This window comes from Benincasa hispida, chromosome 12 (assembly GCF_009727055.1).
Source record: "Benincasa hispida cultivar B227 chromosome 12, ASM972705v1, whole genome shotgun sequence".
In the NCBI taxonomy this organism is placed as follows: Eukaryota; Viridiplantae; Streptophyta; class Magnoliopsida; order Cucurbitales; family Cucurbitaceae; genus Benincasa; species Benincasa hispida.
In genome coordinates, this window is record NC_052360.1 from 51,421,592 (window position 1) to 51,493,680 (window position 72,089).

Here is a 72,089-nt window from a genome sequence, read left to right on the forward strand (position 1 = left end):
TAAGACCTTACCCTTAGAAACTCTGCAACTTTTGCCAGCTAACTGTTGCTACTCGAATGTACTTTGGTTTCCATGCCAAGAGAAAACAGAAGAGCCGGATTGCAGGACAAAACACTTAGTAGAGTTCAGTGAGGTTGCAACCTAGATAATCATAAGTTGAGACGTTACCATAAGACTTGCAATGGCTGAAATTAGTACAGGCTTTCAGATGGGAACCAAAGAATTTTTTTAAAAAAGAAAAAATAAAATAAAGCAAGTAGGTCATGAATGATGAAACCACTTATACTAAAATTCCAATGTTGAGAACCAAAATCAGTTCCAGGAATTGCAGTTAAATATTGCACATACTGATTAGTTCAAATCAAACAAAATAATATGCACTCGTGTCCATGCTCGATAAATTCAAACTTCATGCTTATTATTTCTGTTGGTGTGATGTGATAAGACATTTTTTTTTAGGAAATAGTAACCATTCATTAATATGATAAAATGGGATACAAAAGGTCCTATAAATGGAATAACTACAAAAAAGCACCTTCAAAGTTTGTATCCTATAAATGGGATACAAATTTAAATAGTACAAAAACATGTCATCAGATGCATTAGCTTAAATCTGTCTCTTATACACATCTAGATGTGTATAAGAGACAGGATTTATACCATCTCCTTCTAATCATATAGTTCAAACATAATGTAAAAATAGGACAGAAAAAAAAAAAAACAATATTGCAAGCAACCAAATGTATGAGCATACTGAGAAAACTGGAACTCAAAGGAAGACCACCTCCGACTTATTATGAGAGAGGTTTCCTAAAAAGTAAAATCTTTCATCAAAACTCCTATAAAGAAACATTACAACGAACTTCAACCAATCATCAACAATTACGGTATTTGTATGTTAGTACCTGTAATCCTATATAAATATACCTTCAAACGAAAAACCAAAACAGGATTCCAATAATCCATAAAGTACATTCATTGCTTTAAAAAGCGGTATATATTAGAAGAGTAGCCTGTTCAAGAATAATAAATTTAATTTAAGAACAAGTAAAATTCATTTGCAACTTCTAAATAAGATCATAAAGAAGAGTTGAATAGCCCAAACAATTATCCACATACTCATCATTATCAAGAATGTCAGGTGTCTAAAGAAATTGTTTTGCATCGAAGAATAAAATAAAATAAATGATATACGAAACCAAAGAAGGCATTACACTCCTACTATAGCCAAAATCCAAACATATACATTTCAAATATCATTTGGAAGGGGATATTTCCATTAATAGTCCATATTGAAGAGAATCAAAAGCATTTGTATAATAGAGTACCTTTTCCCCACCATCCTCAAACCGTTTATCCTTCTGTTCATTGCTGGGTTTACTTCCTGAAGTCCAAATGGAAAAATCTCTGAATAAAGCAAAATAAATAAGAGAAGTGAGAACAACAGGGGAAAAATAAGACACAAACACACACACACACACACACACACACAAACATACCAAATTCAAGGGAGTTAATTCCTTCTCTAGATTGAAAATTTTTATCTTAAAAAATAATAGGTTTGGGTTCTTTCAAGCTCTCGCCCGCTTCCTTTATGACAATGCCAGTAAAGATCAAATTCACTAACCATAAAGTCAAGAACATACAAGAGATACCAAGGGAGTGGATGATTTAACTGATATATAAAAGTACCTGTTCAATTGAGTTAAGTGCTTCGACATCTCTCCGCTTCTGCAAAGAACAACATTACAAGAGGGAAAACAAAAAGAACTGCCTTGAATCTTCTTAAAACATTCATATTAATCAAATTCCCTTTCGTCACTAATAAACATCACATACGATTGAGAACATCTCACAATAACAACTAAGCCTACGCCAAAGCAAAAAATCACTAAACATTTTCAACAATCGAATTCTCTCATTTCAGCAAATCACTCACCTCACAAACTAAAAAAAAAAAAAACAATCTAAATAAACAGCCATACCCTGCTGGATAAATCATCTATGAACTCTTTCTGCCCTGAATCAAAAGAACGAATCAAATCAATCAAACACAAGAAAAGAATACATTAACTCCAAAATAAAAAGAAACCCTCGTCCTCTTACATTTAGTAGTAAACAAAAGAAAAAAGAAAAAACAAACAACACAAAACGAACCAATAGAAGTGATGGTCTTGAGACGGTGAAAAACTAGAACCAAAGGAGCAAGAACAGAGAGAGAAAGCAGAGAAAGGATGAGAATCCTCTGGCATCAACGAAGAAGCTTCATCAACGCCACCTTACAACAGTGGATCCCGTGGCAAAATCCCTCAGAAAAACTATAAAAACAAAATTCAAACTGACCAAATTCAAAGGCAACCGACCAAATTCGCAAGAGAAAAACAACAGCAATCCAATGACTAGCAAATAGATGAACATAAACAATAGCTTCTACTTCTTATGATTACTCATACCATACAACTAAGCAGAAAAGTCAATTCAATTCGATTCAACCATATTCTCCCGAGATATTATATTGCAATGATGATGTCCGTAATCGTGAAAGAAAACAAGATTAAACAACGATCTCATACATCATTAATTAACCCTCAAGCCCCAATAAACACAAATATTGAAAAATAAATGACAACAAAACTAAACCAGATGAACATAAACAATAGTTTTTTTTTTATAGAGGATTAGTTTGAATGTGAATTAGTTCTCTAAAAATGCCTACAGGGGATAATCCCTGACAAACAAAATAGCTATAAAAAAAATCACTTGCAAGTGAAATCACAAAGCAAAAAAGATAGTACATTTATACCTTCCCCGTCAAAGTGATATCCCTAATCAACACATATGCATTTCTATCCAGAACAAGACTAAGTAAGAATAATTTGGTTTCTATCCAGATGTATTAGAGATCTTAGGTGCAACAAAAAGTCGATTCCTTAATTGGTTTCTATCCAGAACAAGAACAAGTAAGAATAATTTGGAGGGAAAAAAGGCAACAATTTATCATATAAAAAATGAGACTCTTTCGAATTTGATTAGCCGAAAGTGAAAAAAAAAATTAATCAAGTATATCTACCTAAAAAAAATGGGAGGGGTTTGGAAGTTCATGTATTGTTGGAAAGCACAATCACTAATCACTATATACCTAGGTGGCTAAAACTCTGGCATTTCCATGTATGGGTGTAGAAATCTCATCATCTTTTCCATCATAAACTAAAGGTCCATTCAAGGTCTTTTTCTACAAACATCTGCATACGTTTATGCAGACTTGAGAAGTCACAGGAAAACCAAATAGATTATAGGAGCTTAGAGATAATTTGAAGAAAGAAGTTGGCTATCGTGTTCATTACCTTCTTTAAAAAAGTTGAATATGTATTGTCCCAAATCAACTTGTAGTCCCCAGCAATGCAAGTGCATAATCTCTAACGATACTCCCATCAATTTATGTTTGTAATTTCAACACTAAATAAAAGCAAGATGTTACCATTAACTCACTTGGTTAGACTCGTAACGTTTATGAGGTAATCAACTGTAAAAAAACAGTTCAAATCCATCATATAATTTGAAGTAAAAGAGTATGAATGGAAAAGACTCCAACAGAAATTTGATGACCAAATTAAATGATCAAAAACAATTAAACACAGGGAAATTACTAGTATGCTTGGAACTTACAGGGTCACTAATCAATTTACCGTCTTTACCCCTCTAGGACTTTCACACTCCACACAGAATCCAATAACCTGAGCAAGCATAAAATGCAACTCCATTTTAATAAGAACATATGAACATTCAACCAAAATGACTATGATGGAAACAAACGACCATAAAAAAGAACACGAATTTGGTGGATCTGAACAATGACAAAGAAAAGGGCATCTTTTAGATTTGGTCGACGAGCGACGACACAGAGGTCGGATCGACAACCAACGAAGATCAGATCAAAGAACGGAGGCCAGATCTGCACACGAAGGCCATATCTTAGAAAAAATAAGCAAGCATTTAGTAGGAATTCTCATTGTGAATTAGAATTTTCTTTAGTCCTAATTTCTAAGCTTTTCTACATTGACTTCAATCATTATTCATGAATATTTTGGTATAAATAAGCAGAATAGTTTTTAAGAGTACCTTTGTATCTCATTTGGAAAAATTTCTCATTAGTATATATTGAGAACAAAGCACCTGCAATGTAACTTTAAAACATCAATTGATCACTATAAAATGTGTACAATATTATCATGTAATTAATAGTAACCTAAGAGTTCATAAAATACATGTATCTCAAATAGTACTGTTAGAATTGGTCTTAAAGAGTTCATTAGAGATAATATAATAAAATGGATAGGAAGCATACACTTATAGCTAAAGGTAGTTACTTGGTTAAACACATGACTCGTGCATAAAAATCAATGTTGTTTTGTGGTGTGAACAAACCTAGTTGAAAGAATCCACCAAAATTGAGTTGATTACTTCAAGTATTGTGAAGAAAACCAAATGCTGAATGCAGAAGATCTAAGCACTCAAGTTTGTAGCCATAATGAATTTACATAATACAACGACTGTTTGGAGAAAATTCATGGCAGAAGAAGGGGCTTAGAAGGCTGTGAGAGAAGCTCTATGGGTATGGGTAATATAACATAATTTAAGTGTGTATCACATTCATGGAGATTGAAGAGGAGAGGGCAAATGGGAGAAGCTTTGTGGAGGTTGCAGAGACCTCAGAAGGAAGAAAAAGTAAGTATGGGGAGGTTGACATTGCTGGTTCTATGCATTTAGTTTGGGAAAATCTGAGTGTTCTGGTTCCAAACCTTTGGAATGGACAAAGTAGAAGGCTCTTGCTTGATGGTCTCAGTCTCTATGCTGAGCCTGGTAGAATCATGGCCATTATGGGTCCTTCTAGTTCTGGAAAATCCATTCTTCTCGACTTATTAGCAAGTTCTCTTTCATCCTCATTCTCTGTCTATCCTTTTTTCTTTTCTTTTTTTTTTCCCTCTATGTTCTCTATTTTTTTCATGTTCTTCCCCTTATGCATAAGCTATTTATATGGGCTACCAAGCTTCAAAATCAATATCAAGCTTAGCTGTTTTTCTCACTAATCAATCTATGTTCTATCTTTGAAATTTATATCGTGATTTAGAAACAAAAACAACCCATTTATAAAGTTTTGATTAAAGTGACATTTTCAATCACTATGGAATCTAGAAAATATAAACACCATCTAAAAACTATTTCATAATACAACATACCTCAACTCACTACACATCTTCTCAATATTGAGTTTTTCAGACCTCAACTCACTGCATATCTTCTCAAATGTAACTAAATATAACAAAAAAATAACATTTTAGAGTCAATCTTGCATTCAATGAATCAAAATTATAAATGCACTTTACCAATAAAATCTATGGAATATGATCAAGATTTTTACTCAAATTGATTTTGAGTATATAGTTCAATAAAAACGAATTTTAATATTAAGATGAGTACCTGCACTTATTGAGGAATCATATTCCAGTGCAAAGATTTTTTTGCTTCTTTATTTTAATCTAAAGCCAAACATCTCAGTTTTTATGGAATAACCCACCTACAAAGATCTATAGAGTAAAAACACATTCATAGGATTAAAAATACCAAAGTTGAAGCTAAAGAAGAAGAGGAAAACCCAAACTCATGGAAGAAGCTGAAGTGAAGATAAGAGAAAAGAAAAGAAAAGAAAAGAGAGATCTTGAAACTAATCTGATGGAAAGAAAAGAGAGACATAAATCACCCTTTATGTAAAAAAATCATGCTTTTATCACTAGTACAAAACTGAAACAAATTGGACCTTGAAGATCTTGAACAAATCGGGGCTTGAACAGATCTGAATGGAGCTCGAACATTGGAACATATCTGAGCTGAGATTGGGTTGAAGAACAACAGGTTGGCGAATCTGACGAATGAATTGAAAATTTGACGAAGAAATCAACGACCTGACACACGACTCACGGCGGTGGACGAATCGGCGCAGACCTAAGGGACGAATAAATGGTAGACCTGGTGAAGCTAACGATCAGACGGACGAAGTTGGAACGCACAGAAAGATGGTGGAGTTAGATCTGATGAATGATGTCGACGAACTAATGGAGATGGTGGTGAGAGGGTTCTAAGGGAGAGGAAATTTGTGAGAAAAAGAGAGAAAAGAGAGTTTGATAAATGAAAAAATTGGAACGCACACAGATCTGATGAAGGAACGGAAGATGGTGGCAAGAATGGAAGATCTAATGAATGATGGTGATGGACTGATGGAGATGATGGTGAGAGGGTTCTGAAGGAGAGAAAATTGGTGAGAAAAAGAAAGAGAAGAAAATTTGATAAATGAAAAAATAAGGTTTTTAATAAAAGGAAAGAGTCGATAGGGTTTAGCTACAATGTCGGTTTTAAACTGACATTGTAGCCTGATTAAATATATCTTTAATGTCGGTTTAAAACCGACATTAAAGATCCGCTTTTTTTTTTCTTTTTACAACTGACATTATACATCCGTGTTTATTTTTTCCAACCGATATAAAAGGCCAAATTTCTTGTAATGGATGAAGATGAGTTTCTCGCTTCGATCATCGAGTTTGGTCCTTTTTTCTTCCGACACATGAGCATATGCAATACTCCCAAACACCTTGAAGTGACCAATCTTGGGCTTTGTTCCATTCCATGCTTCTTGAGGCATCTTGTCAAGCACACTTTTGGTTGGTGCTCGATTGTCAAATAAACCGCACAAGCTACGGCCTCTGCCCAAAATTCCCTCAGCATCTTCTTTGTCTTTAGCATGCTTCTTGCCATGTTCAAGATTGTCTGATTCTTCCTCTCTACCACGCCATTTTGTTGCAATGTCCTTGGGACTGTTAATGGACGTCGAATGCCTTTTTCATCACAAAATTGTTTGAACTCATTTGATGTGAATTCACCACCTTGATCGGTTCTCATGGCCTTGATTGTAAGGTTGCTTTCATTCTCCACACGTGCCTTAAATCTCTTGAAGATTTCAAATACTTCTGATTTTTCCTTCAAAAAGTACACCCATGTTTTTCTAGAAAAATCATCAATAAAGAGAAGGAAGTATTTACTTTTACCATGGGACTCTGGTTTGATCATTCCACACACATCGGCATGGATGAGTTCTAAAGGCTTATTTGCTCTTGTCATAGACTCCTTCGGAAAAATACTTCAATGATGTTTGCCAAGCAAACACCCTTCACACTTGGTTTGGCTTGTGAATGTGTGGTAAATCTTGCACCATCTTCTTCTTCGACAAATCTTCTAGACTTTCAAAATTGAGGTGCCTGAACCGTAGATGCCATAGCCAAGAGAGATCTTCATAATACGTCTTCAAGCATTTTAGAACAGCATTACATATATTCAAAGGGAACATTGGTTTTTGGTCATGGAGACTTTAGCAATAAGTCTCTCATGGTTATCCCTCAAATACAAACAATTGTTTTTCATTTGAACTTCAAAACCTTTCTCTAACAATTGTCCTACACTCAATATATTATTTTTTACATTGGAAATGTAATAAACATTTGTGATATATTGATTTTCTCCATTTTTTAACCGAATGAGAATTTTACCTATTCCTTTGATGGCGGCCAAAGAATTTTCTCCAAAGGCAATATTACCTTTCTCCATCTCGTTCAACTCCACAAACATCTCGCGTTTTCCACACATGTGATTCGAGACTCCTGTGTCAAGATACCACATACTATCTTGACTCTCTTCTTCTCCCTTTGAAACCATAAATAAGGTTCCATTCTCCTCTGCATAATTGGATTGCCCTTGATGGGCTTTTGATGTGCTAGCGATTGATTGGTCCTGATGCTTTTGATCAATCGACTCTGTTTGAGATGAGTAATACTCATTCGCATAATGTCCATATTTGTTATAATTATAACATTTTACCTGAGATTTATATCTCCCAGACTTCCACCACGTCTTCCATGACCTCGACCTCCTATTCCTCTTGAGGATTCGGATGAGTTTTGAGAAACATCGGTGTTGGCTTCACCTCTTCCACCATGGCCTCAACCACCACGATCTCTTCCATGTCCACGACTATTCTCTTCCTTGATTTTGAGTTGGAGAAGTTGTTCAACGGTCTCTGTTTGCTCCATCCCCCTTTTCTTTTTCTTCTCATAGGCTTGTAACGAGCCAATAAATTGTTCAATTGTCATGTTCTCGAGATCCCATGTCTCCTCGATCGTCGTGGCGATAATCTCGAACTTTGTATTTAGGCTTCATAGAACCTTCTCTATGACACAAACATCAGTGATTTCTTCACCATTTCGTCTCAATTGGTTGACGATAGCTATTACTTTTGTGTGATATTCCGCTATCACCTCCATCTCCTTCATTTGTAAAGATTCAAACTCACCACGAAAGGTTTGCAACCATACATTTTTCATACGATCAGCTCCTTTATGAGTCAATTGGAGCTTGTCCCAGCCGTCTTTGACGTCTTCGCATTGGTGATGGTCTCAAATGTATCTTCGTCCACCGATTGATACAAGATATAAAGGGCCTTCTTGTCTCCTTTAATGCATCTCTTTGTGCTTGATCGACTCTAGCTTCTGCCTCTTGGAAACCGTTCTCCACGATCTCCCACACGTCTTGTGCTCCTAGTAACGCTTTTATCTTGATGCTCCAATTTTCATAGTTGAGCTTGGTAAGTATTAGTAGTTGAAGTGAACCTATCCCACCGTTGGCCATTTTTCTCTCAATATTTTCTACTAGCTCTGATACCACTATGTTAGAAAGAAACGTGGAGGACAAATACGAAAAATGAGAGATATATATTTTCCATTCAACTAAGCATGACTTTATATAGGCTTACAAACATAACCATAAGAATGCCAATGGTTTAAAGCTATAAATGTCATCAAATGCTCATCATTCACATAACTCCTATAACTCAAAAATCACTATTGCTTACAAAAAACTAAAAGTCACAAAACCCAAAAGTCACACTAAATGTCACAAATAAAGTTTAATAATGACAAACTTTTACAAATTTTCAACAATAAGTGAATTTAGACAATTAAGGTAGCAAATAATGGTATATGTGATAGATATATGTTTGATTTATATGTACTAAAATGAAGAAAGATTATAAAAAAACTAGAGGAGATTATTGATAAAAACAAATTCTAACATTTTCTCTCCCTAGTGTGTATAAATTTTGTGAAGTTTAGAGGAAAATGATCTTTGGTGTAGTATAGAATCACCAATAGAATTAAATGTGACACAGAAGTCTTAGAAATTAAGTTTGTTTATATATATAGTTTTTAGTAATATGTTTTTGTAGTGGATGAAATGAGGGACTTTGCAATGGATAGAGATTACAACTCCTTTGGTCCTTGAAGTTTGTAATTATGTCATTTTAATTTTGAGAACTTGGTAAATTTTGTATTTTGTGTGCTCATTTTTTTTTCAGTTATTTTGCCTTTTTAATTCAAGTAACATTCTTCACCTTCAAAATGAAACAAGTAATTTTTATTATTTCTCTTCTTATCTCATCTGCAAAATTGAGATTCTTGGCTCTCTTCTTTGCTGCTTGTACACATTATTGGATCATTAGTTGTGTTCCTTTGTTTTTGTCATATCCACGACAACAATCTCTATAATTGTAGCAATATTAATATCCACTATTATAAAGCAAATAAAAAGTTTATTTTTGTTATTTTTTTTTTCCTTCAATAACTTTATTATGAACTTTATTTTCTTTTTATAACATTAATATGAACTTTTAGGGTTATATTGTGTCTATAGTGATATGACTATCTTGAAATTATGATAATTGTAGTTTTGATTATGTGTAATTGTTTGCATTAATCTTTGATGAGTTATAACTAATAAGAGTGGAATGTTGGGGACATTTTGCTTAGAAGATTATATTGGGTTGCTCAATGTATATGAGAGTTTTTTTTGGTTGGATTGTAATTTACTGAGTTTTATTTTTGTTGCAACTCACAGGTTTTTCATATCTGTATTTGTTGAATTTCTATTTGCCAATAAGCGTCCTTTAGTTACAAGTTGTACTTAAGAAAGTGCACAATTGATTTTTGAAAGTTCAACTAAGAAACAAGTGAAATATAAAATACGCTTGAAATTAATTTTTGTTTCAAGTTCAGCTCAAGAATTCCTTTGTTTTTTGATGGCTTGTGACGAAGGAGTGAAATGTGGGGGTGTTTGTTTTATGTTGAAGTGTTATATTCGGTTCACATAAGGAAAATTGTGATGGATAGCAAAAGAATATGAGGATATTTGCAAATCGAGTTAGTTCTTCATATTATAACTCTATTCTAACCCTTGTTTTGTTTTGTTTTTTTTTTTTCCTTTTTCCCTTTAGGTGGTATTTCTTATATTCAAACCCCTACCTAATAAAATTTTCTTGTATAAGGTATCCTTTTCTACCATGTTCTTAATGGAATTTCTTGACTTTTTGTTTCCTCTACTTATGTAAACCTTTGGTTGGAGCTCTTATTCTTTGTGGGACTTGCTTAGCATTGTTCTGATTATCTTGAATTCCAATATGAGGAGCATATTTGGTTCAAGCAAAATGATTACGTCATGTTAACCTTTTGCCCTCCTAATTATAAATTGAAGTTCATGTTGATTTGTCTTTGATTTCTTTTCCAATGCAATAAAACTTAGAAAACATAAAAGATGTGTTCAGGTTGATGGCTAATATTATTTCTCCTGGAGGCCACTATAGACATGCTAAAAACAATTAGTAGAGCAACAACCATTAAATGAGTCTTCCAACCTGGCTAAATCAAGAGCCTAGCAACCTTCAGTGATACTTTTGGTTCATCTGTTGCTGATGACATTTCAATTCATTAGTGTTGACGAAATCATTTTGAAGAATTCAAGTTCAACTCATTTTATTTGATGTTTGTTTCCATTTTTGTGCATTAATGGAAGTTGACGTTCTACATGGAACATTGAGTTCAAAAGTGATTTTCAAGCCCTTGAAACAAGAGGGAAAATGCAAGTACTTTCTCTTGCTTAATCCAAGTTCACAATAGATCTATGCCTCTCTCTTGATCTCTCTCATTTCTTGAATTTGAACTTTATTTATTTTAGTGTATTACCAAAACCTCTAACCATCCATATTTTGGGCTCTTTTCTCTCTCCTCTCTTCAGGTGTGTACTCATTTATTTAAGGAGGGAAATGTTCAACTAGATGCAAAACATTAATGCAATGATTCAACTATCCTACAGGTCATTACCAATTTGAAATTTTTTTTTTTAATTATTATTTCCAGTTATCGTTACCTTAAATGAAATCAAATACGTGGATACTCTTATGATTTGTAAAGTGAAGGTTAAATGTTTTGTTTTATTGCATTTGATTCTGAAATAGATCATAAAGTGTTTCTTTACTTCAATAACAATCCATCCATACCTATCTATTAGAATTTCTCTTCCTCATTTTTTAGTACTTGAGTTATAATTCTCCCTTTATTAGTTGTTTTTTTTTTTTTTTTCATATAGTTATTAAGTTACCCCTCCCCACCTTCAATAATGCTTGATTTTTGTATTGTGTTTGAGTTATAAGCATCTGTTGTTGGTTTTTTGGCATTTAAGGTTCTTGTTTTTGTCTTCGATTTGTTCGGTTTAATTATGGTGATTTTGGCATAAGATTGTTTGATTGGGCATTGTGCATTTTTATGGGTATTTGGATATAGGTCAATTGATAATTTCATTTAGGACTTTGAAGAATGGCTGCCATAGACTACAATGTTGCCATGATGATGCATTTTGATTTTTTTGCTTGACCAACTAAGTTGTAGAATGAAAAATAACTAATTTAGGCATGAATTACAAATGCTTTGGATTATAAGAGATTTTTGTATGTCTTTATTTCACTTCTCGCTCAAACTTTATAGGACTGTTGCATGGATGTTTTGAGATGAAAAAATATGAAGTTTGTGGGCGTATGTGAGATTTATATGTTAGGATTGTTGTTTGATATGTTAACTTAGAACTCATTGGTTAGAATTTATATCTCCCATGTTTTGTTGTGTAAAAATTAAAATTATTTATGCATAGAGATCTTCTACACAGGGTCTTGATATCCTATCTTATAATTTTTAAGTTTCATGGTTTCTATGATGCTGATAAAGGCGCTATCATTCTTTTTATGTTTTGTATTAACTGAGAAGTCTTTAAATTTTCTATGAATGAGTTTAAAGTGAATTTTATGGTATATATATGTTCCTTTTGCAGCATTCAGGATAAGAGATTTAGTAAATCGTTGGGATTGTGGAGATTAAATGTTGCATTACATTAAGAAAATGAAGATTGAAGTATATACTTATGTATCCTAGAAACTGGAAGGATAGTTACTTTTTGTTTTGTTTTGTTTTGTTTGTTTGTTTTTTTTTTTTTTTTTGGGAAAAAACAATTATTCGCTTTAATGTAATCTAAAGAACATAGTGAACCTTCCCAAAAAAATATGATTATTTATGTACATGGAGTGTTATAGTGATTGATACATCATATTACGAGAAAATATATAAGTATAGACTCTTGAAAATTCATTTTAATGTAAATGTATACAATTGACTATATTAAATGTATATATAATTGAAGTTGATTTTACAACTACATTTGTAATCATTTGTTACTTAAATAGACTGTAATATAAACGATATATGACTTTATTAAATCATCACTACGAGGTAAAAAATATTATATGTTTTTATAGCATATAAAAAATGTTATGAAAAAGGCTATTAAAAGTAAATCATAGCACTTTTATAATGCTATGAAATCTTTTCATAACACAAAAATTATGCAATTGAAAATGAAATTTTTATTTCTTTTTTTATAACATTGAAAAAAAGCTATGAAAAGTTAGAGACTTTCAAGAACATCGGCTATGACAGCATGCCTAAAAATACTATAGAAAGATTTTTATAGCGTTTTTTATGCTATTAGAAATGCTATTAAAGAGAAAACATAGCATGTTTTGTGAATGCTATGAAATGTGTCCATAGCATGGTAATTTTACAATAAAAAATGCACTTTTCATGGCACTTTTTATAGCACTCAAAAAGTGCTATGAAAAGTCTCAGACTTTCAATAACATCGTCTATGATAACGTCTCACAAAATATTATCAAAAGTCTACGATAATGCTTTTTTAATATTATTGCATGTGATATTTGTTGTAGTGTGTAAACTTGTAAAAGTTATATGAAAATTTGAAAGACCATAAAATTTCAAAAAACTACCAAAAGTGTCATTATAAAAAAAGATATAAACTAAATAATGTGACTGATACATCGATGCATTTTCACATATTACTTTCATGAACCTCTTCCCTTTAGATGTTTGGCTTCATTTTCGTCTAATTGTTTGTAACTTAAGAATTATAACACATGTGCTTTATTACGGAGTATTAGAGTTTTGTATGGGGTTTTTATATAATGATCCATTATTGTTATATTGTTTCAAATGGTTTCAGGTTCGCTTGAAGTTTGTTGGATTAAAAAAATTTAAAAGGTTCTTCATAAGTACGTTTTTTTTAACTTCCCTCCCAAATTCCATGTTTCTCACCAATTTCTTTAACTTAATATGGTTATATAGCTCGCGACAGAAATTTATTTACCATGTATTGTCCCTATTTATTAAATCTCATCTTGATTTTCTTAAGTATATTTTGAGGCTAATATTGGATTGAAAAAGTTGTTAAGCTAAAGTAAATCAGTCATGATTTTAATGATATCTTAGAAAGAAAAAAAAAAGTTAATAAATGACAACAAAAACAAAGTTTTATATTGACAAATATTTTTAAAGGAGAAACTCTTTAGAGAGAAAGGGAAAATGTTAGGAGAGTAACATAAAGAATTTGAAATAATAAGAAAATTATGAGTAAATTTATAGAGAAAAGTTAGAGACAAGAGACACAAAGTTTTATGATAGACGAAAAACAAATATAAACATATAGTATCAATTTTTATTTTAAAGTTATTTCTTATAACAAAATACATTGGTGTCTACCAGGGAAAAATAAATTTTTGGTCCCTAAGTTTTGGATCTAGTTTTTATTTAGTCTCTAGGTTTCAAATTGTTATACATTTAATCTTTAAGTTTTGAGTTTGATTTTAATTTATTCCTTGGATTTCAAAATGTTACAATTTTACTTTTGACATTTGAATTTTGCTTTAATTTGGTCTCTACGTCTCGAGGTTTACACTTTTTATCTCAATTTTTCACTAAATACTCACTTTCCATCTTTTGACGTTAATGGATGTTAATAAAATAAAAACCGTTAAAAGAATTATAATTAATTAAGTTTCACTATTTATATCACTTTTAAAATTAAATTTAAAATTTTACTTCTAATTATTTTTTATTAATTAATAGAAATTGACATCAATGATTGAAAGTAAGTATTTAATGAAAAATTAAAGTTAAAAATATAAAATCTAGAAATCCATGGACCAAATTGAAACGAAACTCAAATTTCAAAGATAAAATTGTAACATTTTGAAACTTAGGGACTAAACTGAAACAAACTCAAAACTTAAAGTCTAAATGTGTAACATTTAAAAATCCAGGGACCAAATAGAAACTAAAATCAAAACCTAATAACCAAAAAGGTATTATTTCCCCTTTTTTTTTTTTACTACCATTAGAAGTTTATGATCATAAAAATGAAGTTTAGATATTATTTTTTATTATATATAAAGACTTTTATATAAAATTAAAATTTATTTTTGAACTTTAAATTAAAACTTCTTTACACACCTATTCCTTACTAGTATTTCTATATGTAAACTTATTTGAGACCTGTTTTTCTTTTCTTTCTTTACTTAAATTTTTTTGGTTAAAATTTATTTATTATTTTTCTATTCCGGATATAAACTTGTTGAGACTTAATTTTTATTATTTTTTTTTAATAAAGCCATACACAACCTTTGTAAAAAGCATCCATTATACTATTGTATCAATCTTCAAAATATGGTGAAGGAATAACTATCACGTGGCTTTTTAACACTTTTATTCATGAAGCTTGAGTTTCAAGAGGAAAAGAAGGAAATTATTCATATGGAACAAATCATTTAAAGATCAAATTAATAGTTTTTAATCTATTAAATTAGGCTTAAAGATGATGGAGTTAATTCTAGCCTTTTCGCTTAACATTATTTACTATTTATTTAAAAGATTTAATTCACATTAATTGTTTTAATTTTAAAAATAATATATTTAAAATTATTGTTTTAAATGTCAAAATGCTGAAAATATTTTTCAATATAGCAAAATGTCAGTATAATAGACACTAATAGACATCTAATCAATATTAGTGATGGACACTGATAGATGTCTATTAATATTTATCACTAATAGATAATGATATTTTGTTATATTTGTAAATAAGTTAGTTCATTTTTCTATACTTGAAAACAATATTATATTTAAACATTTTATTTTATTTATTTGATTTTTCATGATAAATAGAATTTTTAATATTTAATTTTTATAATATTCTCGTAAATATATTTCAAATGTATAAGCTAAATGAAAGAAATTAAACCATAGTCATTTTATTTTAAAAATATTTGAATAACTTGATTTATTTCTTTTTTTTTTTTTCATTTGAGGTGATTCATGAAACCTTTTATCTTTTGTTGAAAAATACGACAGATGCTTTAAGTTAACCCACTTGAATTATGTTCGGGTTGATTATAATAAAATAATTAATTAAAGTTTTATATATGAAATAATTTTTTTATTTATATAAGGGATTTGGTTCGTAGCAATTTCTTTTTTCTTTTATATCCCGATATCTTATTTTCCAGTATCAATTATTAGTAAAATATATAGGAGAGTTTCAACCAAAGGAGCCTAAAAGAAGATCAAAATTTTGGCGTTCAATTTATTTATGAGTTTCAATAATTTTCTGACAGGGAGATGACTCATTGAAAAATATTGACAGAATATTTATGGCCATTTGCTACCATTAACTCTAAAAAAAAAAAAAAAAAAAAAAAAAAAAAAAAAAAAAAAAAAAAAAAAAAAAAAAAAAGTAGACATGCTTCTTTTTAAAAGAATTATTACTTATCTTTTAAATTTGTGACTTTTTAGTAAATTTTCAAAATTATAATTTTAATCTCTAAATTTTGATTTTTTTAAAACCATTCATAGATCAATTAAACACAAAATTAAAATTTAATATTCCGATCACATAAAGTTCAAATGTATATCAAAACATATTCAATTAAATTTTAAAAAATTAAATAATAAAAGGAATTTATTAGACACAGATTTAAAATATCAGAAAAATTGGTTACAAAACTTTGAAAATTAAAAACCAAATAGACAAAGAAAAAAACTATCTTCAAAATTGACCATTATATTTTGTTTTTTGAATGATAAAAGTTTAGGCACCATAAATATATAGCTTAAGAACAAAGCTTTCATTTTGTTATTATTATTTGAATGGTCGATCTCTCTCCTTGTGCTTCTTCATCTGTACTGAATTGAATTGAACTTCTTGGAAAGTTCAGAGAGGAAGATGAAGGTGGCAGTGGTCGGGGCTGGGATCGGGTCTAGTTTCGGCTTATGTTCTAGCTAAAGCTGGAGTTGAGGTTGTATTGTTTGAGAAAGAAGATTATTTAGGTGGCCATTCCAAAACTGTTAACTTTGATGGCTTTGATTTGGATCTTGGCTTCATGGTCTTTAATCGAGTATTTTCTTCTCTCCCTTTCTATTTTTAAACAACAAACAAGTTATTTGCTATGAATTGGAATAATCTCAATATCATTTCATACTTGAACGAAATTTAAAGATTGTTTTTCAAATCTATGTCTAATACGATTTATTAATTAACAACGATTATATATTAACATAAGCATAATTCAACTATTATAATATTTGTACTATTGACTTCGAGATTAGAGGTTCAATTCATTCACTCAACACATCGTTAAAAAAAAAATAGAAAAATAAAAAAAGGAGTGAATACTTCTTTCTTTCTTTCTTTCTTTCTTTCTTTCTTTCTTTTTTTTTTTTTTTGCTAAAGGAAGAAAAAAGAATAAGTTTTCTTTGGAAAAACGAGTTTTTTTATTTGTAAACCATTTAATTCCAATGTAGCATTGTTAATCATATATAGGCTATCAAGTATTGATATTCAAATTGTAAAAAACAAAATAAAAACAAAAACACTATGAATTAAAACATAAAATTCCACAAGATCTCATAAAATTCCAAAATCAAAATCTCCTTTTAAAACATACTAGAACGGTAAATAAACAAATAAAAAAATGTATTTGATTATTAACCCATACCCAATGTATAACTTCGTTAAGATATTTGCCTTAAAATCTCTGGATGTTTTCATTATTCTTTTTCTTATTGTTTAGTTCACATACCTCTTAACTGAAATGGACAATTTTGTTTGTTTATTTATTTATTTATTATTATTATTAGAGATAAACAAATGTCAAATAGTAAAAATAAAAAAAAAGTAAGACGCCGTTGAAGAAGAGAAGGGAGAAAAAAAAGAGGGGGAATAAAGAAGTATGATGATATTAATAGTTTTAGTTCATATACTAATATTGAGAGTGTTTTTTTATTTTTTTTAATTTAAAGATATTTTTTAAACTTTTGAAAGTTCAGGCATATATTTGACACTAAACACTACAGTTTCCATCCAAAAGTAATAACAGTGGTCTGAACTATTTTGAAAGTTTGAGTATTCTTAAAACTTTTGAAAGTTCAAAAATGTTTTTGACACAAAGTATAAAGTTGGTATTTTCTATAATTTAACATTTCTTTTAATTGAGTGAATATACAAAAATAATTATTTAATGGGTTAATTGGAAAGGTAAGGAAGTTTTTAAAAGAAATTAGAAGAAATGGGTAGTTTAGAAAAAATTAGGAAAATGGGGTTGATTTTTTGTCTTCTGTGGAGTGCGTCTCTTACTCGTTTTTTTTTACATAATATTATTTTTTTAAAAAATACAATTTTATTCATAAATTTTTTAAAAAAATATTTATATTTTTAGTCATTTAATTTTGATCTCTAAGTTTTATAATGTACAATTTTACCTTAAGATTTCAATTTTGTTTCAATTTAGTATTTACGTTTCAATATTTACACTTTTAATCTCGTCACTAATATTCATTTTCAGTTTTTAACATAAATGTCAATAAATTAATTTAAAATAATTTTATATGAAGTTAAATTTTAAAATTAATTTCAATAGTGATGAAAAATATAACTTCAAAATAATTATATTATATTTATTTCAAATGAAAAATTGAAGTTAAAAGTGTGAATCTTGAAACCTAGTGATCATAATTTCTATAAAGTAAAACAACATTGTAAATATTTGTGTAAATGTCGATGTGAGAGCAGAAATTTATAAAAAAAATGGAAAATAATTACAAAATAATATCAATTATTGGTGATTAATTACAAAATTAAACGACATGAAATATTTGCATACAAAAAAAAATTATAAATTGTTAACTATAAAAAGTACATGTTTATACCAATAAGATGACCTTGGACTTGGAGTATCTAATCTAAAATCTTGATAATTCTTATGGAAATTATAGTTCAGAATCTTAACTTCAATTTTCACTCATTTTCCATTTTTAGTACTAATGCCTATCAATTCATTTAGAATAATTAATTTCAAGTTATATTTTCCATCACCATTGAAATTAGTTATTTTAAAATTAATTTATTGACATTTATGTTAGATTGAAAATGAATATTTAGTTAAAAAAATCAAAATTAAAAGGGTAAATATTGAAACTTAAAGACTAAATTGAAGTAAAATTGAAATCTTAAGAGTAAAACCATCACATTATAAAACTTAGAGATCAAAATTGAACGACTAAAAATATAAAAATTTTGAAAAAATTTATGGATAAAAATGTATTTTTTTAAAAAAATAATATTACGTCATTTCAATACTAAATTTTTTTTTTCAAACTACCCCTTTCTTCTAATTTCTTTTAAAAACCTCCTTACCTTTCCAATTAACCTCTATTTATTAGACATAACATTAAAAGCTTAAATGACTTAATTAGTAATACAAAATCAAAAGTCTAAGAATCTATTAGACACTTTTTAAAGTTCAACGATAACCAATTTATACACAAGTTCACTTTTAAAATTTAGAGATCACCTACTTCACACAAACTAGAAAGTTGAGGACTAAACTTCTAATTATTTATCCTATATCTAATCTCTCATGACAACTATAATTATATTGTATGATTCTAATGAGTTTATACTTTATACTTCAACATTTTGTTGTAGTGGAGTAAATTGTATTGCATTGTTTATTATATAGTTTCCTTGTATGATCATGCAGGTAACGTATCCAAATTTGATGGAGTTTTTTGATGAGTTGGGTGTTGAAATGGAAACATCAAGCATGTCCTTCTCAGTTAGTTTAGACAAAGGACAAGGTTGTGAATGGGGTAGTCGAAATGGCCTTTCAAGTGTTTTCGCTCAAAAGAAGAATATTCTAAATCCATATTTCTGGCTAATGATTAGGGAGATAATAAAATTTAAAGATGATGTTATCAAGTTAAGTATTATTAACTATTATTATAGCCCTCCACACACAAATTATATTTTAAACTAACGAATCATATACTATAATGGCAATATGTATAAGCAGTTATCTTGAAGTTATGAAAAATAATCCAGATATTGATCGGGATGAAACATTGGGAACATTTATCAAGTCAAGGGGCTATTCCCAATTATTTCAAAAGGCTTATCTCGTAAGAATTTCTTTTAACTCTTTTTCACACCTAAAAAATTATTTGATTAAAAAATATCTCTAACTGTAATTAATATTACACATCACTAACCTTTCATAAAAGTCTATTAGAATGTTAAACAAAAAATAGGATTGAAGATATTGTGAAGATCATAATTTTCATTTAGTTTTCTTCTAACAAATTTTTACATCAAGAATAGTTTTGAAAAGTTTAAGTGAAGAGTAATATTACAACTTTCAAAAGAATAGAACTTTTTTTTATATAAAAATCGCAACATCTAGGATTTCTCTTTTATAAGGTTAAATATTAAAAAATAGCTCTTAACTATTTATGAAGTTGGTTTCAATTATACATCCGAACTTTGAAAAGTTTCATTTTAACATTTAAGTTTGATTTTTTTTTTTTCTTTTCAAAACAACTCTCGAAGTCTTTTGGCATTATATATACATTTACGGAAATGCTTGTGTATGCTTATGTGTTGTGTTTAAGAAAACAAATCTAAAAATACACCAAAAATAAAGTTTGGATTTAGGATTAGTGGAAAAAGAACCATCAAGAAAAGAACAAAAAGTTAAAAATTTAGAGTTGAAAGGAAGAAGACGACAACATGTATGCATCTTTATTTTTTTCTATGTATATGTTTAGAATTTTTTTTAGGTAAATATATATGTCTAGACTTGTTTATATAAACAATAGACACAAATTTTTTCGTCTATGAATTTTTTAACAGTAAAAATCTTCTAAGATTGTTTTGAAAAGAAAAAACATCAAACTTCTAAAGTCAAAATGAAATATATAAGTTTGTAATATAATTGAAACAAACTATTTTTGCTATAATTTAGCTTTTTTTTAAAAAAAAAAATAATTTAGCCAAACATATGAAAGATAAAATATGTCTTTTACTCTTTTCTAGTGTATATTTTAACAATAATATTTCTTTGTGTAGGTTCCAATGTGTTGTTCAATTTGGTCCTGTCCTTCAGAACAAGTTCTCAACTTTTCAGCTTTCTTGGTTTTCTCCCTTTGTCGAAATCATTACGCACTTCAGGTTTTTTAATCATTTAATTTATTGAAAAAAAAAAACTTAAATTTCAAAATTTTATAATTATAATTTCCAATTTTGAATTAATTTGAATTTAGTTCTTAAATTTCAAAAGTTACACTTTTAGCTTTTAAATTTTGAATTTCATTTCAATTTTGGTTTCTATATTTCAAGATTTATCATTTTAATCTTGATTTTTTTACTAAATATTTACCTTTAAAATAATTGTTAAGTGAAATTTAAAATTTATTTTAATTGTGTTGAATAAAATAATGAAACTAAATTAATTTTAATGAATTTAATTCTTTAATTTAGTTAATAGATATTGATAAAAAAAAAAAAAGAGAATGTATTTAGTAAAAATATAAATTTTGAAACCTAGAATAAATTGAAACAAAATCTAAAACTTCAACGGTAAAATTGTAACGTTTTAAAGTATAAGGACTAGATGTGTAATATTTTAAAATTTTGAGATTAAATAGAAATTAAATCCAAATTGTAGTTGCAAAAAGTATTTTTCCTAATTTATTTGTGTTATAATGTCTCCTCATATTGGAGAACATATTATATGATTTGACATGCAATTTCCTTAGTTCATCGAATTTGCAGTTATTCAACTCTCCACAATGGCTTACTGTTAAGGGGCGTTCACATTCTTACATTAAGAAGGTGGTACAAGTTTTGTTTACTATATAAACCTTCTGATCAAATTGAATTAACAATTTTTTTTATCCTATGTGAGAGTTGATCTTACTTCACAAATACACTTAGTATATCATGTTTGAGAATAATTTTAAAATAGTTAAAATCACTTCTGTGATGTTTAAAATTAGAAATAGTTATAAATATAGTAATTAGATCAAAATATTAGCAGATATAACATAATGTAAAAACTTATAAATATGACAAAATTTAAATAGTCTATCAGTATAGACCATATTCCTAGTAGGAGTCTATCAGTGATAGACCATATCGTTGGTAAGAATCTATTAGCGAAAGAAGTCTATTATTACATATAGACTTTGCTATATTTGTAATTTTTTTAAAATGTTGTTATGCACTCTGTTATTATCCCTAAAAATGCTACTCAACACAATTACTATTAAAATTACTTTTGAGCATGTCTTTTTATGGTATATGAAATTAAACAGAGGATACCTACGGTACGTTAGAAATTGTTAAAAACAATGTTACAACATTCCACAGAACATTAGACAAAATAAACAATAAACAAAACATCAGAGATTAGGAATCCAGTTTGGTGAACACCACCTACGTCTAGGGGTAGAGTGCCTAGGAAAGATATCTTCACTAATATAAATGAAAAGTAATTACAACGTAATACTTATTTATAACTACAACATGATTACAGTGACCCCCGTAGAGCTTAATCACTCAGCCATTCAACTAAGCTCTCCCTAGATCTGAGACTCACCTCTTCGTGACTTAGGCTCCTCCTCAGTATTAATATCAGTGAAGAACTACATACACTCCCCCTAAGATTGAGACTCTCTCTCAACAAAACTTAAGCTCCAAGTCGTGAGACTCCCCCTCACTTGAACTTTTTCTTCCCCTTTCAAATGAAGCACTCCATTTGAATAACTTAGGCTTCCCCTAAGCTTGAGAATCCCTTCTCAAGAAGTTTAATAATGAATACAATATAATTTTGAGTAAATCTCCAACCTTACAACGACATGATCTTCGTCTCTTCAAAGATTGACACAACACTTGTGACAAAACACGCACAAGACAATGACAATCAATATATTCTTATAAAAAAGGCCAACCTAAAACTCCAAAAGTAATTCCTTTAAATATTCACAGTAGAAAGGCAAAAGAGCAACTCTAGATTCGATACCAGACATGCACATGCCAGGTAAGAAATCTGCAAAAGGACTACAAACAAAATTTTCCACAGAAAATTTTTTTCACAAAATCAACATTTCAAGAAACAAACCTTCATTAGATATGATAGATGCAGACCCAACCTGAATAACATCTACCCGTTTTAAACAAATATTGCCAATACAACATTTATAACAGTATTGAAATAATATATAAAAGTATAAAAATCCAAACGTTACATTGCTTTTTAATGTTTAAAAGAACATTTGAGTGTAATTCTAGACATGATAAAAGTGATTTAAACACAATGTCAAAATTACTTCCAGACATGCTTTAAAACCTCTGAATTGATTCAATTTAAGCGCGATTCTGAACATGATAAAAGGGAGATCAAATTTGTCTCTAAACCTAAATCTTAATTAAGGTTGAAATTGAATCAATTTAGATGTTTTAGTATTTGTGATGAATTAAAGAGTTTATATGATTAGAGGGTTTACAATTTTAGTTCATTAAAGTTTTCGTATGAAGTTGTTTTGATAAAATTAAACAGGTTCAAGAAGTATTGATGAGTCAAGGATGTCGAATAAGTACTTCTCAAAAAGTTTGTTCTATCTCAACAACCGATGAAGGCTAGTATAGTTGAATTAGATCATGGAAGATGGTTTAAACTTTTTTTTTTTCTTTTTCGTGCTATTTGTTTAAAAAATATCTCAATACTTTCAAAATATTATCGTAGAACTTTCTTAAATGTTCCAAAAATACCTTTGGAGTATAATTTTTTTAGAATTTTGGATGAAAAATGAGATATGAAATGGTGTGATAGTGACCGGAAACGATAACGAAAATTTGAATCACCACATCGTCTTCGATCATTGCTACACATATGTTCTAAGTCTCGATTTTTATTTTCAAAGGTAGTTTTAAAACATTTATGAAAGTTGAAAAGCAATATTGCAATATTTGAAAGTGAAAGAGTATTTTTAAACAAATAACAAAGTCGAAAGTATTTCTTATAATTTAGCCATAAAAAATAATTATAACATTGATTTCTTAATGTTTGGTATACATTACAATTTATCAGGGTGCATTGTAAGATGTGAAAATGGATTTGAAGAAAATTATGATGCTTGTGTTATAGCAACACATTCTCCTGATACTTTAAGAATGTTAGGAAATGAAGCAACATATGAAGAAGTGCAAGTACTTGGGGCTTTTCACTATGTTTATAGGTACCTTAATTTCTTGTCTCATTCTAAATTTAAATATTTGCTAATACATACATACATGTACTCTGAGGGTCCAAAATAATGTGCAGATACTATTACCTTTTTATTTTAAAAGAAAATATTCTTTTTTTTTTTTTTTTGATTGCATAACCTGAAAGAGAATTAAAAAATCAATTTTACAATTCCTCATTAAATTTTTTATAGAGAAAATAAGTGAAGAAAATTTGATAAATATTTTTCATGATAAATTTTCACATATAGAAAAAAAAGTATCAAACTATTTACAGAAATAGAAAAAAAAAAGATAGTCAGACACTGATAGACTTCTATCAAAGAAGATTAAAATTTTACTATTTTATTTAAATAATTTTCCTTATTTTTCTATTTTTGAAAATTTCTATTTTATTATATTTAATAAACGAGGACATAATGTGCAAATGAATTATTTATTTATTTATTTATTGATGGGTGTGTAAAAGCAAGTGGTGCATGGGATTAGTGCAGTTAATCATGGCTCATTTAAGTTTTTTTTCACGTTGACTTCACATCCAAAAACAAGAAGCCCAAAAAAATTATTTTTTTTTTTAAAAAAAGGGAAATTTTTTTTCTCATTCAAAAAGGGCATTTTTTAGAATCTCATTAGTATTCCCTAATATTTTTTTTTGTCTCATTCCCTTAAAATGTCAAAATTTTTTTTTTTTTTATATCTGCTAATATTTTGAACTTGATTGCTATATTTGTAATTAGCTCTGTAAATTTTATTGAGTGAGAATTCAAATAGTTGATGGGGGAAATTTTACTAATATCTTTAATAATTAAATTATACTTGATCTCATAATCATTTTTTAATATTGGCAGTGATATTTATCTTCATCATGACAAAAAATTCATGCCCCTAAATCCAACAGTATGGGGTGCGTGGAACTTTCTTGGAAGTACAAACAATAAAGTGTGTTTGACATACTGGCTCAATATAATCCAGGTTAGTAGCTCTATTATTCCACTATATATGAAATACTTATTGCATCAATTTCAACATTAATTTATAAACAAAATCGGAGAGAAATTAAGATTTATAGATAGAATGTCTTTAAAAAGAATTCGAACTCAAGAACTCTTGTTTTGGACAATTAATTCAAAAGTTTAAGTTGATGGATAATGATAAATTTAATATTATAAGGAGAGATAGGACATTATTTAAGATGAAAAAAGTGGTTGGTTTGGATTGTGAAAATGCAGAATGTTGGTGAAAGGGATCCTCCATTTTTTGTAACTTTAAATCCAGAGGAAGAGCCAAAAGATGTACGGTTGAAGTGGTCAACTGGGCATCCAGTCCCATCAGTTGCAGCTTTGAAGGCTTTAAATCAGCTTCATACCATTCAAGGATATAGAAGAATTTGGTTTTGTGGAGCATATCAAGGTCATTCATTCATTGCCTCTAATAACTCTCACTTTTTTATTTTCTTCAAAACAAATAAATTTTGTGAATAAAGAACATAATGCAACGGAACTATACAACCATGTTATAAACTAATTTATATTGGGTAACTATTTTAAATAGTAAAATTACTCAAAATATTTTCAAACATAACAAAATGTTACTGTCTATCAGTGATAGATTGTGATAGACATGCGATAGACATCTATCAGTAGGCGATAGATCGTGATAGACATCTATTAAAAACTAATAGATGTAAATGTCTATCAAAGTCTATAATTGATAGATAGTGACATTTTACTACACTTATAAATAAGTTGGTTTATTTTCCTTTATTTGAAAACAACCCTAACTTATATTATTACCTATAAAAAAAAGTTAAATGAAAATGAAGAATAATACTCCTAGTTTTTTAAAACATACATTTTTAGTCTTTGATTTTTTAGAATATGTGCATTTAGTCCCTTAGTTTTCAAAATGTACCTTTTTAGTCCCCAAGTTTTTAAGAATAAGTTTAAAAGATCCCTGAATTATTTTTTATTTTCTCTTTATATAATTATATGAAATTTTGAATTATAACAATATGTTTAAAGAATAATTTTAGAGTGAAGATGTAATCTTTAAAAAAATAATTTTTAATTTAAAATAATAATAATAAATTCATGCAAGGACTTTTTAAACCTATTTTTAAAAATTTAGGGACTAGGAAGGTATATTTCAAAAACTTAGAGACCAAATGAACCTATTCTAAAAAACTCAAGGATTAAAAAGATATGTTTTGAAAACTCAAGGACCAAACACACATATTGTTTATAACTCGGGGACTTAAACAGTATTTTCCCCTAATTTCGTTTTAGTACAAAAGGCAAGCCTATCTTAATCTTAAATTTTAAGAAGGGTTGCAACTTTGACTCTCTAATAAACTATTGCTCCAAATATTATTAGAAAAAAAGTCTCTCTTTTGCTTTCCATGAATTTAAAACATATATATGTAGATATGAAACTGATAAAATTTAAGAGAAAACAATATTAGAGTTAAATAGGTTGTTAAAATTTATGAATTTTGATACTGTTATTCAATGATTAATTTGTGAATAGGTAAAAAATTACTTTTGGGTTAGACTTCATTTTAATAAAATTAATGAATTTTGGAATATTCTTAAACTTTTTCTTAGGGTTAAAATTAATATAAAAAATATATATAAAAAATTAATATAAAAATTAGCAAAAACATAATCGGAGAGTAGCAATTGCGACACTTATTTAAGTTTAGTACCCGATTTGATAAAATTGAAATTTAGTGTCAAAATTGAAATAACCTAACAAGTTTGTGAGTCAAAATTAATGTTTTTCCCAACGTATCATCATGTTCATTTTTTAATAATTTTTCTCTCTATTGATTCATGTATGGTACACTTGTATTATATAAATATATATGATTTGAGGTTAGACAAATTAAAATTTGTCAAATAAGATAAATTCATCCAAAAAAAATTTGAGAGAATATTCTCTAACAGTATTTGTTCTATTTCAAATATGATTCAATGAAACATGAATAACTATTAAAATCCAAAAATACTAATAAAACACTAATTAAAATTAAAACTAACAACTAAACAGATATGATCTAAATTATACTAATTATCTAAGTTTTCATGTTACATCATTTTTTCCCTCAACAATTAACTTTAATTATATTAGCTACATGACATATTTTTAATCTAAAATATGATTTCTATATGTTCTATTTTGTGTTGTATTTCATAAAGTATAGTTTTGACATGTTATGTTGGTTTTTTGTTCAGGTTATGGCTTCCACGAAGATGGATTAAAGGCAACTAAATACTACTCTATTTTAATTTTTTCTAAGCTTACGTAATAAACTATAGATTAGATGAGAAAGGTCAACAGTCAATATTTTGTTTATGTGTTTTTTCTAAATTTCAATAATTTAGATTCTGTTTGGTAATCATTTTATTTTTTATTTTTGATTTTGGAAAATTTGCTTATTTTCTATCAATTTCTTATAATGGCAAGCATCTTTCTTAAGTACAATAATTGAATTCTTAATCAAATTCTAAAAATAAAAAGAAGTTTTTAAAAACTATAGTTCCGTTTTGTAACCATTTTCTTTTTTTCTTTTTGTTTTTTAAAATCAATCTTATTGACACTACTTTCACCTCTAAATTTCTTTTTTTGTTATCTTCTTTTTATCAATGGTTTAAAAAATCAAGTTAAAATTTGAAAATTAAAAAAGTAACTTTTAAAAAGTTATCTTTGTTTTTGAAATTTGGCTAAGAATTGAATCATTGTACTTAAGAAAGATGCAAATTATTGTAAGAAACGAAAAGAAAATAGGCTTAATTTTTAAAGACCAAAACAAATAAAAAAAATGATTCTAATTAATTAAAATGTAAACTAACATATAAATAATATCTGCAGGCTGGTATTATGGCAGCTCATAATGTATTGGGAAAAAGTTTTAATCTTTTGAGCAACCCCAAACACATGGTTCCTTCTTTGGTGGAAAGAACTGCACGTCTTCTTGTCACTAGATTTTTTAGACAATATATATCTGCTGGATCATTAACGTAAGTTCATATTATACTCTATTTAGGTTAGGCAATAAATATTTGGTATTTTATTTTTAAAATTTAAGCTCATAAATCCTATTCTCATCTATAAGTTTCTTTACTTTGCGTTATTCATTTGTTCCTATAATTTTTTTTCAAAAATCAAAACCAAAAAATTGAAAAAAAAATAGTTTTAAATTTTTTTTTATTGATTTAGAAATTTGAATAAGAATTTAATATTATATTTTTCTAAAGAAATGTATTAACCAATATGATAAGGTAATGGAAAGAAAACAAACACAAGTTTTTAAAACAAAATCTTAGTTTTTGGTTTTTTAACATTGTAGTTTATTCATTCATTTATTTATGATGATTTCCCTACCATGATTTTAATCTTTTCTAGCTAAACATTTTATGAAAACAACTCTTAAAAAGTGCATGAAAAACACAAATATATAAATAGATGAAAGTAATGTTTATAAATTTGATTTTTCTAAATAAAAAATAGGCCCCATTTGACAACAACTTTACTGTTTACTTTTGTTTAAAAAGAACAAATTATTGCTTGCTTCTTACTAATTTTTCAAGCATATGTTTTACCATAGTTAAAGACACTTGAATCACTAGTCAAATTATGAAAACAAAAGCATAATTTTCAAGCATATGTTTTTATTGCTTGCTTCTTACTAATTTTTCAAGCATATGTTTTTATCATAGTTAAAGACACTTGAATTACTAGTCAAATTCTGAAAATAAATGCATAATTTTGAAAACTACTTTCTTTAGTTTTTAAAACTTTACTTGGTTTTTTAGAAAACGTCAATAGGAAGCGGATAACAAAATATAAAAGTACTTTATAAATGGAAGTTTTATTTATAAACTTAACATTTAAAGACAAAAAATTTAAAAACCAAATAATTAATCAAATCAGACCTAAATGATTATCAAACATGCTTTAACTTATATCAAATATACAAAGAGAATTATTATAGTTAACAAATTTGTTATAATATAGTGTCTCAAATTTTGATTTTAGCTCTAGGATAGAAAAAACTATTGGCAAAAATTTCCAGTTCTAAATTTTTGTTTGATTCAACACACTCCAATGACTCAACAATTTCTCCTAATTCAGTTTCATTCTCAAGTCAATAATGCAAAAAAAAAAAAAAAAAAAAAAAAAAAAAAAAGACTATCTTATTCCTCTTATAAAAAGGAAAGAAGCTGATACACATAGTTGCTTGGTTTTTAAACAACAGTTTAATGGAGGAAGGGGGCACTGTGTTCAACTTTGAGGGAAGAAGTAAAAAATTTATTGATCTAAAGGTCTCTTTAAAAGTTCATACTCCTCAATTTTATTGGAAGGTATGTAATTTCTAATGTGTTTTTACTACAATTTTACACATTTGGAATTGTCAAGGTTCTATTTTTTGGGCAATAAAATGGAGTTTTAGGTACTTTTCAAATTTGTTTACATTTTTCTAATGACATAAATTTATGGTGTTATTTAACGATCATCAATAAAAAAATATAATAACAGATTATGACACGAGCTGATTTGGGTCTTGCTGATGCATATATTAATAGAGATTTTTCTGTTGTGGATAAAGATGAAGATGTTCTCAATCTTTTTATGGTGAGCTTAGTTTATTTTAATCCATCTTTAATAAAATATTTTGGGTAGAATTTGTTTCATACTTTTTTTTTTTTTTGGTAGATTCTCATTGCCAGCAGAGATACAAATTCTTCCCTTGCAAAATCAAGGAGGAAAAGGTATATATGTGTATCAACTTGTTAATTTATATTTTAATTTTATTTATTTTTCGGTAAATATATAAAAGAATTATTTAAATGATAAAACTGTTGAAAATATTTATAAATAATAGTAAAATATCACAGTACATCTATGGTAGATTGCGATAGACAATAAAATTTTACTATATTTATAAATATTTTGATTCATTTTCATATATTTTAAAAAAATCAAATATATATCATTTAATATTGTTTTTTAGGGGATGGTGGACGCCTCCATTATTTACAGCCAGTTTTGCTTTTGCAAAGTCTTCATTACAACATGCTTTAAGGAACAACACTCCTACACAGGCTCGTACCAATATATCTCGTCATTATGACTTGGTATTAATATTTACTTCTTTTTTTTTTTATTCTTCATTCTCTTTTTAAAAGAAATGAGACAATATAAATGTTGACTATACGTTAGAAAATTAAGAAACTTCGTAACCTTTATAAGATATATGAAATACACTTCTTATAGTCAATTGTTTTTGAGATAAGACTCCAAATTTATTTAATACATTACCAAAGGCATAAACCCAAATGGGTATTTAGTAAAAAAAAAAATCTAAATCAAGAAATAGTGACGAGGAGAATAATAGGATAATTAGTATGTTCGAGTTTAATATTTGTTCAGTGTTAATGTAGATTAATTAATGTGTTTAGTTAGTATGTCACAATTAACTAGTTAATTATCATTTAGGATTATTAAGAGAATTTTTTATAATCTATTTGAATAGAACCTTTGTTTTTTTAGAGTGCGTTCTCTCAAAACTTAGGGATGGATTTTTTCTTTTCGTCTATGAATTTGACCTATAACCTCAATTTGTTGTATTAAATAGTGACCCGAAAGAATATTATCTTGAAATTGAGGATCACAATTGAAAAGATGAGAGACTTGATTTATAAGATATATGAGTTATTAAATTAAACCTAATCTTATGGCCAATTATTTAATAATTAGTCCATTTCATGCTAGGGAATTGAAGGTCAAAATTCTTTAGTTTTGTATTTGATAATTTTCAATTAAATTTGGTAATTTTTGTTTAGCTTTATGAGAAAAGAGAATAGTTTATCAAGACTACTAGGTGAGAAACCTACTTAAATGTACAAATGAGAGCAATTATTTTGGTTAATTTGAATATATTAGAATATTTGAAAAAGAAAAACAATTATTCAAGCTCATTTGTTTAAATTTTGTGTCATTTCTTTCTTTAATCTTTGTTGGCTAATAGATATCATTGGATTCTTTGTTGTGTTTTTAGAGCAACCAACTTTTTTCTTTATTCTTGGATGAAACAATGACATACTCGTGCGCTATTTTTAGGTGAGAATATATATTTTTTTTAGAAAATTTCTTTTTTAACAAGGTACTCAAGAAAAGTGGGATCCGAAGGTGTATCAAAACATCTCAACTAAGTTCTCAACTAAGATTCTTTAGAACAATTTGATAACTTTTTTTTTTTTTCAATTTTTATAAATGTTTTCAAACTTGTGAAGATAATTTTTGTATCAATGAAATCAAGCTTCTCATTTTATCATTTTTTACTTTAAAAATTATATTACATACCTAGAAATAAATATAACTAATTTTTTTCAATAATTAATTTTAAAACTAAAAAAAAGAAAAAGGTTATTGAAAAAAAATTTAAGATAGATAAAGAAAAGAAACAAGAAACAAGAATAAAAAAGTTACAAAATGGGGTGTTCGTTTTGTTTTCTTATCTCGTTTTTGTTAATAGACAAAAGACGAAGATCTCAAAGTTGCACAGTTGAGAAAAATATCTCTTCTTATTGAAAAGGTGAGTTCTATTCTACTGCCAATTTTAATTATTTGCATAATTTATTAATGAGCAGTTTAATTAGTTTTATTTCATTATTTAATTCTATATTTCTATATATATCTTAATTAATGTTAGGCAAGAATTGACAAGAAGCATCATGTTCTAGAAATTGGATGCGGTTGGGGAAGCTTAGCTATTGAAATTGTGAAGCAAACTGGTTGTCATTATACTGGCATTACTTTGTCTGAACAACAATTAGAATATGCACAGAAGAAAGTAAAAGATATTGACCTTCAGGTATTAATCAACCGTTTCCTAAAATTTATGTATTAACTCTAATTTATGTTAGTGGTACGACGTTCAGAGAGTTTCTTTTTATTATTTTATTATTTCGTAATTGAGATTGAAAAGAGAATTTCGTATGATTGAAGAAAATTCCATCCAATGAATTTTCTTTAGGTAGTTCATGTCTTTTCTGGTATTTTTTTCTTTGTGAATTTGTTTTATTTTTTCAATTATTTTTTTAGCTTATTATTACAAAGAAGGAGAAGTTTATTTATTTTATTTTTTTTAAAAAAGAAACATATATCACTTCAATTAGTTCTTTCCATGCTTCATTTCTGGTTTAATTTTGCAGGATCAGATCAATTTTCTTCTTTGTGACTATCGACAATTATCGAAAATGAAGAAATATGATAGGATTATATCATGGTATATTTTTTCCTCAATTTTTCTTAATGAGCTCGACAACTTGAGAAATTGGAGAAAATTGTGATATAATCGCATATGAACGTACTAATTTTATATAAATAATTATTATTATTTTTGTATTCCAGTGAGATGATAGAAAGCTGTTGGCCACGAGTTCATGAAGATTTTTTTTTGTTCTTGTGAATCATGTTAGCAGAAAATGGTCTTTTTGTTCTGCAGGTTACAAAAATTTATTTATTTCCTATATAAGAAAAAAATAGTTTTTTTTTTTTTTAAAAAAAACAATAAATAATAAGAAGTGTATGTCAATTACCGTCGAATTAACTATATTTACTTTGATAAAAAAAGAAAATTTTATTATTGTATTTACACAATAAATGCAAAGTTAACTAATAATTCTTAATTTGATTATTTCATTAGTTCATATCAATACCGGATCAACGTTATGACGAACATCGTCTAAGTCCTGATTTTATGAAGGAAATATTTCCAGGTGGATGCCTTCCATCATTAAATAGAGTAACAACGCGCCATGGTTTGCAGCATCAAAAGGACTTTTGGTTAATAAACTCCACTAAATCTTTTTAAGATTTCTTTATGGTAATTTTAATTTACTTTTTTCCCTTCTTGTTTAAAAAAGAACTAATTAAATGAATTACTTTTCTTATTTGTAGTGTGGAACATTTAGAGAATATTGGAATTCATTTACTATCAAACATTGAGGTGTTGGAGAAAGAATTCATAAATAATAAGAGGTAAAGAATCTTTATCATTTGTTTCATGTCACATTTTGGAAGAAAGCTATTAAACATATGCTTGCTATAAATGCATTGCAATGAAAATTTTATGTTTCAGCAAGATACTCGAGCTCGGATTGATGAAGTTTTCATACGCATTGATTATACTATTTGATTATTGTTTCCGCTGGTTATTAATTCACACACTATGAGATTTATCAAGTTAATATATATGGTCCTCGGTTTAATGAAGAGATAAAAATATCAAAATCTCAATTATTATCTTCGTGAATGTAATTTATAAATTAAAAAAAAATAGGGAAAAAATATTTATTAGGTTAAATTCATAAGTTTAATCTCATTTTTCTGAATTTTTAATTTGGTGTCTTAGTGGCCTTTTAAAGTATCGAATATCTTTAAAATTAATTAATCTACTGAACTTAAATTAAATCTTAAATAGATTGTCTAATCCAACCTTAAACATTCCCTTCTTTCCTTTTGACAGATGACGTATTTTCAAGGGCCTGGAAATATTGCCAACATTTCAGCGATCCATATCAAGGAATTCCTTCAGCAAATTGAATTTGATTTTTAATAAAGAATTTTAAGGTGTAAGGTTCTCTTTTTCATTTGCAATTTATTACTTTGTAAGGAAATAAAAATCATACATTTTACTTCCTAAATTTGAACTTTTATAAGAATTACCAATACCAAACAGTGATATAAATTTTACCCCGAATATTATGATTAAGTTAAAAAAAGGTTTGGACCAAACTATAATTGTTTATGTAATTGTATTTGTTTCAAACTCAATCTCTACCATTTTGAAATATATATATATAAATATTTTTAATTTAGTCTCTTACGAGTGGTAAATTATCAAAAAATTGTTATTTACTATATATTGGATGAGAAAACCGAACCTCTGACTCAAGATTGAATATATAATATTATAATTTTAAGAAAACTGTGTATGAACAAAGACTTGAAATTCTGGTTTTAAGTAATAGTATTTGGAATGAAAGTTAGGAAGGATAAAAATAAAATGTAGATTTATACACTATGAACCTTGAGTTAAGGAAATATGTTCTTGTATTTAATCCGTGTAGATTTTATATTAGTTTCAAATTTATCATCACTAAAAAAGAAAAAAGAAATATATACATAATTTGTATGTACTAATATTAAATTGAATATTCATACATATATTTCTTTTGCCTTTGAATAAGTTTAATTTGTAGATTAAAAACTTGTTAAAGGACTAAATTTAAAATTAAATAAATTTTATTATTAATTTGGTTGAGTGTGTTGTAATTCAAATTCAACTCAATTTCAATTAATTTGTTGTTTTGAATTTTAAAATCGAGATTTGACTCCAATGTAATTTTGTTTCATTTATAATCTAATGTTTTAAGTTTACTATATTTTAAAATAAAAATTTCATAGACTTTTTTACTTTAATTAATTTCAAAATGTTATTTTTTTAACTATAATATACTAACTTAAAATCAATTACTGAACCATATATATATCTATATATCACCAAATTTCATTTTTAATTCCTAAAGTTTTGAATTAACAAAAAAAAAAAAACCTAAAATTTGAGTTATAATTTTTATTTAAAATTAAAAAAATATATTAAATTAAATTAACAAAAATATTATCATTGTCATGTAAGAGGTATCGTGTGCAGAGCACAATAAAAAAAAAAATGAATAATAGTTTTTCAATCCAAAGAGAGGAATTAATATAATATGATGATACTTTATTTTAAACATATAAGAAAGAAGAGAATTAAAAAAAGATAATCTAGTGATAATAATAACTTTAAAAAATAGAAGAGAGGAGTTATTTGGAAAAATTGTTATTGTAATTAAAATAAATTTGTTTAAGAGATGGTCTTTATATTTCAAACACATGAAACTCATATATAATTTCTAAATTGTTGGGCTTAAGATGTCTAACTCATAACCAAATAAAGTTTGCTTTTAAAAATTTTTAAAATTTGATTTCACTATCATAAACACATGAGTAGATATATTGAGGTTTTAATTTTACAAAAATATTGTTGAAAATATCGATAAAATGTCGATGTTGATAGATATTTCTGGAAATTTTTAAAAACAAAAGTTCAAAAAATAAATTTACTATCTTTATTGAGTTCCATCTATTATCAATTTACTATCTATCCGATCTTATCCCCAAAATGGGAGGCTTATTGAGCAGTGATATTGGACTACTCTCACTTATGTGGATCAAAGGACAATCCCGAATAAATAGGCATGGTTAGCTTAAGATTAAGATCGAGTTACCTAGGTCATCTAAGCGAAATAGTCAGTCTTAAATAGTAAACAACGTTATAATGTAAGAGTAACTTATTTCTTAGTTTGATCTTATGCAAACTCATTGCATAGGACGCCCCCACTCCTCATGTCAATACATGAACAAATCAGGATCACTTCATTTGTAGCATCTTACAACAAATTGTAACAACTACAGAGTAGGCCGCGTCCGATAGAGTTACCAGAATAAGACACCCAACCTTATTCGTATACTATAGATCGTTTTGGTGATTTACTCGAACTCGATCCATCTTAATGTCTCCACATAAAGTTCAAGTATTCATATAATAGCCATGGATCTTAGTTTATTGGATTTAGTTTTTACAAGTGCAATTTATAAATTCAATAATAACTTTATTGAAGAAATATTGAATAACATCTTTATTGATAATAGAAAATGTTTAACTCTACAAACTACGAGTTTTAGATTTTCACATATTCCCAGACTCATAGCCCTAAATTCTGCTTCAGCACTGCTTCTAGCAACCACACCTTGTTTTTTACTTTGCCAAGTAACAAGATTTCCCCACACAAAAGTACAATACCTTGAAGTTGATTTTTTGTCTGTAACAAATCCTACCCAATCAGAGTCAGTGTAAGCTGCAATGCATCTCTTGTCATATTTTCTAAACATTAGGCCTTTCCCTGGAGTAGATTTCAAATACCTCAGAATCCGAGCAACAGCCTCCATATGTTTCTTGTAAGGTGCCTGCATAAACTGACTAACCATATTGACAGTATAGGATATATTTGGTCTAGTATAGATAAGTAAATTAATTTTCCTACCAGATACTGGTACCTTTCTATGTTAACAGGGACTCTGTTGGCAGAATCTCCTAGCTTAGTGTTGACTTCAATAGGGGTATTAACGGGTTTACATCCAGTCATCCATATTTCCCTCAACAAATCAAGGGTGTATTTTCGTTGAGATACAGATATTCCTTCTTTCGATCTCACCACCTCCATTCCAAAATAAATTCCTAAACTCACGAGATCTTAAATTTCAAATTCTCAGCCATTTTCTGTTTGAGTTTGGTAATCGCAGTGGCATCATCACCTGACAGAACGATATCATCAACGTACACGATTAGAATAGCTATCTTCCCCGATGTTGACTTCTTTGTAAATAACGTATGGCCAGAGTGCTCCTGAATGAAACCTTGGGACTTAAAAATTGTGGTGAAACTGTCAAACTAAGCTCTAGGGATTTTTTGAGTTTACAAACTTGACGATCAAATTGAGTCTCAAATCTAAGGGGAGGACTCGTATAGACCCCTTCTTCTAATTCACCATTCAAGAGCGCATTCTTTGCAATCTTATCAATTTCATCACTTTTAATTGCATCACCCTCAACACACTTATCAGTACTATTAGAAACAGAAGTATCTTAGAACTGAGCTAATGCCAATTTCGATTCATGGATAGTATCTAGTGAAGCAACAGGGGTGCTATTTCCTTTCTAAGATTCTTCCTATAGTATGTTATCCACGACACTTGTTTAGTAGGAAGAACAGTGTTGTTTGTATCAAGGATAGGCTTAGGAAGGAAGTCAGTAGGAAAGGAATATATGGACGAGTTAGTCTCTTCACAAGTATTCTCCCCCTGGAGAGAACTAACGGAAAAAAATGGTTTGTCTTTAAGGAATGTTACATCCATAGAGACAAAGTACTTCCTTGAGAACAGACGAAAACACTTATAACCCCACTGATGAAAAGGATACCCGACAAAAACACATTTTCGAGTGCGATGAGCAAATTTAGTTCAGTGAGGACTATAACTATGGACAAAAGCAGTGGATCCAAACATCTGAAGAGGAACGTCAGAAATAAGATGCGTGCATAGATAAGATTCTTTGAAACATTCAAGAGGTGTCTGAAATTTGAGAACACAGAAGGGCATCCGATTAATAAGATAGGTTATGGTTAGAACAAAATCTCCCCATAAATACGAGGGAAGAAATGCAGGGATCATGAAGGACTGGGCAACTTCAATGAGGTGACGATTTCTCCGTTCAGCCACCCCATTTTGTTGAGGAGTATAAGCATACAAATTTTGATGGACAATACCTTTCAAAGTCAGGAACTCGTGTAGGGTGTTATTAACGAACTTCTGGTCATTGTCACTCCAAAGAATGACAATCTTCGTTTTAAACTGTGTTTCTACTGTTGTGTAAAATTGTTGGAAAATAGACGCCACTTCTGACTTTTCAGTGAGAAGAAATACCTATGTAAAACAGATGTGATCATCAATAAAAGTTACAAACCAACGCTTTTTGGATAAGGTAGTGATGTGGAAGGACCCCAGACATCACTATGGACCAGATGAAATGGTTGGGAATTTTTGTAAGGCTAAGAAGGGAAGATTACCCGGTGCTGTTTTGCACATATACACACATCACACGACAAAGAAGAAACATCCACATTATGAAATAGATGAGGAAATAAATACTTCATATATTGAAAGTTTGGGTGACCAAGACGAAAATGTCATAACAAATAATCCTTTTCAGAACTTGAGAATGAAGATAACATACTAGTCCTAGAGAAATTCCTAGAGACAACATCATCAGAAAGGAAATAGAGACCCCTATCATGCCAGGTAGTGCTAATTGTCGTCCCTGAGCTCAAGTCCTGAAACAAAATAGTATCTAATGAGAAAACAACCCGACAATTTAAATCCCTAGTTATTTTACTGACAGACAACAAGTTGTAGGATATTTGCGAAACATGCAACACATTCTGTAAGGTCAAACCTTGGAAGGGAGAAAGATGACCCTTCCCTGCAATAGAAGCAAATGACCCATCTGCAATCCATATCATCTCATTACCAACACTCGGAAGATGTGAGATAAATTGATTAGATGAGCCAATTAAGTGATTTGTTGCTCCAGAATCTAGTATCCATGATTCTTTCCCTCAATAAGAAGACTAAATGATTGAGAGGTACCTGATTGGACGATCGTACCAACCCCAACAGTAGCTGGGTCATTCTAGTTGGTCACCTGATACTATGACGTACCATCAGTAGATTCACTCATGAGTGCTCGGCCATATTTTGACTTGTCATTTAGAGGGCGACATTTTCCATTTGATGGTCGACCATGTAGCTTCCAATACTGATCCTTAGTGTGCCACGGTTTCTTTCAATATCCATATATTGGAGGAGATTTACCATTCTTCTTGTCATCATCAGGTCTAAATAACTTCACACCGAACACAGCAAAGTCAACAACAGTAACCATAGAGCTGTTCATAGCACTTGACCTATCTTCCTCTAATTGGACCTTAAAATGCACCTCCATGAGAAATGTATCGGTCTCGGTCCCAGTATTCAACTACGAACAACATCAAATTTGGAGCTCAACTCAGTAAGGAAGTCATAAACACGATTAACTTCCTCAATCTTTGAATATTGAACCCCACCACATGAGCAATCCAAGACAAACTCACGACACAAATCCATTTCTTGGCATAGTAAAAATAGTTTATTGAAATAAGAAGTCACATCCATGGTCCCTTGTTTGTACTCATGAACTTATTTTTTGCTTTTTAGAATACTGTTTCTGTACTGCATCCCAAATATCCTGAACAGTTGCTGAATATAGTAAGGGTTTTCCTATCTGAGGTTCCATGTTGTTAACTAGCATAGAGCGGAGCAAGGAGTCTTCTCCCTTATAGACGCGCTCTTGAGGATTTCCAGGTTTCGATCTCTGTATCTCACCAGTTAGATATCCAAACTTATGTCGCTCCTCAAGGGTCATTTTGATGGACTAGGACCAAGAGAAGTAATTTTGGCCATTTATCTTCTCTCCTGTAATTGTCCCGTAGAATTTCCTATAGATCTAGATAAAATATTTGTAATAGGTAAATTAGAGAAAGTTATTACCAAATTTTCTGAATACAGTGGAAGATTGGAAAAAAAAATTTGAGTTAACAGGATTTGTTTGAAGATTTGTGGCGGTCCCAACAACAACTCCAAAAGCAGCAATCTATTGTTGAAGACTAGCTAGTTGTTGTTGGACCCCAACTGGAGGTAGACCCATTAATCCCAAAGCACCATGACCAGTCAGCCCAGGTTGAGAAGGAATAGAGGGAGCTGATATAGGTAATTTCTGCCCATCGGAAAAAGAAGATGATGCTTCACCCATATAGTCGACGGCTGAAGGTTGAAACAACGACTAGAACGACAATGAGCTTGGATGGGTCGGTTGCGACTGGAATTGCGGCTGGAGCTCCGACTGTTGGAAGATCGTGACCGGCTCGGATCGTGGCTGGGGCTTTGATCGGGCTTGGAGTTGGCCCAGTTTATTTAGCGTCGGACGTGGCTCGAAGACCCTAGCGATGGATAGGGATGTGGCTGGATGGGTTTCGATCGGCTATTGGACCCCTTGCGGCACAACTGGATTGGCTTCGTTCAGCTGCTGGCCTCCTTGTGATGGTTGTGCTTGCACCTGATTGAGGATTGTTTGGAGATGCCTGTCGACGGCAGCCAGTATAACGATGGTATTAATCGTTTCTACTATAGATCCATCACCAGCTAGGGTTGATGATTGATTTTCTTCTATATTGGCTAGGTTTTGTCACATGCTCTAATACCATATTGAAATAAAGAAAGAAAGAAGAAGAAGAACGCACGGTTTACGTGGAAAATCCTAGACCAGGAAGAAAAAATCACGATAGAAGAATTATTATTAATTTCCATACACTACAAGCATCACAGACCCAACAAATAAATAGAATAAGACAAACCCTAAGTAGAGAAATATGAAAAGACTAAAATTCCCTTAGGAAAAATACATCAATTTTCAACCAATTCTTTTGATGCTAGAGAATTGAAGATCAAAATTCTTAGTTTTGTATTTGATAATTTTCAATTAAATTTGGTAATTTTGTTTAGCTTTATGAGAAAAGAGAATAGTTTATCAAGAGTAGATGAGAAACCTACGTAAATGTACAAAAGGAGAGCAATTTACTTTGGTTAAATTTGAATATATTAGAATAATTGAAAAAGAAAAACAAATTTGTGCCATCTTTCTTTAATCTTTGTTGACTGACTGATATCATTGGATTCTCTGTTGTGTTTTAGAGCAACAACTTTTTTACTTATTCTTGGATGATACGATGATATACTCCTACGCTATTTTTAAGGTTAGAATGGTTTCTTTAGAACTCCTTTATATTTATTTTTTATTTTTCAATTTTTAGAAATGTTACCAAACTTGTGAAGAAATTTTGGTATCAATGAAATCAAGCTTCTTCATTTTCTTCCTCATTTATGTTTCTAGGTTTTTCTCAAAACATAAATAGACGTATATTTTTACTTAAAAAATACATATTAAAAACCTAGAAATAAATATAACTAATTTTTTTCGAAATTTAGTTTTAAAAACTTATAAAAGAAATCATTATTGAACATGTTTTAATTTTTTTTTTTAAAAAAAAAGAAAGAAAGAAAATTAAGATAGATAAAGAAAGAAACAATAAACAAAAAAAAATTACAAATGGATGTTCGTTTTGTTTTCTTACCTCGTGTTTGTTAATAGACGAAAGACAAAGATCTCAAAATTGCACAATTAAGAAAATTACCACTTCTTATTGAAAAGGTGAGTCTTATTCTACTGCCAAGTGCCAATTTTAATTATTGCATAATTAATTAATGCGTAGTTTAATTAGTTTTATTTTCATTATTAATTCTATATTCTATATATATCTTAATTAATGTTAGGCAAGAATTGACAAGAAGCATCATGTCTTAGAAATTGAATGTGGTTGGAGAAGCTTAGCTATTGAAATTGTGAAACAAACTGGTTGTCATTATACTGACATTACTTTGTCTGAACAACAATTAAAATATACACAGAAGAAAGTTAAAGATATTGGTCTTCAAGTATTAATCAACCTTTTCTAAAATTTTTTATTAGTTCATAAACTAATTTTTTGAGTTTATAACTTTAGCTTTCATATATATACAGTTGATACTAGAATATTTTTTTTCAATAAATTATCTGCACTATTATCTAATACAATTAGAGGTTTCCTTATAGATATATAGTATATATAAAATTTGTTTCATTCATAAAATTTTGTGTTATTTATTTTTGTAAATTTCTTTTAAATTTTTATTTTTTCCCTTGTTTCTATGATATAGGGGAGAACTTTTCTTTTTTCCAACACATTATCACTCCAAGTAGTTCTTTCTAACACTTAATTAACTTTCTCATTTCTAATTTTACAGGATCATATCAATTTTCTTCTTTGTGACTATCGACAATTGTCAAAAATGAAGAATTATGATAGAATTATATCATGGTGAGTTTTTTTCTCAATTTTTTATGACCTCGACAACAAATTATATGTCTTAATTAGTCGAACTTAAATGCGAGATATAAAGAGAGGTTGTAAAAATTGTGATATAATCACATATGAAACTACTACTTATATATATATATTTTAATTATTTTTTGTATTCCAGTGAGATGATAGAAGCTGTTGGCTACAAGTTCATGGAAGGCTTTTTGGTTCTTGTGAATCAGTATTAACAGAAAATGGTTTTTTTGTTCTACAGGTTACAAAAATTTGCTTTAATTTCTAAATAATAAAATGGTTTTTTAAGCATAAGAAGAATTGAAAACCTCTAACAAGAAATATATGTCAATTATCGTTGATCTAATTATAGTTACTTTGACAAAGAAATGATATTATTATATATTTATATGATAAAATCAAAGCTAATGAACAAAGTCTTAATTTGATTATTTCATTAGTTCATAACAATACCAGACGAGCATTATGATGAACATTGTCTAAGTCCAGAGTTTATGAAGGAAATATTTCCAAGAGGATGTCTTCCATCATTAAATAGAGTAACAATATGGTTGTTGCATCAAGACTTTGGTAAATAACTACTAAATTTTTTTAAATCTAAATTTTTTTTCTTCTTGTTTAAAAATATTTAATTAAATCAATTACTACCTTATTTGTAGTGTGGAACATTTAGAGAACATTGGAATTCATTACTATCAAACATTGAGGTGTTGGAGGAAGAATTTCATAAATAATAAGAGGTAAAGAAGCTTCATTATTTTGGAAAAAAAAAAAAAAAAAAAAGCTATTAAATTTATGATTACCATAAATGCATTTCTAATTGAAGTTCAATCTCTAAGGGTAATAAAAATGGTATGTTTCAGCAAGATTCTCGACCTTGGATTTGATGAAAGTTTCATACGCACTTGGATATACTCTTTTGACTATTGTTCTGCTGCTTTTAAATCACACACTATCGGAGATTATCAAAACAATATTTGTATATATATATATTGTCTGACTATTATTCTGCTGCCTTGAATAATCTTCGGAGTTCCTAAACCCTTGCCTCAAACAAGTTTTGGGCTTAGGATGCCTAATCTCATCCCAAGCCCCTAACCCTAGAACTAAATAGAGTCTACTTTTTTAAATATTTAAAATTTGACTTCATTACCATAAATACATGAGTAGAAGTATTGAGATCTTAAATTTACAAAAATGTTATTGAAAATATCAATAAAATGTCGATGTTGATGGATATTTCTGGCAAAACTTTAACAGCAAAAATTAAAAAAAATAATTAAATTAGTAAATAAATATTTTATGATTTTTAGACAAGTTAACATATCTATTATTTATACTATATTTACATTAGTGATATTTTATTACTTATTTATTTATGTTTCATGGATTTTCCTATGATATATTAGAAATATCGATTCACTTCTCATGTCGATGTCAAATTTAGAAATATAGAAATATGATGAAAATATCAATATGGGAAGAAAAATTCAATATTATGATAGAAAGTGGTTAAAATAGCATTTATAAATTTAATTTTTAAATTAGAGAGAATACCCATGTGTCATTGATTATATCATACATTAGTTTTTTGGATGAATCTATTGCATTAATATGTTTATAAATACACATTAATCCTTCATTTTATAAACATATTAATGTAGTATTATTTGTAGTATGTTGCTTATTTTTCATGTTTTATGAAAATTTGTATGATATAATCAAAATTACAATTCATGCCTTATATCAATACTAAACTTTAAATATACAAAAATGTTAATGAAAATATTGACATGTCAACCTACATTTACAAATAATTTTGATATAAGAATAGAAACTAAACTAAAAAGTTTACCCCTTTTGTGACAACTTTCTAAAAGTCAAGATACTTATTAAACTATCTTTTTAAAAATTAGAAAAATTATTAAATATGTTTTATATTTAATAATTTATTAGACACAGACTAAATCAAAATTAGACCAAATTTATAATTTAACTCAAAATTACCAAAAGTTAAAGCAATATTGCAAGCTATAAATGAGAGTATACTCTTCCTCACTATAGAGCTTGGAAGCCGAGAATGAAAATATTTATTTTTGTTTAACGAGGTTGTCCGAGTTGTTGTCACAAAGACCAATTATAATAATATAATATCTATTATAAATATTATAAATTAAGTGTAAGGTAGATGTTCATGCCTAGTGTCCTATCCCATGTGTTGTCTATATGTCTGGAGATTACACAATATTTAGTGTCCATGTAATTCATCTAGTACTTGCCAAATTGCTTATAAGTAATGAAATTTAGTGGATTTTGTAGAGACACACATATTGGTGAGCATTTACTTCATTTTCCTATATTTGAAAACAACATATATATATATATATATATATATAAAGATTTTATTTTATTCATTTAATTTTTTATGATAAATATAATTTTTAATATTTATTCTTTTTAGAATATTTTAGGCTCTGTTTGAGAACTATTTAGTTTTTTGTTTTTGTTTTTTAAAATTAAATCTATTTCATCCACATTTCTTATATGATTTGTATCTTTTTTAAGAGCTATACAACACATGAAACAATAAATTTCACAAGAATCTCGAAGAAAGATAATAAAGATTTAAAAAAATAACAAAACATATTTAAGAATACCTAGACCAAACTTGAAATCAATTGGAAAAAATTGTGGATGGTGATTTTGGAGCCAAAAAAACCGAATAAGAAATGTAACTCACCGTAGAGTGAGACATAGACAACATCCATAAGATCTAAAGCTTTAATTACCTGAAAGTAAACTTACGAACGAGTAGAAAAGCCAGTCGTTAGGGCTTTAGATAACAAGTAGTAGAAGATCCAAAGGCGGAGAACTAATGCCTTGAGAACGAAGAGAAATGGAAAATGGAGAAAATTCCATAAAAAAAAAACTCTAATGGAATTCTTAGAAACACTACAAGAATTTTTTGCCTCTGCCGATATTTTTTTTACACATTCATTTTCGTTGGCATAGGCGTATTTATCTCGACGAAAATTTAATGCATTGACCAAAATAGAGTAACATGCACATTTTTTTAAAAAATTTATACCGACGAAAATTGGAACTTTTCTCGACAAAAATATGTGTTGGGAAAAGTCTTTAAAACCACCCTTCTTCTTTTTTCCCCAAATTTTTTCCTTTCTCTTTCCCTTCCCCTAACCCCTCGTTTTTTGTTTCGTGTCCCCTCCCCCCCTCCTTTCCCCTCTCTTCCATCGCCTTCCCCGTTTTCCTTCCCTTTCGTCCCCTCTGTTTCCCTTCCCTTCCATCCCCCTCCCCATTTCCCTTTTCCCTTAAGTCCCCTCCACCATGATTCAAAACCCCCCTTTTTCGTTTCCCTTCCCTCCCTCCCCCCCCCCCCCCCCACGATTTCAAACCTCCTTCCACCCTCCTCTCCCGGTTTCCCTTTCCTTTTCATCCCCCATTCCCTTTTCCTTTCTGTCCCCCCACCCCCACTGATTCGCCTCCCTTCTTTCCCTATTATTTTTCCTTTCCCCTTCCATTTTCTTACACAAATGACCACCACTCTAACATAGAATGCCAACGCATGTTACCTCCGCACGCCGTTGCACACTACCACCGCACACTACTGTCGCACGAACTGGTTGGTTCTTCTTCTCTTTGCTTTTTTCTTTAAATGTTATTCGTAGGTTTTGTTTGTGTTATTATTTTGATAAAGAGTTTTGTTTCATATTAGAATTAGGATTTTCATTTGTTTATGAATGAAATTGTTATTCTATCTTTCGTTTGTATATGGATGGATATAATGAATGGTGAATTATTTGTGTATTTTGGTTTTAATTTTGTACATGAGATTCATTTGTTAATATTGAAGTTTAATCTTTCCTTTTTATGAATATAATATGTTTTAATTTTTAAAATGAAATTGCTAAGGATGTTTAAAGCAAATTAACTAAATTTCACACTTTTTACTTGTTAGTATTAAATCATCGATTGACCCAAAAAACTTAAGTTGATAGGTAAAGGTAAATTTGATATTATATCATCTAAAAAAACTCTAGTAAAGAGTCGTTTTGTTTGATTGATTAAAAAGATTGTGAGGAAAAATGAAAACTTTGAAAAAAAAAAATTAGAAAATAGAAAACATTTAACCCTTTAGCTTCATTTATTAAGCTTTTATCCATAAAGATTCACAATCGTAAATATTTAATTCTTTTTCCTTACTAATGTTCTTGTCACATGCTTGACGCAGACCGACCCTTTTGTAAAGTAAGAAGGAACACTAGAAATGTAGTGATTTCTCTCTTGTTCTCATCATAAAGACCAAAACTTAGAGATAATGGAATATCTCCTTCATATAGCCAAAACTTAGATATGCTTTATTCACTTGGTTCAACAATGAATAAGGATTGGATTAAGTTTAGAGATAGATTCTCAAGAGAGCACATTGACGGAGTTGCACAATTCATGGAAGTAGCAAAGTATCATGCAAATGGAGAGGGGAAATGAGATACCTGTGTAAAAATTGTCAGAATTCAATGTCTCAGACATTAGATAGAGTAGAAGACATTTATTTGCTAATGGAATATCTCCTTCATATAGTCAATGGATTTATCATGGAGAATTAGTAAATTTAGCTCAATTTCAAAGAGCCAGGACTCCTTTAGCTCCTTCAGCAGATGATGGATTAGAGGAGAACCTACTACACACAACGATGATGATGAGTTATTCAATCATTTAAATGATTTGCAAGGACCAGTGAGAGAAGGGGCATATGATGAAGATGAAGAAGACTTTGAAGATGAAATGCCTGAGAACATTGAACAGAGGGATATTTCAAGAATTTTTAGGAGTTGATGGATGAAGCATATAACCCGTTGTACCCTAGTTGTACAAAATTTTCCTCATTGAACTTCTTGGTGAGATTGATGCATATTAAGGTTCTCAATAATTGGAGTAACAAATCCTTTGATATATTACTAGATTTGTTGAAAGATGTCTTTTCAACTGGTGCATGCATACCTAGTTTTTTTTTATGAAGTCGAGGAAATTACGTGACCGAAGACTAGGATATGATTCTATTCATGCTTACAAGTACGACTGCGTTTTATTTTGGAAAAGATATTCTAATTGTCAAAGTTGTCTAGTGTGTGGTGAGTCTCAATACAAAATAAAGGATGGCAAGAATAATAAGATCCCAAATAAAATATTACGCCATTTCCATTAATATCGAGGTTGAAGCGATTGTTTTCATCAAAACGCATTGCTTCTGAGATGCGATGGCACAAGGATAAACAATTTGAAACTAATGGTGTGTTGCGACATCCAGCTGATGCTGAAGGGTGGAAATTTTTTGATAGAGAGTTTCTTGAATTTACTTCAGACCCAAGGAATGTTCAGTTAGCCTTAGCTTCCGATGGATTTAATCCATTTGAGAATATGAGTAATGCGTATAGCATGTGGCCCGTGATGCTTGTTCCTTACAATTTGCCATCATGGAACTGCATGAAGAAATCTAATTTTTTCATGTCTTTACTTATACCAAGACCAAACTCTCCTAAAAAAGAAATTGACATTTATTTACAATCACTAATTGAAGAGTTGAAAGAGTTATGGAACAATAGTGTGCGCACTTACGATTGCATGAGTGGGGGGTACTTTCACTTACGTGCATGTTTTTTGTAGACCATTAATGACTTTCCTGCATACGGGGACTTGTCAGGATGGAGTACCAAAGGTTATCAAGCATGTCCCATTTGTAAAAAAGATAGAACATCGTTTAAAATAAGAGAAAAAATCTCTTTCACAGGTCATCGACATTATCTTAGAGATAACCACAGTTGGCGTAAGAGTAAGAAACATGATGGTAAATTGGAGTGTAGACCTCCACCCGTTTTAATGAATAGAGATGAGATCCTAGAACAAGTCAATGCACTAAACTTTCTACTACTAAGTAAGCATCCATCCAAACGAGATAAGAAAAGAAAAAGGACTATTAATTAGACAAAAAAAGTATATTTTTTGAGCTCCCATATTGGTCTAAACTAATGTTACGATATAAGTTAGATGTCATGCATATTGAAAAAAACATATGTGATAGCTTGCTTAGGACTTTTGTGAATATTGAAGGAAAAACGAAAGACACAATAAATGCTCGTTTGGACTTGAAGATTTGAATATACGAAAGGACTTATACTTACAAAAAGAAGGATCTAAATTTGTAAAGCCACATGCGACATATACTTTTACTACAAGTGAGAACATAGCTTTTTGTAAGTTCTTGAAATCAGTTAAGTTTCTTGATGGGTTTGCCTCAAATATATCACGATGCGTTAATGTGAATTATGGAAAATTATGGGAATTAAAGACTCACGACTCTCATATTCTATTCCAACGACTTATTCCTATTGGTGTTCGAACATACTTATGAAAGGATGTGTATATACCTATTGTGGAGCCATGTAATTTTTTCCGTGATTTATGTGCGAAAGTAATATATGTCACAGACTTAGACCGATTGCAATAAGATATTGTACTCATATTATGTAAGTTTGAAAAAAAATTCCGCTGACATTTTTATGTAATGGTTCATCTTGTTGTTCATTTACCTTATGAAGTAAAGGTCGTTGGTCCGGTTATGTATAGTTGGATGTACCCTATTGAGAGAAGCTTGCGAAGCTTGAAACAATACGTAAGAAACGAAGCACGTTCTGAGGGTTCAATAGCAGAAGGATTTATCATGAAAGAATCTTTGACTTTTTATTCCATGTATCTATCTGAAATAGAAATTAGATTTGATAGAGAGCCACGTAATGATGATTCAATTCTCCATGGCCCAAGTTGTGGAGATGTTGATGTGTTTAGGCAAAATGTACCGCCATTAGGGGGTCAATTGCGGAGACCGTAATTGAAAATGAGAAACAAATGACACATTGGTATGTATTGAACAACAACTCTGAGATAACGTTTTATCATAGGTATGTTTCAGATCCTATATGTTTAGTTAATATCCTTAGTTTTCAAAGTCGATATTATATCTAATGTTAAATTTATGACTAGGGAACATTTGAGACTGATTCATACTCGATCAGACATAACATCAGAATTATCTCAAAGGCATCAATCACAATTCCCTACTTGGTTCAAAGATCATGTAAGTATACTTCTTCAATTAGATATTTGAACATCAATAATGAGTTAAACATCATGGTGCTTGAAGAAACAGAAGGAGTTGAAACTAATTACTATGGTATACTAATTGATGTATTGGACTTATAATGTAGCAATGGAAGACGAGTGATCCTTTTCAAATGTAAGTGATTTGACATAGACCCTAAGAAAAATATAGTACGATAGGATTTAGGGTTCATGTCAATAAATACATCTCATTATTGGTATACAGATGAATCCTTCATCTTTGCAACTTAAGCCAAACAAGTTTTTTACACCAATGACAATAAACTTGGAAATAGTCGGAAAGTTGTGCAAATTGTCCAAAATAAATACGTATGGGACGTTCCAGAAGTAGATGGAGGTGAAAATGATGAATTAGAGTTGTTGGAAGTAGTTGGAAGGATTGAGGTCGATGAATCTATCCAAGATGCCATACTATGTCGAGATGACGTTGATCCTACTATTGTAGAACCTCAAGTTAATCCACAACAATTGAATCATAGTGTACCATATTCAAACGATGACGGTTTTACAAATGATGAACCCGAAGATTTAGAAGCATCTACTGAGAAGAGTTCTAGTTCAAATCATTATTTAGATTCTAATGATCAAGATAGTGAATAACTGTATAATAACACTAGTGTAATTCATAATTTCAAGATCGTCTAGCAGATGAACTAGTTAGAGAATCTAATACTTTAACTACGTGTAATTTATAACTTCAGGTGTTATGTACGTTTAAAGTATGTTTGATTGATGAAAATAATAACAGAGGAAAAACATAATATTTACGTGGACACCCTAGACCAGGGAGAAAAACCACGGTAAATATCTCTTCTTTTATTATCATAATACTAATACATTGAATATATGAGAACATGGTGAATAAATAGACTTGTGGAGAACCCTAGGGTTAGAGGCACTTACAAAAATACCCCTAGAGTAAAAATCCTATTTTCAACACTCCCTCTCAAGTTGGTGCATAAATGTCGATAAGACCCAACTTGCTGAGACAATAGTCAAAATTTGGTCTAAGCAGTCCCTTGGTGAGAACATCTACCACTTGTTGATTAGACGGAATATAGGGAATACAAATGCTCCCGTTATCTAGTCTTTCTTTAATGAAGTGTCGGTCAATCTCTACATATTTGGTCCTGTCATGCTGAACTGGGTTGTTCGCAATGTTTATTGCAGCTTTATTATCACAAAAAAATCTCATTGGAAGCTCCTTGTCTTGATAAAGATCAGTCAACCCCTTATTTAACCAGATTTCTTCACATATTCCCAAATTCATTGCCCTGTACTCAGCTTCAGCACTACTCCTCGTCACTACTCCCTGTTTCTTACTTTGCCAAGTGACGAGGTTACCCAAGACAAAGTTACAATATCCAGAAGTTGAGTTTCTATCAATAACAGAGTCCAATCAGAATCTGTATAGGCTTCAATCGTTCTTTTCCCAGATTTTTTAAACATTAAGCCCTTACCGGGGGTTCCCTTCAAATATCGAAGGATACGCTCAACTGCATTCATATGTTCCTCATACGGAGCTTGCATAAACTGGCTCACAATGCTTACTGCATATGAAATGTCTGGTCTGGAATGGGATAGGTAGATCATCTTTCCAACCAACCTCTGGTACCTTTCCTTGCTCATAGGAACCTCGTTGATTGTAACACCAAGTTTTGCATTATACTCCACAGGTGTGTCAACAGGTTTACAGCCAGTCATGCCTATCTCTTTGAGTAAATCAAGTGTATATTTTCTTTGCGATACTGAAATACCTTCTCTTGATCGAGCTACCTCCATTCCCAGGAAGTATCTCAGCTTACCAAGGGCTTTAATTTCAAATTCTTTGGCCATTCTCATTTTAAGCCTCATAATTTCACTCTCATCATCACCGGACAAAACAATATCATCAACTACACTATGAGAACAGCAACCTTCCCCGAAACAGATCATTTTGTAAATAGTGTATGATCTGAGTGCCCTTGGTTGTAACCTTGTGCTTTAACAAATGTAGTAAACCTATCGAACCAAGCCCTTGGGGATTTTTTTCAGTCCATATAAAGACTTCTTCAGTCTGCAAACCTTGCGCTTGAACTGACTTTCAAATCCAGGATGCGGGCTCATATAGACCTCCTCTTCAAGTTCACCATTAAGGAACGCATTTTTAATGTCCAATTGATACAGTAGCCAATCTTTGTTAACAGCAACTGACAACAACACACGAATAGTATTGAGTTTAGGTATAGGAGAGAATGTTTCAGAATAATCAACTCCGTAAGTCTGGGTAAAACCTTTAGCAACAAGTGTGGCCTTATATCGATCAATCGTCCAATCTGATTTGTATTTTACAGTGAAAACCCATTTGCAACCAACCATCTTGTGTCCTTCTGGTAAAGGCACCTGTTCTCATGTACCATTTTTCTCAAGCGCCCTCATTTCTTCTATAACAGCCGATTTCCATTCAGAGTTCTCCATGGCTTCACGAATATTGGTTGGAATTATTATGGTGTCCAAGCTAGTGGTAAATGCTTTAAACTCGGAAGACAAGTTATTATACGTCAAGTAGCTGTGCATAGAGTACTTTGCACATAAGCGAGTACCTTTCCTTAGTGCTATCGGAAGGTCGAGAGAGGCATCATGATTTTCCACTTCTCTCGGTATCTCAGCATGACTGGTCACCTGTAACTCGAGATTTTTAGTAATATCTTCCACTCCTTTGTCAACAATAAGACTTTTATCTTCCATTTCTTTGTCAACAACAAGACTTTTCCCTTTATTATTCTCTCTTTCAGCTGTTTCTTCATCTGTCACATATTCGGTATGGTCATTTCGACCTCCTTCATCTTTTTCGTCCCTGCACTTGTCAGCCTCCATACATATATCAACTTCATTAGTTTCAAGAATATATGTACCTGAACCAAATGCCGGTTCTGACTCCTGGACCTAAGTCGACGGATTAACAGGTGGCAATTCTTCCTTTCGACGATTCTTCCTATAGTAGGTTATCCAAGGAAGCTGGTTGGTAGGGAGAACAAGGTAGGCTCTTTCAGAACTAGTGGAAGGGATCAGAGTAGAATCCTCTAAGGGAATAGCATAGGTGGACCAGTTAGGCTCTTAACTTGGACTATTCCCCTGAAGATGACTAACAAGAAAGAAAGGTTGGTCTTCAACAAAGGTAATATCCATGGATACAAAATATTTTCTAGAGGATGGATGATAGAATTTATATCCATGTTGATGAAGGGGATACCCAACAAAGACACATTTTTTAGCACGAGGGTGAAATTTTGTGCGATTTGGGCCATGAGAGTGGACAAAAGCGACACAGCCGAAGACACGGAGGGGTACCTCGAAAATCAGACGAGTAGTCAGAAAGGACTCTTTGAAAAGGTCTAAGAGATTATGAAAGTCAAGGACACGAGAAGGCATACGGTTGATGAGGTGAGCTTCTGTAAGAATGGCATCTCCTCATAGGTAGGACGAAAGAGTAGCATACAACATTAACGATCGGGCAACTTCCACCAGATGGCAATTTTTACGCTCGGCTACTCCATTTTTTTTAGGAGTATAAGCACACGAGCTCTGATGAACAATGCCCTTAGACACAAGAAAGTCATGAATAAAGGTATTAAAGAACTCTCGTCCATTATCACTTCTTAAAATCCCAATTTTGGCATGGAACTGGGTTGCAATCATAGTATAAAATTGTTTAAAGGTAGATGACACCTCTGACTTATTGGCTAGTAAGAACACCCAAGTAAGACGTGTATGGTCGTCTATGAAGGTGACGAACCAACATTTACCAGTAGAGGTAGTGGTTGGTGATGGTCCTCAGACATCACTATGAATAAGGGAGAAGGGACAAGATGGCTTGTATGGTTGAGAATGAAACGAAATACGACTTTGTTTGGCACAAATGCATACATCACAAGTTAAAGATGCTATATCAATGCTGCGAAACAAATGTGGAAATAAATATTTCATATACTGAAAGTTCGGATGGCCTAAACGATAATGCCATAACATAAAGTCATTTTCAGAAGTAGAAAACTTTAAAGGCATAAAACCAACGGTGTGATCCTCCTTAGAAGAAGTCTCATCAGAAAGAAAGTAAAGCCCTCTATCATGCTGGGCAGTGCCAATCGTCATCCTCGTCTTCTGATCCTGAAACATAACAGAGTCATGGTGAAAAAATAGCTTTACGGTTCAGATCTCTTGTAATTTTATTGACTGATAAAAGATTATATGATATTTGTGGCACATGAAGAGTATCACGTAAAATAAAACCATCAAGAGGAAAAGTATTCCCTTTTCCTGCAACTGGGGCAAAAGACCCATCTGCAATTCTAATCCGTTCATTCCTCGCACTCGGACAATAAGTAACAAATAATTCTGAAGAACTAATGAGATGATCTTTGGCCCCTGAATCTACAATCCAGGGTTTCTTGCCATTAATGCTAACAAGACCAAGAGCTGAGAATGTACCTGATTGAGTAACGACACTTACTCCGACGACATTCACATTGGTCTTCCTATGGCTAAAGACTGATGCTGTGAATTTTCAATAACTGGATCACTTACAGAAGTACGTCCGGAGTTTGATCTGTCATGGGACTGTTGTTTCTTACTGTTCGGGGGCCTGCCATGTAGCTTCCAACATTGGTCCTTCGTATGCCACGGTTTCTTACAGTGCTCACAAACGGGTATGGGTTTTTCGTCACTATCGGAATTAGATGCCTTTGAGACAAAGGCTGATGCATCAACAGAGACTATCATCGGACTGTTCATAGCCTGTGATCGGTCTTCTTCTAGACGAATCTCGGAACACACCTCTCAGAGAGATGGAATAGGTCATTGACCCAATAAGCGACTTCGAACACTATCATATTTTGGGTTCAATCCGCCAAAAACACATAAACTCGATCTGCCTCTTCAAACTTCAAATACTGTCCTATCCTGTGCGCAGTTCCAGATAATCTCCCGGCACAAATCCATTTTTGCCAAAAAACTAACAGCTTATTGAAGTAGGCGTAACAGTCATGTTTCCTTGCTTGCATTCATAGACTTGTTTATGTAAAGTGTACAACCGGGATGCGTTTTGCGTTGTGAATACAACCTGGTTGTCTCCTAGATATCTCTTGCAGTTGCTGCATATAGAAGAAGCCGGCCAATCTAGGGCTCCATACTGTTGATAAGAGCAGACCGTAGCAAATAGTCCTCCCCTTTCAGATTCTTTCTTGAGAATCACCTGGGATGGGTTTCGAAATTTCTCCTGTCAGATATCCGAATTTATGCCTACCTTCTAGAGCCATTTGAATTGACTAGGACCATGAGAAGTAATTCTCCCATTTCAGTTTTTCTTCAACCAAAACTCCTACAGAATTGCCCACTGAACCAGTTAAGTAATTTGTATTGGGCAAAATAGATAATGGAGTTTAACGGATTCTCTGGACCAGTAGGCGGTTGGAAAGTTGTGCCAAGCATTGTATCTGAAACTGCTGATGCAAAAAGGCAAACCGATGTCTCACATCATCAGAATAATGAACCGAACTCCAACCGCTAGAAACTGAGTCGCCATGGTCACCAGCGAAGCACTAGTAGTCGGCTGAAAGATCGCCGGTAATGAGAAGGCCCCAGTCGGCTACATTGCTCAAGATGGTTTACCGAAAAAACCCTTATCCCTCTGGTCAAATGAACTGAGAATAGAATCGGAGAGATTCTGCTCTCCTTGCCAGATGGACGGGCCTGTTGCGACTCCTTGGGTGTACACCAGCGACGCGGTCGTGTTTTTAAATGAGGTAGAAGATGAAATTCTAAGCGGCGTTGCTTCATCGATCGAAAAAACGGGTTTGACAGAAGACAAAACCCCATAATCGGCGATCGAAAACTCAGATAGCCGAGGAGGAGTGATCGGAAGCTCGTCTGTCGCCTACACATCGGAAAGGCCTCTATCTGTCGACGTTCTTGGGCTGTTTCTGATCGGCGACTGTGATCCCGTTGTAACCGGATGGTTTCCTGAAGAATTGGTTGCTTGCAATTGGACGGCGGAGATTAAGTCTGGTAGAGCAGCCTGAAAACACTCCTTAATCGCAACCTTAATAGCGGTTTGTATATCAAAACTTGAAGATCCACTAGCGGAAGGCGATTGTGGATGGTTTTCTTCCATAATGGCTAGGATTTCGTCCCTTTGCTCTGATACCATGATGAAAATAATAACAGAGGAAAAACACAATATTTACGTGGAAACCCTAGACCAAGGAGAAAAACCACGGTACAGATGTTTTCTTTTATTATTATAAAACTAATACACTAAATACATGAGAACAGGGTGAATAAATAGACTTGTAGAGAACCTTAGGGTTAGAGGCAATTACAAAAATACCCCTAGAGTAAAAACCCTATTTTCAACATTGATTTTATTCATGTGTTGTGTGGTTGTACAATTATAGTAGGTCAACATCAAAATTGTTTAGCCGATGAACTAGTTAGGGAAGCTAACACTTTGGCTACGAGTAATTCACAATAATTCATTATTTCAAGTGCGGTTGTAGAATTATGGTAGGGAAACATCAAGATCGTCTAGCAGATGAACTAGTTAGGGAAGTTAACACTTTGACTACGGGTCCTTCGATAGAAGTAAGAATGCCCATCGCATCAGGTGATAGTAATATGTCTTAGGTTGAACATCTAAATATTATTGTAACCTCTAATTAAAGTAATGTACTTTATCTTGTTACAGGATCCAATTCTAGAACAAAATGGAACGTGGGCGAGGGCACAACCGAAACATTAATTTGGATGTATATGTACATCGACATGGGTGGATCCCAATAACCATTTTTGAGGATGTTGGAAAACTAGTAAGCGTTTTTGCTATAATGTTTAGCAACGCCATTGGGACTGCAACCTGGGACACAATTTCATCGTGTTGTTCTAAGTGGAAGGATGTACCTAGTGATGTCATTGCCACTATAAAGGCTCGTGTTTAGGTAAGTTTTATGCTTTTATTGTATTAATCTCATATGTGTACTTACCATAACTTTTATTGAAAATGTAGAGACATTTTATTGTGGATCTATCCTCGAATGTCGTCAATAAGTACATAAATCGGTAAATACAGAACTCATTTAGAGAATATAGATCCGAACTACATAAGTACTATTGTAGTTTTGAGAATCCTGTAATTGCTTATGAAAGTCCACCAGACAAGTTAACAAATAAAGAAGATTGGAAGATTCTTTGTGATCGATGAGAGACTCCTGAATGACAGGTAAATTTTATGTGTTTAATGTATTTATTGTTTATATAAGTTGCTTGTACTAATAAATTATAATTTGTGTAAAAAAAAAGGAGAAAAACAAGAAGAGCAGAGAATGTCTCAGTTTCAACCATTATTGTGGGTCAGAATCCTTTCTTCAAGTTCAAAATGTCTCAAGCCTTCTCGTTCGCCCGTGTCCAATGCTTATAGGCCTCCCGAACATTTCGAGCGGCGTTTTAAGGTGGAATAGAAGGACACTCCTCCATAAGGACGAACCTGAGATCATCGATGATTAATATGGTTGTGTTCGTGTGTTTCCAAGTAGTATAGTTTTCGCCAGTCAGTTTGTCGACGCTCAATAGAGCTAATATAGCTGTAGCCATGATTACGTTGCTGAAAAATGAACAAACTTAATAAGTCTATGCATTACAACATTTTAACACCAATTTTAGTTTTAGTAAAATAGTTTCCAAGTACCCTAAGTGAAAAGACTTTTATTTTGTAATGATGCCACAACGAGGCAGGATAAACGTCATCAGTGGGGTGATCAGATGCCCTTCATTGGGATGAGACACTCTCAACCATTAGGCAAAAACAACTTTTGTAACTGATCATAACATTCACTATTTGTTCGGTCCAGAACTGTTAAACCCTTAACAATTCCGCGTAAATGTAACCCCTCATTTTTGGCCTTAGAGTCCCGCACTAATGCGCCTACCGTAGGAAAAAATTAGATTAGAATAAGAGACTAAAACGACCTTATCCTATACAGAAGATCAGATAAAGGATCATGCAAAACTGCCATCCTATAGGGGGACACTCTTAGGATACCTCGAGATGATGCACAGAAATATTATCCAACCTAATGAGAGAGATCGTGGGATATGCCGTCTCACGTCTCGCTCCCACTTACTATGAATATTCTCTCCGTCTACCTTGATATTGACCTATCCAAACACCATCCTTTAGGGGGACACTTACAGGGTGCCACGAGGTTGAGGATCAATCTCATGATGTGAACATAAAGGGAGAAATGCGAAGAGGTTTAAATGAAATATCATATACCCCAAGTACCTCTCATTGAATATTCTACCTAGGGTTTCATTAACTTAGACCATCCGGCTACTGATTTTATCTAAGTCAGTTTAATTTGCTAAAAAACAACTATTGTCTTTGAAATTAAATAAGTTCAAGTAGTCACATTAAACTTTTTAACAGATTGTCCTCAAATTTGTATGCATGCATCAAATCTATCTAATTTATCTTTCCAGGTTGGTTCCTAGGTAGGGGTGTTCCATTTTCGTTAGCTTAAATACCCCAGCCTAGACAGAACCTGCCTTAGATAAAAGGTCCCTTATAGATATATTTGTTACACTTTTAATCTTAGGTCTATCTCCACCAAGTTTTAAAACATGTTTAAAACCATGATTCAAGCCTAAGTCCGCATGCATGTCTTTCTTATATATTTTAGTTATAATTTCCTTATAACTCTTATAAAAGAAACAACTAAAACCTATACATATTGCCATGCATAACTAGGTATTTATAATACTTATAAATTTAACTATGTGTCATGCTTCATGCAATGACCATTCATTACTATATATAACTCTTATATACTTGTAATAAACCAAGCAAACATACTTCCATACACCCTTATATTATAACACTTATAATATAAAAGATGATGCATGTCTATGTGTAATGCATGCATAAATATAACTCTTATATTATATGATGCATGAGCATGCTCTTATGTAATTTAAATCATGCTTGTCTAAATCATAACACTTATAATTAGAGATGATACATGACCATGCATAACCTAAGATGAGATTTCTACTATATGGCATACCATATATGTCACACCCCCTCCCAAATTACCCTTCTTAATTCAGAAGTAAATGTGACCACAGTAGTTACCAACCCTTTTGTGGCACTTACTGTCTAACTAACATCCTTAACCTGCTTAGATCCCTAAAATACATATATAACATTCACCAAACTAAAAAAAACTTTAAAAATAACCTCAGAACACCAAGGATCAACAACAACATAATTACATCATATTAACACATACAGAGTTCAGCGGTCCCAATATACTTTACTAGTCCCTAATATTAGCAACACATATGTACAGACATTTACAGAATAAATACCTAAAAATTCTCTCTAGACTTTGGACTTTTAACTGGAGTCCTTGAGTGGTAGAGCAGCAGGACAACTAACCCTGGGAGATGACCACTACCTGGGAAAAAAAATATTTGAAAGAATGTGCTACTCGCTCAGTGAGTAACTTAATAAAAACATAAATCTTATGCTTAAACTGAAAGCTAGAAAACAGAATACTGGAACTAAAACATGCCAAGAAAACGTGTACGTAAAACTTTTAAAACCATTGTATCTGAAAACATAGCTAAACTAATTCCCGGTTGAGAGAGAATCCTCGTGGTTCAATCTCAATGTCGGATATCATGTTCAAGAGAGAACCCTTTTGTTCAATCTCTGAAACATAAGTCTGGGCTGGGATGAGAACCCTTTTGTTCAACACCTTTTAGCCAATGCTAGGAAAGAACCCTCGTGGTTCAATCTCATCGTTGGATATCATGTTTAAGAGAGAACCTTTTTGTTCGATCTTTCAAACATAAGACTGGGCTGGGGTGAGAACCCTTTTGTTCATCACCTTTCAGCCAATGCTAGAAAAGAACCCTCATGGTTCAATCCTACTAAACTGATTAACTGTCATACGTGCACGTAGAGCAAATTGGATCCTGATGTCAAGGATCATAACTGAAGCAGGGTACCACTGCTTATCACTAAACTGAGTGAATTATTCTGATACCTTCTCTATGTACTTCAGCATCAGAATCATAACATAACTGAAACTAGATAGTACAACTCAGATACCTTCTCCTTGTACTTCAGTATTGATCTGAAAATACCTGATAGAAAAATATTTTCATAAAACAAGATTACTAAAAGCTTGACTTCATAAAACATAATTTTCACAAGAATATCATTTGCTAATGCATGCTCAACAACATTAAGAGCACATATGCTTTAAAACATAATACAAATACTTGAAACTTAAACATGTCATAGAGTCTTCTTTTGAGAACTACCATCGTCAACCATTGTACCAAAGTATATTTCATAAACTTTGTAACTAGCATGCAGTTATAAACTTTAGAGGAATGCGTTACTTGGAACTTCTTGTAAAATAACCAACATAAAAGTAACTGTCAATAAAGCATGGATTATTAAAATATTTATAAACCATTTATAAATCATTTATAGTCACTCACAGGTCCTTCAAGTTTGTTTCCTTAAGGCTTGATAGGCTTTTTCAATGGGAGTTGAACCTACACATATAAGCATATTACTTAGTGTTTACATTAGCCTTCCTTTTAGGCCTACTCAATAAATCAAGCTCACATTCCAAACCATCACATTGTGCCTTCTACCATTCACTTTGAGGGTCGGACATTTAGCCAATTTGGAGGGATTGGGTGTCAAAAGAATGTACCCTTTGATCGTCTACACTCCCCATACTTAGAAAAATTTTGGAGCATCAAATTGCAGATTCATTCCTTCTACAAACTTGCTTAGAATCAAGTTAGAAACATTACCTTAAAATTTCAGCTCAAAATTTCCCGGCGTTTGATCTGGGGATTCAAACCTTCATCATTGCCCCCAATTCAAGCAGCTGCCTGCTTGTTCAACAACTTCCAGTTCAAACTTCAAAAATATATAACTCGCATTCCAGGCCTGATCTTAAAAAGTTTCATTCTACAAAGTTGTTTATAACTGAGTTAACAATATTACCTCTTTATTTTTAGCTAAAAAATCTTTGTGATTCGTCCAGGAGCTTCAATTCTTCACTGATGGCCTAGATTCACCCGAGAAGCGAACCCTTCGTCTTTATTTTGCTCCTCCGGCCTTATTCCGGTTAGTTTTCCCTCCGCGGCACAGCCACAGAAAATAGACACACAAGTTTTCGAATGCCACTGGAATTACATGAATAGCCCAAGTAATTTGTTCAAACCAATTAAATGAAATCGGCTTTTCTGCTTACCACCGCCCAAAATCCTGCATGAAAACTCCTTGTGCCACCTTGCCCACTAATGTGATGATGGGCTAGGATTTAATCAATTTTCCTTTCCTAACTCCACCCATAGTGTTAATTCAGCACTACACCTCAAAGAATTGCATGACCTCATCCATATGCTCACTATGCATTCCAACGTCAAACATGACCCTCCAACATTCGGCCAGCCACCTCATGCTTGGCTTGCTACCCGATTGAAAACTACCATTCACACCTTTCCTCATCTCCAAGCCCATTGCGTGAGCTCCATCCTTAGGCAACATTTAGTGAAATTCAGCGGATCAATTCACCCTTCATTCACTTTGCCACCTAGGTCATCTACCACATCATGGCTTCCTTCTTTCTTCCATAATTCCTAAGACATGATTTCATCATAGCTCATTAGAAGACATCACATCACCTACTCTTACTTAAAGTAATTAGGGTTCGAGTTTTACAATATGGCATATAATTAAACATACATTTAAGTACATTTACAAAAGATTAATGGACCGGGATGAATAGGCTCAGAAAATCAGAAATAAAATTCTATTACATTTCTCCATCGAGTAAATCGGTTCAGAGGCGAACCGGGTCTTGAACAGCTTGGGTGAAGCCTTCCTGATCGTTTAGTAAATTGGTCGGGTATCCACGATCGGTTAGCAATGATTAAATACCATTTACAATGCGATGAAGCATGGGGCACTCGATTGTTTAGTGCACCAAAAAAAAACACGCAAGTATAAATAATTGTTTTGACGACGACGTTGCAGTGAAGCACGATCGTCTAGACGATCATAGAACAAGCGATCAAGTAACAATTTACTCTGTGATCATGTAGTCAGTAACTAAGTGATGAAGCTTGTTGAGCTACACGATCGTCTAGTGTGCGTGTGTCAACATGCTGTCGAGTATCCCATACTTAATGATCGCTTACCCCATCGTTTACATGACCCGACCAACGCTTGGTTATCTTCATGCTCGAAGTACAACAACCCTTGCCTTGAAGCCTCATCACGAGCGACTCACTAGAGATTAAACACTTTGAATTTATAGACTCGATAGCAAGTTAATATGCCTAAAAACACAGGGGCCCTTACAATTAACTTTGAATGTAAAAGAATTAATAACCACAGGCATCATTCCAGAAAACTCCATTAATCCACATCCAGAAAACTATTTAACAATCAAACAGAGTGCAAACATGCTTTACCTACTGAGAAAGTAAATGCTATTCTATACATCAATGAATTTGGAATTACAGAACCTGACTCTGATACCAATTGAAGGAACTCTTATCAAATAGTACCTATGAGTGGAAGAAAGATTGTTTCAAACTTATTGTGATAAAAACACCACATTCACAAACAAACAACAAGTTATGCTTCTAAAAATAAATTACAGCATGCTTTTCAAACTTAAACAACAAAAGAGCGAGAGACATACCTCTTGAAGAACTCTTCTTCTCTTTAAATCTCGCTCTCATCACGGAACAAACAACTCTCGCTGTCGTTGAGATCGTCAAGTCGGTCGTCCACCGAATCTCGTTGTCGCTCACCACCGAACCATCTTCTATACGAACAGGCAACAAAGAAAACACTACCACTTAGTAATCTCGGTATTCTCGGATTGAGAATCCAGGAGGTGTGGGCTCTGCTGAATTTGGTAGATGGGAGGAAGAAACTATGATAGTTTACAACGACCAAGCAAGTGGGAGAGGTTTGGTGTCTATAGAATGGTGCTTGATCATTTAGTAAAAGGTGTACGATCGTTTAGTAAAACGTGGCTAATAGTTTAGACGATCGTTTAGGTAAATCGTTCGTGCGCGTGATCATTTAGAAAAGACTATGCGATAGTTTAGGTAAGCTGCACGAGTACACGATCGTTTAGGACAACTTGAACTATCGTGTATGCTCTTGTTTACTAGACGATAGGTAGTGTACTAATCGTGAAGCGGTTATCTGATCTCTTTGCAAAATGAAAACTATTTTCATTTTATCCTTCAGTTAAGAAAACTGAATATAAACTTGTGCTATCTCATTCAGTTATGGAGAAAAACCACCAACAATTATCTCATAATTGTTTAATTAAAAATAAATATAATCATATTATATTTATAACTTATAGTTTAATATCACATCATATGCAACATATAAACCATAGTCTTTTTCTCCTCTACTAGATATAAATCATTTATATCTTTTTCCTCCAATTAATGTATCTCATACATTATGTCAACTATATCATATATAATCGACCAGTTTAATCATATCATATATAATCAAACTCCCTCTTGTTAATTTGCACACTTCAAACTGACCCAAAAAGTGATTCTCAACTTGAGTCCATTGAGCTACCAAGGGGATCTTATGAACTTGTGGCTTGAAAGTCCAACAGTACATGAATAGCTGACTAAACTCTTTAGCCACGAGATCCACCATCCGTTAACTTCCAGACATTCCACTAAAGACCGACAACTGCACTCTTCTCACCACAGATATATTTCTGTGTCCATCGGATATAACCAATCAATAGTACGATAACCCTTAACAGATGCTCGTAAGTACAGTCGGGCCAATTTATCATTTTGCCGTTGTAGTTACATCTAACTCCTTAAGTACCACTGATCCCTCTAACGAACAATAAAACATAGTCATAGTATGTGTGAACACCTTTCAGGCCATGAGAAGGTATGTGGCGCCACATCGTTCAAACTCCAAAATCAGCCCTTAAGGGAGCAATCTATCTACTTACCTCTACTTCGGGAAAGGAGTGAATACCATCTTGTGTAGCTAAGTTCCCAGCTCCCAAATCAGACGAATCCCCAAAATGGTAGGTTTGAGTAGGAAATCTGTCCACCCCCACCCATGCAAATCAAAGGACCGCCCTTAAAAGCAGAAGTTCCCAACTCACTCAAAATTGAGGTCATGTTACTTATGGTCATCCTAGTGAAGTAAAGTTTCTATCATGAACGACGTTATATAATGAGACTATAACACTTCATGGTCTGATCTTATACAAACTCCTTTGTATAGGACGCCCCCACTCGCATGTCTTCACATGAATGATCAGGATCAGACCATTTGTAGCAAGTCACAATACTTGTAGGTATTCTACAAAGAGGGCCGCATCCGTAGCGTCACCAGGATAAGGTTTCCCTCCTTTATCCATATACTACTGACCATTTTCGTTATCACTTTAGATATGATTCACGTGTATGTCTCCATATACATGCTTAAGTTACAACGACAACCAAGGATCTTAGTTTATTGGTTTGTGGTAAAGCAATTAAAACTTCCCATGTTTCATAGAAAATAGTGAAGAAAAATATCATATATTATTACATCACAAGCAGTTGTTCAATACAGTGTTTACAAACTACAGGACCCAACGAGAGTTTAGGGCATCAACCCCAACAATGTTGTGTGGCTATCCTACAGTTATGGTAGCCAAAAATATGTGTGTTTTAGTGTACTTGTTGCCACTTTGTGGTTTAAATGCCGTTTAGGTGGAACTAGGACACGTTCGTAGCTTGGGGGAGGAGGGGAGGGGGGATGTATATGTTGTAATTGTGTTTTAGATTATCTAGAAGCCTAATCGTGCATTTTAAAGGAGCTTTGTTCTTGGATTTATTTATAGGGATCCGAGAGTTGAGTTATATGCTTTTGGGACTATCGAATAACGAGTTTAGTCTTAAAAGAAATTTAGGTGGATTAGAGGGGAGGGATTCACTTCGTTGCTTTCTATGCATTTATTGCTACTTTGTGGTTTAAATGGTGTTTAGGTGGAACTAGGACACGTTCGTAGCTTGGGAGGGGAGGAGGGATGTATATGTTGTAATTGTGTTATAGATTATCTTGAAACCTAATTGTGGACTTTAAAGAAACAAGTTTTTTACTTATTTATAGGGATCCGATAGTTATGGAGGTTTAAAGGGTGTTTATCTATTTCTTTAAGTGGATTTACAACATGCTCGTAATGTGGGGGAGGGGTTCACATCTTAGTTATAACCATTATAATCTATTTTTAGATAGTAAAATCATTGTTTGTGGTGTTCATGTTTTAATTATGAACATTGACAACATGTTTGTAGCTTGAGAGGGGGATCATTTCTCATAACCATTTTGAACATTTTGTTTTTCTTATTTCAGGTTGTTCATGTAAATTCTTAAAAATCATATTTTTGGAGATTGCGAGAAGATTTTGTAAGATGATTACTTAGTTTGATTTAGTATCTCAATTATTTTGGCTTAGGAAAGATTAAACTTTTTTTTTTTTTTTTTTGTATAGGAGATTTTTAAGAAGTTAAAAAAGCTCAAATTTAATTGTATATACAGTTCTTGTTCATAAAATTTTATAGTTTATTTATTGAATATTAGTCTTATTTTTAAATATATAAGCTTACTTTTGTTATATTTATCCTCAATTGATTTGTTTGAAGATTAATTTTTGTTTGTGCATAATTAGGTATTAAGGAAATAAAAAATTGGTTATTTAATTGTTACAAAAAATATATAAAATTATAAACAACTTATGCTAACGCAAATAAACATTGACAGAAATCTCTCTATTGAATTGAAATTTTGTTGTTTAAGATTATGCTTTTCTGAACGCAAATTGTATTTTGTTGGGAAAAATCATATGCCAACGCAAGCAATTGTGTTGCCAAAAATGGTATTTATGTCGAAAAAAAATAGTTTTCGTCGGGAGGCACTTCTCCCTACATGAATACGAAAACGATTATGCCGATGCAAAAGAATACATTGGCATAACCTATATCGACGTTTTTAATACTTTGCCCGACGTTTTTTTGTGTGGGGAAATGTGAAAATTCTTATAGTGAAAACAATATTCACTGTAGCGATTTTGGAGACAAAGAAGTGTGCACTACTCGTTGGATTTTTTTTTATAAATGCTTGAAAATATTTCGATTTGCTATTTAGTGAGAAAAATAAAGTTTCAGAAGAAGATCTAAGAGAACTAAAAGGAACTTTGAAATGAATGAGAGATGGGGAACATTGATAGCATTTGAAATGTGCTATTTTCTTCTGCTTAACTCAGGGTTGTTTAGCTACCTAATTTGGTTTAATTGCTTATTTTGTAGGACTCAAGTGTACAAGCAGTTGGATCAATTGTTTGAGACTTAAAGATGCTAAAATGACAAAGTTTGAAGCTAAATCAATCAAATGACCAAAAAAAGGAAAAAAATTCTGGACACAGGGCAGCGTTGCAACGCTTCAGAAACTCAAGGATGCCAAGGTTGCAACACACTCCAACGCTGAGCCTGACACTGAAAGACAAAAGCATCAACATTACAACACTGCGAAGTTTGACGCGAACCCCTCAACGCGCTCGGTGCAGCCAAGTGTTGCAACGCTTCGGCTGGTCTATAAAAGGAACCCTTAGGGTTCAGCCGAAATCATCCCATCTTCTACCTTCTACTCCCGATTTTGGGCGTTTTAATCTCTTTTCTATCTCTGTTTTTATTGCTTTTGCTTTTAGTTTTGTAATAAGTTCTTCCCATTTGCCAATCATGTTGATTTTTTGACATGTTTCGTGGTTAAAAGGTAAGAACTTAGTTTGGGTTAGTTAGTTTAATTTCATTCCAATGTAATTCTTGAGACTCGTTTTGTAATTCCGTGAGTATTATTAATGGAATTTGTCTCGAGTAAATTTTCAGTTTTCGTGTGTAGGATAATCTGACAAATTAGCTATGCATGTTTAATTAACTGCTTCGATTGACCCTAATTTGTAATTGTTAGGTAGTCATCACTTAGAAGCAAAAGTTAAGTCAGTTTGTTGTGTTAATTAGGGATTCAAATTAACAAGCATTTACTTTCTAACTTAGATAATTTTCACACAATTAATCGGTTATAATTAATTGGCTTAGTTTTGCACTAAAGCTTAAAGCCTATTAGTTAATTGATTGGTTGAGGATCCTCGCTCTTCTTTTAATTAACTTGATTTTATGGACTACCGGTTAGGATTCTAATTGAGTAGGCTAAGTTTTTAGTTCAATTAATCTCACACAAATTTTTAGTAGTCTATGATAGAATTATTGATGAATGAATTAAATTACAATGGCCCAAGTTGGGTGTTTGTTGATTGATAATTTTCAAAATTATTACATTTCACTTCTTTTTGTTTCCAAAAGTTGTTTTTAACAATAAACCTTCCCCTCCCCCCCTCCCCCCGTTACTTTCTACAAGTTCCAACTTTTTAGGAATTCATATTAGGCTCTTTGTGGTTCGACCCCGAACTTGCTACTTATACTACTAGTTAGTTTAAAGGGTTTGTTCGGTGATTTATAAATTTTATTTGTATAGCAAGGGATTTGGGAGCGACACCAAAACTACCGCTATCAAACATTTGAAGAGATTTGAAATTTGGGAAAGAAGATGAGAGAGGTGTAATTTGGGGAAGAAGACGAGAGCTGCAATTTGGAGAAGTCAATTTTGTGAGGGAGAGAGTTTGAATTTTGAGAAAAAGACAAGGGAGGGAGCTTAGTAACCCCTTTTGGTAACCTGAGCGGGATTTTTTTTTAATAATTTAAGTGCCACTTTTTTTTGTTTTAATGGATTTCCCTATTTCTTTTTTAATAGCTTCATGAAGCTTAATGCTATTTTTCGATGCTATGGAAAGTAATATTTGTTATAGTGTGAAGGATTAATTTGCTATTATAGGTCTATATCCATAGATATAGAAATATATCTACAATGAGAAGAGTGTAACTTTGGGTTTTTAGTGGAGTATACTCATAGTTAACGAATATTAATTAATGTGGTTAATGAGTTTAGCAACTAATTTCATATCATTGGAGTTTCTGATATGTAGGTCCATGAAGTCCCCTTCCTAGCTCGTAAAGGGAATTGAGGTATGTCTTGAATAGAGTTTGAAATGTTCAAATTCACTTAGGGAAATAATATAAAGTATAATGTTACATTATAATATAAAGTTTATATTTTAATTAAATTTTATAATATACATTTAATTTTGGATATGATTCAAAATTAACTTGAGGGAAAATTAAATATTTGAAGGAGTTCAAATAGTAATTTAATATGAATTAGATTCATATTCAAACTATATACTAAATTAATGCATATTAGATGCACATTAAAAGTATAGGTTATGAAAGAAATACAACTGAATACGATTCATTTGTAGGTTAAATTATATATTTGATATTTAATTTGGTAATTATTTAATTGGAGAATTAAATAATTATTTAATTTAATTTAATTTAATTAATTTAATTAAAACTATAGATTATGTGAGAGATGTTCCATTTAAATATGATTTAAATGAAATCATTAATTAAATAAGATTTAATTAACTATTAACTTAATTTATTTAATTTATTTAATTTTATATTAAAAATTAACTTCTACATAGGGAGTTAACATAAACAATGGATGACACCGACATTTCACTCCCCCTCTCTCCTTTGATAAAACACCTGCAAAACAATTAATGAAAATAGCGGTGTTAATGATTTGTGATTCTTTACGAAAGGGTTATATAATTTTATCTTTAAAAAATTCTTCCTTCTTTCCAATCGATATTTAGTTCCCACAAACCTATATTCCTCAATTCTTAGAGAATAAGAAGGTAGCCATTTTTAGTGGTTTTTATTGGTTTCAATCAAGAGGGAGAATTGGCCATTTCGTTTGAGTCGTCAAAAGAGAGAAAATTTCTCTTCCTTTCTTTGTCGAATTTATTTCTAATGCATGCTTAACCTGGATTAATAATATAGTAGACTGTATTTTTTTTTATCTCTATAATATTCTGAATTTTTCAGTGTACTAGTATTTCAGCATTCCTAAATTAATTTCGAGTATGGTCATGTTTTTCTTCTGATGCGTTAGGGCTTTGATCCCTACAGCCTTGGCGTCCTATCCCTTTTCCCATGGGTATTATTCAAACCCATGGGTTACCCTTTTTTTTTTCTTTTTTTTTTCCTAATTTATTAGGAAGTTCATCGACCAACTTCTAGACACCATTTCCAGTGACTGCCGTCGGCCAACCTCTGGATGTCACTTCCGGCGACCCTACTCACAAATTTATCAAACATATATTCTAATTTCAAAAACTAAAATAAGATTTACTTTTGCATGGATTAACTAATTTAGCGATTATATTACATAACAAACCTATGCAAATTAGAAGGAAAATTTGCAAAACTATAAACTGATTATTTCTTCTTTTTTTTTTTGGAAAATAAAAAACAGAATCCATAAGATTACACATAATTAAGTCATTGGAAGGCTCTTTAATCAATGTGGGTTGTTTGATTCTTTAGATGGTGTCTTCTCCTTCAGTTCTTCAGTGAGCAATCTTATGGAGTCTGAAACTTCAGCTTTGTATACATAATACCTTGAAACCACAAGGAAGAAGATGAAGTTTAAGAAGTTGAGAATGGCAAAAAAGCCATAGTAATAGTCAAGATGAGATGCATTCAGGTTGTTCAAGATCCACCCTTTTCGCCCATGCCGGCTGGTAAGGTCAGAAACCGTCGATAGAAGGAAGCTACTGAGGAAATTCCCCGTCCCGATTGCTGTCGTCGAGTAAGAAGTCCCTAGACTCTTCATGCTCTCTGGTGCCTGTGATAAGAATATGAATAAATGACTTGATTTTATGTTAACCAAATTATCACTTTTTAACTTCAACCATACTTATATGGTGATCCAACCACAATTTAACACGTGACAAATTTTTTTTTTTAATATATATTATATTTTAAAATTATATGTTAAATGTGATTGACTGGTGGTAAGCTCAACTAACACGAATCTTAATGATTTAGCAGAGATTCGAAACAAAGACTAAATAATTAAGAGAGCATAAAAAATCAAAGTTAAGGTAAACTTCTTAAAAAGAAAGTTGGGAGAGAAACAGGAAATTTTTTCTCTAATGTTTTTTAATTTCTTCTCTAAAATTATATCAACACGTAAAGTGATTAGTGATAAGCTCAATTAGCACAAGTCTTAACTTAATGATTAGAATAAATTTATGGACAAGAAGTATGCAAACTTATGATACAAAAAAATTAAAATTAAAATTTGAAAGTAATTTCCATAAGAGAAATTAGGAAATTCTCTGTACATATAATAACTTTTTTTGTAGTGGGTATATCTTAAAAACTTTTAAGTGATTTCTTTTTAAAAAATAAGTCGATATATAAATAAAAATTTTAAACTTACAAACAAAATCATTATCAAACAACAGAATGTTAGTACCTGGTCATAAAAGAACTCAATCTTGGAGACCTCCATGAAAGCATCGGCAGTCCCCATGAGAATAAACTGCGGCAGCAAAATGAAGATACTCAATGGAACTTGGCCGCCACTCTGAACAACACCGTGCTCTCTGGCGACCGCCAACCGATGCCGTTCAACGAGAGAACAAACAACCATGATCAACATATGGAGGACAATACCAATTCCCATCCGCTGAAGCAGAGTGATTCCCCTTGGATTTTTGGTGAATTTCCTCATGATTTTGACGAAGACTCGGTCGTAAAGTACGACGCTTATGAGCAATGAAACGGTGACGAAACCGCTCAAGCTGGCAGGCGGGATGTTAAATTTGCCGATTTTTCGATCCAGAGTGGTGCCCTGTTTTATGAACAGTGTGTTGACTTGAGCCAACATGATGCTTGGGACAAAAGTTGCAAAGAGAATTGGAATCATTCTGATCATTTGCTTTGTTTCTTCCACTTCTGTTACGGTGCACAGCCGCCATGGATGAGTTGAACCAGTTTTTACTGAAGCTTTGTTGAGGAAGCTGATGAAGAAGAAAACAATATGGGGTGTAAATCTAATGTTAAACTAAGAGTGTGATTTAGGAAAATTTTCAATTTTCATTATCGGTTACAAGATATCCAATTAGCCCAACACTTGCCTATTAGACAAAGAAGTCATGGACCTAGTATGTATGTGGATATATACTTCTAACTATAACTCGAGTTCAAGAATCTATTAAAATTTTTTTAAAAAATAAAAATATTAAATAGACAACAAAGTGATCTTATAATTTAAGGAGATTTTCAAAAATAGAAAAATAAGAGAAAATATTTACACAAATAGCAAACTTAATTATAGTTGATCAATATCTATCATTAGTTTATCAATGTCTATTTGTGATAGAAACTGATACAAATCTATCCATGGAAAATTGATAGAAGTCTATCATTGATAAAGGTTAATAGAAGTCTGTTAATGTCTAATAGTATCTTTTTTACTAATTCGGTAAATTAGCATTTTTTTTTTGTCGGTAAATATTTTTTTATAATTTAACCATAACTTTTTTATCTTCAAATTCAAATAAAAACGTGTAAAATAAATTTGTCAAACATACCTCAAAGAGGGAGTGGCTTCCATCCTAAACTTCCTCTTCTTCGTATACTCCTCCAAATCCAACTCATACAATTCCTTAGCCTCCCTGGGCAGTGGCAGTTTCCGCTTCTTTACAGCAGCGACGAGAACCTTGGCCATCCGAGTAAACGGACTTCCTGCCGGAACCTTATGGCGGTAGAACGGAATTCCGGCGACAAAAATACCGATAGAAACGGCAAGACCAAGAGTGGGAAGGCCATAACCAAGGGTCCAGCCAATGTTGTCTTGAATGTAAACAAGAATTATGTTAGCAAAAAGGGTGCCAAAGAAAATGCTGAACATCCACCAGTTGAAAAAGGAGAGCTTTTGCTTCTTCTCTTTTGGATGGAAGTCGTCGAATTGATCGGCACCGATCGTCGATATATTCGGCTTTGTTCCACCCGTGCCGAGGGCAAGGATGTAGAGTGCGCCAAAGTAGACAGCGAGTTGCAATGTGGAGGCCCTTTCGCAATGACCGGAGGTCGGTTGGGCACACGGCGGCGGTCTTAGGGTTGGGAGTGAGACGGCCATTGTTAGAAGCGACATGCCCTGTGTGTGCCAATGTTAGTAAATTGGAACATATTGTTAAATCAAGTAAATGTATAATACCCAACAAATGAAAATCAATTTTAATTGGAGAGAAAATAATATTGCAGAGATTAAACATAAAACTCCTAAATCCACCTACTTTGATACAATGTTTAATCATTGCAGATTAACTCGAAAGTTTAAATTTATGGGTGAAGAAAAATTTAACATTATATCATCAAACACATATATCGAAAAAGAAAGATGAAAGGGAAATAAACATAGTAGATTTTTTAATATCATTCTATTTTAAGTTTTTTTTTATTTGTTATATTTTGTAGCAAGAAGAATGGATTCAAATCTAGGAGGTTATAGATTTATTTTTCTTTTTTTAAAAAAGGACGAACATATGCATTCTAGGTCAACATGATTGGACGCTAGAAATCAAACTAGGCTACAAAACCTCAAAAAATTTGTTCAAACATATGTTATACTTTTTTTTTTCTTTTTTTTTTTTAAATGTTCAAAGGGAAAGAACAAAAAATTGGAAGAAAAATAATATACTAAATCAAGATCAAATATGATCATCAAATCATTTTTAAGATCACCTAATTTTTTTTTCTTGTAAGTACACAACAAACGGAAGTTTGAGGTTTTAAGCCTTTGATTTCAAAGGACAAGTATATATCAATTACATTGAGCTATGCTCACTTCAATAGTTGAACCAAACAATTGATTTCAAATACAAAAATACATTTTTACCCTTTCAAAATGAAGTATGGGACGACTTTTTATATGTTTTCTGCATTACATTTTAACCAAATATTTAAAAGTAAAATACTATATATATAATATATATAAAGTAACAACCTTGTATTCTAAGGTAGTACAAACCAATTTCTAAAGTATAAATATTTTCTAACTAAAAAGACCATGTAGAGGAAGAAAGGATCGGTATAGTTATAGCATGGACAAGGAAAAATTACATTGATTCTTGAAAAAGTCTTTAATACGAAAATTTTAAAAGTTAAAGTTCTGTTTGGTAATCATTTTATTTTATTTTTTTAA

General features: G+C 31.3%; 2 protein-coding genes across 2 annotated transcripts in view; one reads left to right on the plus strand and one right to left on the minus strand.

The window, feature by feature from the left end:
* Positions 1-16,548: 16,548 nt before the first annotated feature.
* Positions 16,549-41,811, plus strand: LOC120067539. Its single transcript, XM_039019089.1, is given in 20 exon segments — positions 16,549-16,574; positions 16,576-16,720; positions 19,364-19,581; positions 19,676-19,781; positions 20,728-20,829; positions 21,433-21,492; positions 23,219-23,297; positions 23,750-23,897; positions 24,753-24,876; positions 25,134-25,314; positions 27,138-27,166; positions 27,775-27,923; positions 29,162-29,267; positions 29,443-29,538; positions 29,620-29,675; positions 29,918-30,041; positions 31,442-31,501; positions 31,619-31,780; positions 32,121-32,194; positions 41,745-41,811. Coding segments are annotated over 20 exon segments (2,112 nt in total).
* Positions 41,812-68,210: 26,399 nt separating this feature from the next.
* LOC120067291 (protein NRT1/ PTR FAMILY 5.2-like) overlaps positions 68,211-72,089 on the minus strand; it is an 8,416-nt gene continuing 4,537 nt past the window's right edge. Inside the window, exons 3-5 of the mRNA XM_039018831.1 lie at positions 70,477-71,042; positions 69,357-69,903; positions 68,211-68,720 (exon numbers count right to left, since the gene is read on the minus strand). Of these exons, the coding sequence (XP_038874759.1) occupies positions 68,394-68,720; positions 69,357-69,903; positions 70,477-71,042 (1,440 nt within the window). The 3' untranslated portion in view covers positions 68,211-68,393. The remainder of the gene's footprint in view (positions 68,721-69,356; positions 69,904-70,476; positions 71,043-72,089) is intronic.